At 21.0% G+C, this 60,948-nt stretch overlaps 10 protein-coding genes across 10 annotated transcripts; 8 read left to right on the forward strand and 2 right to left on the reverse strand.

Annotated features, from left to right (window-relative positions):
* Positions 1-7,894: 7,894 nt before the first annotated feature.
* Positions 7,895-8,062, forward strand: CORC01_03842 (uncharacterized protein; the record flags this gene model as incomplete). The annotated part of the gene is made up of 1 exon (XM_022615491.1): positions 7,895-8,062. A coding segment is annotated over one exon (168 nt), but the record flags the coding sequence as incomplete, so codon positions are not given.
* A 1,120-nt stretch (positions 8,063-9,182) lies between these two features.
* CORC01_03843 (uncharacterized protein) lies at positions 9,183-9,368 on the reverse strand (the record flags this gene model as incomplete). Its single annotated transcript, XM_022615492.1, has 1 exon — positions 9,183-9,368. A coding segment is annotated over one exon (186 nt), but the record flags the coding sequence as incomplete, so codon positions are not given.
* A 6,748-nt stretch (positions 9,369-16,116) lies between these two features.
* Positions 16,117-16,275, forward strand: CORC01_03844 (uncharacterized protein; the record flags this gene model as incomplete). Its single annotated transcript, XM_022615493.1, has 1 exon — positions 16,117-16,275. A coding segment is annotated over one exon (159 nt), but the record flags the coding sequence as incomplete, so codon positions are not given.
* Positions 16,276-23,730: 7,455 nt separating this feature from the next.
* On the reverse strand, positions 23,731-24,225 carry CORC01_03845 (uncharacterized protein; the record flags this gene model as incomplete). The annotated part of the gene is made up of 1 exon (XM_022615494.1): positions 23,731-24,225. The coding sequence occupies one exon, from the start codon at positions 24,223-24,225 to the stop codon at positions 23,731-23,733; it is 495 nt and encodes a 164-aa protein (XP_022477913.1).
* Positions 24,226-28,905: 4,680 nt separating this feature from the next.
* On the forward strand, positions 28,906-29,618 carry CORC01_03846 (uncharacterized protein; the record flags this gene model as incomplete). Its single annotated transcript, XM_022615495.1, has 2 exons — positions 28,906-28,927; positions 29,008-29,618. The coding sequence occupies 2 exons, from the start codon at positions 28,906-28,908 to the stop codon at positions 29,616-29,618; spliced, it is 633 nt and encodes a 210-aa protein (XP_022477914.1).
* Positions 29,619-29,681: 63 nt separating this feature from the next.
* On the forward strand, positions 29,682-30,764 carry CORC01_03847 (uncharacterized protein; the record flags this gene model as incomplete). The annotated part of the gene is made up of 1 exon (XM_022615496.1): positions 29,682-30,764. The coding sequence occupies one exon, from the start codon at positions 29,682-29,684 to the stop codon at positions 30,762-30,764; it is 1,083 nt and encodes a 360-aa protein (XP_022477915.1).
* A 5,524-nt stretch (positions 30,765-36,288) lies between these two features.
* Positions 36,289-36,435, forward strand: CORC01_03848 (uncharacterized protein; the record flags this gene model as incomplete). Its single annotated transcript, XM_022615497.1, has 1 exon — positions 36,289-36,435. A coding segment is annotated over one exon (147 nt), but the record flags the coding sequence as incomplete, so codon positions are not given.
* Positions 36,436-37,882: 1,447 nt separating this feature from the next.
* CORC01_03849 (uncharacterized protein) lies at positions 37,883-38,032 on the forward strand (the record flags this gene model as incomplete). The annotated part of the gene is made up of 1 exon (XM_022615498.1): positions 37,883-38,032. A coding segment is annotated over one exon (150 nt), but the record flags the coding sequence as incomplete, so codon positions are not given.
* Positions 38,033-38,484: 452 nt separating this feature from the next.
* On the forward strand, positions 38,485-38,688 carry CORC01_03850 (uncharacterized protein; the record flags this gene model as incomplete). Its single annotated transcript, XM_022615499.1, has 1 exon — positions 38,485-38,688. A coding segment is annotated over one exon (204 nt), but the record flags the coding sequence as incomplete, so codon positions are not given.
* Positions 38,689-43,336: 4,648 nt separating this feature from the next.
* CORC01_03851 (uncharacterized protein) lies at positions 43,337-43,489 on the forward strand (the record flags this gene model as incomplete). Its single annotated transcript, XM_022615500.1, has 1 exon — positions 43,337-43,489. A coding segment is annotated over one exon (153 nt), but the record flags the coding sequence as incomplete, so codon positions are not given.
* Between the last annotated feature and the right edge of the window lie 17,459 nt (positions 43,490-60,948).

Consider the following 60,948-nt stretch of genomic DNA (forward strand, 5'->3'; position numbering starts at 1 on the left):
TCGTTTTTTTTTAATAATCGGTTAGTTTTATAATAGCTAATTGAAATACGGATATAGTTTTTATTATAATTCTTTATTATTAAAAGGCGTTATTCGTAATATTAAATTATTTTATTAAATATTTATTATATTATATAAATAGATTTATTTAAAATCTGTATTTTACGAATTAGGATTTCTTTTTTAATTAAAATAAGTCGTTTTTATTTTTAACTATTATTTTTCTTTTAATTTGTTTTTTATTATTATAAAAATTTACGTTTATTTAAGAAAACTAATAGGTTATATTTTAATTATTTCGTATATTATTAATAATATTTAAATATACTTTTTATAATAGTTTTTAATAATTTTAGGGCGTTAAACTATTTTTTATTTATTTATTATAATAAGGGTCTTATTAAAAGGTTTTTTAAAATACTATTTTAATTATTTTTTATTATCTCGGTAAGTAAGGTAATTATCGTTGTAATATATAATTTATAAAAGCGATTTATAAAGTACTTTTTTAAAAGTAATATTAATTTATTTTTTAAAGATAGGTCGTTATTAAATTCGTTTAGGCTATTTATAGTTTTTAATTATATATCCTAGCTTATTATAATTATAATATTTAAATTTTCTTTTTTAATAAGATTAGTTTTATTTTATTATATTAAGGTTTATAAGTCCGTTATATTATCTATAAATAATAGTTTATTAAAAATTATTATTTTTATTATAACGGTTTTTTTAATTAAAGTTGCGTTAGGGTTATTATTAATATTTACGTTTTAAATTAATTTTTTTTTATTGTTTTTTTTTTTTTTTTTTTTTTTTTTATTTTTTTTTTTTTTTTTTTTTTTTTTTTTTTTTTTTTTTTTTTTTTTTTTTTAATTTATTTTTTTTTTTTTTTTTTTTTTTTTTTTTTTTTTATAAAAGCTATTATTAATTTTGATTGTGAGTTTAATATATTAAAAGAAATCTTTTATTTTATTAAGTTTAATAATTTCTTTTTTAATTTCGTTTTTTAATTTTTAATAAAATATAAAAATTTTAATATTATTAATAAAATTAAGTTAAGCGTTAAGTTATTTAAATTTAGTTAAGTAGTTTTTTATTTATCTAGTTTATTAAAATTATAATATATTACGCTCGGCTTATCGTTTTTTATTTAGGTTTTAAAAGAGCGATTTAAAAGCTTTTTTAAATCTTTTAAAATTATAATAAATATTTTATATTTTAATAAAATATTCGTCGAGGGTTTTTTTTTTAAAATATTTTTTTTAAAAAGGTTTAAATTATTTAAAAGTTTATTTTTTAAAAAAGTTAGCGGCGTATATAACTTTTTTAATTTTATTATTAAAATCTTTTTAATAAAAGTTTTAAAAGTTTTTAATTTAAATTAAGAATTTTTTTAAGATTTTAAAAGTGTTGTTGAAAATAATAAGTATATTAAGTTTAAGTTTTTATTATTTTTTATTAAAAAGGGTAGTAACGATATTAATAGTATTTTAGAGCGTAGTTACTTATTCAATAAATTCTATAGTTTTATTACGTTTAATATTAAATCTTTTAAATATAACGTTAAGTAGTTTTTATATATAAGCGATATCGTAGTCGTTTTTAGTTTAGGCTTCTATTAATCGAGCGGTATTAATATTAAAAAGTTTATTTAATTTTTTATTATGTTTAATGCTCTTTTTAACGGCTTTATGTATTTAAACGTATATTATTTTATTAAGAATTATATCTTCGTCGGAGTTATATTTAATATCGAGTATTTTTAAATCTCTTTTAGTTTAAAAAAGCTTAGAGTTTAGAGCTTAAGGCTATTTACTTTTATTAAAAGAAGATTAAGTAAATATCGTTCGTATTATTTAATAAGTTTTTATAAAATCGACTTACTAAATAAAAGTAATTAAAATATTATAGTTAATTAGTCGTAATAAGGTTTATATTAATAAAAATCGGGGCTGCGATATTTATAAATAATATTTAGTATTAAAATAACTTTAAAAACGCTATTATTTATAAATCGTTAAGTAAAAAGGTTTTAGTAATTAGTCGTAGTATTATTAATAAAGTTTTTAATAAAAATAATTAAAAGTGATCGTTAAATTTAATATAAAAATTGATTATTAAAGAAGTTATAAAAGTCTATCCTTAAGCCTAGCTTAGGCTATCCTATATATAAGTTTTAATTATAAATATATTTTTTATAATATTTTATTTACTATTATTTAATAATTTACCGAACGGTCGTTTATCCTATATTTTTACAATTATCCGTTTTATTTATTTATAGGTATTTATTTTTTATTTTATTATAAAATTATAGTTATATAACTTATTTATAATTTTTTTATTTTAAGGGGAGTTATTTAAGTTTTTATTATTATATATATAATATAATAGCCGCCGTAGGTCTTATAGGGCAGGGCCCTAGTTTAGTAATGCGTATTAAATCGTAATACATAATATCTTTTTTTAAAATAAAAAATACTTATCGTAAATAATATATATATTCTTTTTTTATATTTAAAACGATAATAATATTATTTATAAATACCTAAGTATATTTTTAATATTTACGAAAAGGATTATCGATAAACTTTTAGGTATAAGTTAGCGAATTACGAAAATTTATTAATATAATTATTAATATTCTTTATTTACGATAGCTGATTATTGTTAATTATTTTTAATATTTCTTTTTAATTAGAAATTAATAAAAATATATTTTTATGTCGATTTTAATAATAAAAGCTTTTTTTTAACTTTTTTTATAATTTCGGATTATAATAGTAATAAATACGCGTCCGGAATTATAACTTTATTAAATGTTTAAAGATTTATTATTATACGTTTTTTACGTTTTTTATTTATTTATTTTTATGTTATAAAAAAAGGAGTTTTAAATAGTGTAGGGAAGTTAACTTGTTTAACTTATTTTCTTATATATATATCGTTTATTTTATTATTAATAAATTGCTAGTTTTTAATACTTTATAGGAAGACTCGTTAGTTTATTTTATATTTAAAATAATTTAAAATAAGTAGAATAATTATTTTTTCTTTTAGTTTAACTTATATAGGCTTAGTAAATTTCTATATAAAAAGAAAATCGAAAACGATTATTATTATTTAGTATATAAATTATTTATCTTAATTAAATATAGTAACGCCTTTTTAAGTTTTAATAAAATCGTTTGCTTTATTTTGTTTAATTCTTATTTTTAAATTTTAGTTAAAGTGTTTATTAAAAATATCTTCGTTTAATACTAAATTATAAATTATAAGAAATACTAGTATATCGGCTAAATAGTTACTATTAAACAAAGGCCGGATTATAATATCGGCTTTTATTTATTATAAAAAATTAAGTCGTTAGTTACGACGAAGTTTTAAAGGGTATAACGAATAGTTTTTGATATATATTATTAATTAATAATTTATTATATAATATAATTCGCTATTATAATTAAGTTTAAATAGTAGCGAGTTTATTTTAAACTTTTTATTATTTATATTAATACGAACGTATTAAAAAAGGGCGGGATAGTTTAGTTTTATATCGCTCTAGCGACGTAAGTTTTTAAAAATCGCTTAATAAAGATTATTATTAATATTTTAAAATTATTATAGTTTTCAATACGGATTCTTTTTTTTAAATTAAGGATATTTATTTAGTTAAGGACGTTAAATTTTTAATTAATAAGGATTTTTATTTATAAATTCTTAAATACTTAGGCTCCGAAATATAATCTTATAATAACGGTTTTTTTTTTAAATTAGCTTATAATATATAAGTCGAATAGTACTTATTTTAAACTCTTTATTTATTTAATACCGGTAAAAAGTTAGTTAAAAATACGGTTAATTATATAATTTAATATACGAAATAAAATACTTTTATAAATAACTAGTCGTCCTATTCTTAAATTTATATAGGCCTGTTTTTATAAGCCGTAGAGGCCGAAGTTAATTATAATTTTTATATAAATATAATTATAAAATATTAAAAACGGTTTAACGGTTTATTATAATAAACCTTTTATTACTTTTAATTATAAATCGATTTTAATTGTATTTTAATAAGTTAAATAATAATTTTATTAATATTTTCTTTTTTTATTTAAGATAATATTATAGGATTTATAATTTAAAAAGAGGAAATAAATATTATTATATTTTAAAATATATTAATAGTTTAATATAATAGTAATGTCGTTGAGGATATTTACCTTTTTAAGCTCCTTGTTTTTTATAGTTAAGTCGTTTTAACTTAGTAAATCTATAATATTTACTTATAAATTAATATAAAATATATCTATTATATAAAAACCCTCGTTTTATATTTATTTTTAAATAACTATATTCATTATACCGTCCTCGTTTTAAATATATACGTTTTAAATAATATATATTCCCTTTTTTTAATATTTATAAATAAGTTATTTTCGTTTTAAGCGATTTAAGTTATTTTTAAAAAGTTATAAATAGTTTTTTTATTAATAAAAAATTTTTATTATAGCCGTTATATTTATTAATAAAATTAATTTATAAATAGTCGTAGTTAATAAAAGGGGTTTTTTATTTAATTTACGGTTTCCTTCGGAGCTTTTAATAATTAAAAATAAATAAGTTTAGGATATTAAGTTTTAAATTTAGTAAAAAGGTTAGTTCTAACTTTTAATTATAATTTTTATTTTTGGTATATGTTTCGCTTTTATTTTTTTAATAGTTTATTATTTTTTAAAATTATTTATTTCGGTCGACTATTTCGTTCGGACGAGGTTTATTAATAATAAAATTAAAATTTATCTTATTATAAATTAGTTTTAAAAAGTAGCTAAATAAATATCTTATATTCTAAACTAATCGATTAACCTTAGTCGAGAAATACCTAATATTTTTATTATTTTTAACGTCTTTTAAATTATAATATAACTAATTAAGTTATTATATAGTAATAGCTTTTAGTATTTTAAAACGTTAATAAAAGAAAAGAGCCTAGGCTTTAAGACCGTATTTAATATTTTTAAATTCTTTTTATTATTATATTTTTAAATTATTAGTATATTATTTATTTACGTTTTTTAATAAATATTTATTTATATTAAAAATAATAGCTTTTATATAAACGGGAGACTGCTTTACGTATTATTAAAAAGCGTTAATAAAATAATCGACGTTAATTTAAATAATTTTTATATTTTTTATTTTTATTTCGCGGGTATTATTATATTTAATTATAAGTTTAAATTGTTTAATATTCTTTATTTAAAAGCGGAAATTTATTATAAAATCTTTTATTAATAAAAAAGGTTATAAATTTTTATTATCGTCCGGGTTATTATTAAAGAAAATTTTAAAATTTTATAATAGGTAGCGGAATAGCGGTCTTTAAGAGCCTTATCCCGTTATTAAAAAAGATAAGTGCTCTATTTTATTATATAAGGGGTCGTATTTATAATCGAACTTAATATTAAAGTCTTTTAATTACTTATAATTTACTTTTTACTAGGCCTATTAGTTTAGATTATTTTAATACTATTTTAGTTTATTTAGATAATTTATTTAACGTTAGGCAATATAAAAAATCGTAATAATTGCGGCCTTATTATCCCCCGCGCTTATTTTTAATATAAACTTTAATATAATTAAGTATAGTTCGATATAAAGTTTTTTTAAAAAATATACGATCTTTTTTTTTTTAAACTAAAGTTCTTTAGCTTAGTAAAGGGAGCGTAATTTATTTTTCGTTTATAAAAATAAAAGGTTATTAAATAAATACGCTATGTTTAATATAAAGTTAATAAGCTAGGTAAAACTTTACGTCGAACTTTATAACTTTTTCTTTTTATTAAATTAATTTAAAATAAAAAATACTTTTTTTTAAATACTTTTTTTTAATTAATAATTATAATAATATAGGGGTTTCCGGCTACTCCGTAATAAAAAAAATAAAAAGATTAATATTTATCTTTAGCGCTAAGGGAATCCCTTTCATTTGTTTTAATAATAGTCTCGGTTTATATAAAAATAAACTAAATAGGATTTCCTTTATAATATTTATAATATTTATAGCGAAAAAAAATAAAAACGCCTTACGCTATTATAAATAAGGATATATTTCGTTTTAATATTTATTTTTATTTTTAAATTATTTAAAGAACGCGGTTTTGAATCTTAATAAGTATATATTTTACGTTTATATATAAGAAATCTTTTAATATATTTAAATACTTTTTTTAAATTTAATAGTTATTTTAGTAATACGTAAGGTTAGAATAATAAAGGCGTTTAGTTAGTTAAGCGTTTTAAGTTAGTAGTAGTTTTAAACGTAGTAATTAATTAGTTAAGTAGCTCGATTGGCGTTCTTAAGTAAAGGGATAATATTAAGATTTTAAAAGAGATAAATAGTATCGTCGCTTTTTATTAATTAAGGATATTTAATAATAGGATTACTGCTTTTTAATTAGCTTATTTTTTTAATAAGGTCGATATTTTTTAGTTAGCTTATTAGAGCTAAAAGAATTAACGTTTTTTAACTCGTCTTTTTAAAATATAAATATATTACTTAGTTCGTTAAAAAAGAGTTATACTATTAATTATTATATATTTTTATATAATAAAAATAAAATAATATATTAATAATCTTTTTTAAGATTTTCTTATTAATTTCTTAACGAAATTTTTTAAATATATTATAAAAGTTTTAAAAAAAACTTTTAAAAAATCTTAAAGATTTCTTTATAATTCTTTTTAAAAAAAATAAAAGAAATCTTAAAGATTTCTTTCTAATTCTTTTTAAAAAAAATAAAAGAAATCTTAAAGATTTCTTTACGATTTATTTTAAAAAAATCTTAAGGAAATCTTAAGGAAATTTTAAACTTTTTAAACGTTTTTTTTAAAAGAAATTTTTAAGAAATCTTAGGAATTTCGTAGCCCTCTTTTCTTTAGGTAACCGTATATGAAAAATAGGAAATTTAATTATAGACCGTAACAATTAGTTTTAATAATATTTAAAATACTAATCGCTTTAAGCTCCCTCTTTTTTAAACTATTAAACAGACTTACTTTAGATCTATTTTTAATACTATATTTAGCTTTATTAATAATAAAAAATTAAAAGTTTTTAGTTTTTCTTAAAAGATATTTACTAACTTATAAATTAATATTTAATCAGTTATTTTATTATTATTATTATAAATTATAATAAGTAAATAAAAGCTATATTAAATAAGTAATTCTTAAACGTTTAATAATAACTTTATATCTACTATATTAATTTTATTATTATATTTGAAGCTAAAGAGAATTCAATTAAAAAACGTAGTTATAATAATAATAGTAATGAATTTAATAATAGAAGATATTAATTATTAATGTAAATAATAGCTATATTAAGTAATAAAAATAAGGCTTATATTAATATACTTATTAATAAGCCCTCTTTTTATATATATCGTAAGGTTTTTATAATATAAAAGCTTATTATTTTTATTAAAATTAAATACGCTTTTCAAAAAGCCTAGACTAAGCTTTATAAAAAGTTTAATAATTAACGCCTAATCTTTTAATATTTCTATATAATATACCTATTTTTAAAAATATAATAGGCCCGCTATTTGATTTAAAAATATTAAAACTTTAGTATTTACGTTATTTTTAATATTAAATTAAATAATGATAATATTGAAATTATTTTTTAAACGGTTTTAATTACTTATATTAACTTATTAATATTATATAAAATATAATTAATAATTAAAAGATATATTTTAAATAAACTTATATTAAAGATAAAATATTTACGAGCCGGGAGTATATAAATATTTATTTTAAATACTTAAGCGAACTTTTAATAACGCTTTTTTTAAAATATTTTATATTAATTAAAAAGTAATATCGGTTAATAAAAAAAATAATACCGTTTAATAAAAGGTTATTCCTAGCCCTTTTTAGATATTATAATCTAAACTATACTATTTTAATTAAACTAAGTATTTTATGTTATTATAAAATCTATTTTAAAATAATAAATTTAATTATTTTTAATAAACAAAAAGTATAACCTCGGTAGCGTTTTTAAAAAAAGTTTTTTTAAATTTATATCGACGGATTTTTAATTTTAAAATTATTATATCCTTCCGTAATAAGCTAAAAAATATAGCGTAGGTTATTTTATTAAAATTAGTGTGATTTAAAACTAGTTAAGTTAATATTACTTATAATAGCTAAGGCGGAAATAATAAATAATAAAGTCATTTATTTAGAAGTAAAAATAAGTCGATATTAATTAAGTTTATATAAAAAATATATTAATTAAGTTAAAGCTAAATATTAAGCTTATTTGAGCGATAAATAAAAAGCTAATTTAGCGTTTTTAATAAAAAGAAGATAATAAAAGATTATATAAATAAACGGTTAATATAACTTAATATTTAAAAAAACGAAATTAATAAAGAATAATTTATAATAACGATAAAATTTTATAATTACGTCGTAAAGAGTAATTAAATAATAAGCTTTTTTAAAAGTTATATAACGTATATTATTAATTAGCCGCGTATATTAATTAACCGCGTATTTTTTTTAACTTTTTAAATATTTTATAAATTTATATAATTGCGACGTAACATATTAATTAGTTTTTATTAATATTTAAATTATTAAACGATTTTATATTTTTAAAATACGTTCGTATATTATAGCTTATTTTATTATATATATTATAACGTTATTAAACCGACCGACTTTTTTTTAATAAACTGTTTTTTTTATTTTTTTAAAATACTAAATGTTTTTTTTTACTTTTCTTTTTTAAATATAATTTAGGATTTTTTTATATTAAATACTTTTTTAAACTAAATACGTGTTTCTTTTACTTTTCGGCGCTTAATAAGCGTTATATTAATATTTTAAAATATACGTATTTAATTTATTTAAATTATAATCGAGTGCGCTATTATTTATGTACTTTTTATTAATTAATTCATTATTTTAATTATTAATATTAAAAAGCTTTTTTAATAAGTTAAAATCTAAAATTTAATAAAGTTAAATTATAAAAGCGCTTCGTAGCGGTTAAAAAGCGTTTATAATTATTAAACTAATAATATCAAAAAATCGGTTATAAAAAGTATAAGCGTTTATATATATATATCGAGCTTTTTAATTATATAATTTAAATCTTACAATAAAGTTTTAGTTTTATAAAAAACGGATTTAATATTTTTATCTAAAAAAACTTTATTATAAGCTTTACGGAAAATAATAAAAAACTCGGACTTTATAATATAATTAATAAAGAATTTAATAAATAAGTTAATTTTATTTTTATATACGCGATTTAAAAGTAAATAAAACGTAATATTTATTAATTGAAATAAATAAGATAAATACAAAGGTATATTAATAATTATAATATTATTTTATTTATAATATTTATTAAATTTAGTCGATAAATAGCTTTTATATTTATTAATTATAAATATTTAATAACTTTTTTTGCGTGGGCCTAAGTATACTCATTAAAATACTTAATCTAGTCTAGGTCAGTTTTATTATTAATCTATTGATTAATAACTGGCTTAATTATTTAAGGGAATTAATACACGAGCATAAACAATTAATACACAGGCATAACTCTTACACAAGTATAATAAATACTTACTATTATTAACTTAAGAAAATATATAGACTATAAATACTTCGTCCTAAAAACGGTAAAAGCTCCTTTATTAATATTTTCTTATCTTAACGTATTTATTTAAATTATTTTATATTAAATTATATTATATTTATTTTTAATTTTTATGCTTTGTATATCTTTTTATTATAATATATAATAAATAGTAAATTAATATTAAATTTTACTAAAGCTTTATTGAAATAATTACGTCCGTTAAAAGACGGCTTTATTATTATTATTAATTAATATTTTTTATTTATACCTCCTCTTTTAAATACTTATTTATAATACCCGTTTATTAATTTATACTTTTATAAATTTCCTTATATTAAATTTATTAAACTAATTTTTAATTTAAAATTATAATAAAGTTATAAATTAGCTATTTTTTTATTACTTTTTCTTTTATATAAATTTTATAATAATTGTTTTATTATAGCTTTTTAGCGGACGGCCTTATTAAGTTATTTTAAAAACTATTAATAATATTTTCTTATATTAAACTTTTAAATTATTATCTTTTTATATAATTAATTAATTAAAAATAAACTATATTAAATTCCTTAGCCTATTATAAAAAAATATAATAATTTTAAAATTTAAAATCCGACGATATAAGTTTTTTAAAAACGGTTCTTTTAGTTTTTAATAAAAATAAACGTCTTATTTTATAAAAAATATCCTAATTAAAAGTTTTATATAAATTATATAATAATAAAAAATAGTTAATTATATTGAGATAAAATAATCGTTTATATAATCTTTAATAAAAAAAGGCCGTAGATAATTATCGGTCGGTAATATTATTTTTATTATTCGGTATTATTTTATAATTAATTTTAAATATTTTAAAAAAAGTATACTTCGGAGTTTATTTAAATATTTAAAATTAACTTTAATATATTAATAAATAATTAATATTTTATCCTTTATATAGGACTATATAAACTATAATTTTTAATTTTAAATTATATTTTATATAATATTAATAAGTCGATATAAATAACTTAGGCTATTAAAGAAATAACTTTTAATATTATTATTATTAAACTCGGTTTTTAAAATAATATAAATATTAAAATTTAATATTTTTAAATATAATAACGAGCTTATTAAACTTTAATAAAAAAGTATATTTTATAAAAATAACGTAATATTAATTATTAATTATTAAACTCTTTATAAAAACTATTTTATATTTTTTTAAAAATTACCTCGGTTTTAATAAAAATAATAAGCTTTTATATTAAAAAAACTTTATAATATATATAAAAGATTAAATTATTAATAAGTATATAAATATATACTTGATCCTCGTCGTTTAGTTCTATTATTAATATTTTTAAAAGCTTAATATTAGTTTTATAATCCAAATTACTGCCGGTACTCTTTAGCTATTTTTTTTTATTTACTTTTATTTAGTTTTAAATATAATATTAAAATTAATATAATAAATATAAAGTTATTATTATACGTCGGCGAACTTATAAATTAAAACGGCCTTTATCTATTTATTATAGTTAATAATAATAATATTTAATAAATAAATTAAATACTAATTAACTAATTAACGAATACTTTTTATAAAGAACCGGAACCTTTTTAATTTTTTATTATTAATAAAGCCGAATACTACGTTAAAAATAAATTTAATATATATTTAATTAGTAATTTAAAATAATAAAAGTTTAAAATAATTCGTATTATATATATTATTAAAGCTAATTACCTTTAAAAAGCGCCTCTATATTAAAAAATAAAATAAAAATATATATATTAAATTAATAAACCGATTAGGCTCGTTATTAGCCTATTTTATAATATAAAGCACCTCTCGCTCATTAAAAAGCTTTATTAAAACGGTTATTAACAAATAGCCGTTTAATTTCTCCCTATTTATAAAGGCTTTAATATTATAAATATCTTATTAAATAAATACGGAATTTAAAAATTATTTTTAAAAAATAATATAAATATCGTAGGCTTTAATATTAACCCGGCGGTTAATAATTTTAATAACGCTTTTAATTAATAATATAAGCTTTTAATATAAAGAATATATTAAAAAACTAAAGCTTAACTTATAGTTATATTAAATATACTCGGTTTTAATATACTATTATAAAAACTCAACGTCTTTTTTTTTTATTTTAATAATAATTATTTATTTATAATTATACTTTCGTAATTTTTATTAATATAACCTTATATTTTTAATAAACCGCGGTTTATTAAAGTGATTATATTAAAATATATATTTTATTTTTTTATTTTTATATATATATTTATATTAACGAATAATATTAAACCTGTTTTTTTTAATAAATACGTTAATTTAGTTAAATAAGGCGTCGATTTTAAACTTTAAATTACCGGGAATTTATAAATTTAAAATTAAATTAAGTAAAAATAAAAATGAGTATTAATTTAAAGAATAAAAACTTTATAATAATAAAATTATTAAATTTATTTAAAAATTAATAAAAACGTATTTTAAATAATAAAGAAAGGAATATAAAGGTAAGGGTAATAAAATAAACGTATTAAATAGGTATAGTAAATAACCTTATTTTTATTGTTATTATCGAACTTATTTAAAAAAATTAAAAAGTTTTTTAATTAATTATTATTTTTCTTTTATTATTCTTTAACTATTAAACTTTTTTACAAAAGTAGTTTATATAGGTTAATGTTTTTCGTTTTATAAAGTAAATTTAAAAATAGGATATAATAAGAATAGACCGTATTTTAAGCTAAGTATTAATATAATAATTCGATAGGTTTAAATAGTTATCGTCGGAAATATTTTATAAAAAAAGATTTTATAATTATTTTATATTTTAATAAATATTACGTCGTTTTTATATAAACCGTAAAATCGAATAATTTAGTAAAACCGGTCTAAATAAAAAAAAAAAAATTTTTAAACGTATTATCGTCGTTAAAGCTATAATAATTATTAATATTTATATTTAAATATTAATAATAAAAAGGCGCAAAGTAAAAAAATATTTTTTATATTATTGTTTTAAATTAAGCTTGTTATTTAAGTTTAAGTTTTTAGCTCGACGTAGCGGGTTATATTTTAATAAAAGAGGGGCGGACTTAGGTATAAAAGATTTTAATATAAATAATATAATAATAAATTTTTAATTAAATAGACGACGCGTTGCGATTATATATTAAAAAAATTCCTAAATATTTTAAATAGGACCGATAGAATTAAAATAGGGTAATAGCTTTTTTAAGCTAATAATAATAAGTATTTGTTATACCTATATAAAAGTTATGCCCGTATATTAATTATTTATGCCCGTGTATTAATTCCCTTATTTAATTACTTAGGAACCCGGATTCCGTTAATTAATTAATAAAATAATAGGACTTTTAAACAATTATAAAAAGCGGGATACATTACTTTTTTAAATTAATATATTTAAAAATTATAATTTATTTACGGTTATTAAGTTAAATAGATTTCGTTTTTTTATATTTATCAGTATATATAATAATTATTAACCCGGTAATAACGTTTATTATAAAGCTAGTTTTATTAAAGTTATATAGATCTTGCTCATTAGTACCGTATTTAATTATTATATTATTTAATAATATAAATTATTTTAAAATAACTTTTAAATCCTTTTAAAAGGCCTTTTAATAATTATCTCAACGATTAAATTTAGTTTTTAAAATCGGCTATAAGTTAATAAACTTTTCAATTTAATATTTTTTAATAAGCGTTTTATTTCGCGTCCGAAATAGGAAATTAGCTATATTTTTTATATTAATAAGTTATAAAAAAAATCTTTTAAAATCCTGTTTAATAACGTATTAAAAAAGTATTTTTTTAATCGGATTAAATTTATATTATTAAGGTTAGATTTAGTCGCGGCGTAATTAATTATATATTTTATTAAGAATTGATATAGAGGTATGTAGAATTAATACAAAGGTATACACCTTATAGCGGCATGTATATCTACTACCTTAATTAGCTTAAAATTTTATTATTAATACATTTAAATTCTACCGGTCTATTCCTATATATTCTCCTTATTTTAAATTCTTTTTATTATCGTAGTTTTTATATTTAATATTAACGTATATTATTTTTAATAACTAAACTTTAGCGTAATTTACGCCGCTATGCTACGGAATATAACCTTAATAACGTAATATATTTTTTAAAACGCTAACGTATAAATATATTATTATCTTTTTTTTTAATCGGTAATTATTTTAATATCGGTTAATTTTATAAAGTTAGCGATTTTTAATTATATAATAATTTAATTAGCGACTTATTAACTGAGCTATTATAAGAAATACGATTATTATTTTATTATTAGCCCTATTACTTTAGAATCGAATTAAGACTCTACTTTAGGCGCCCTTTCCTTAATAAAACCGATTCCTTTTAATTTATTATATTATTTCGATTTTTACTTACCTATAGCGCCCCCCCTCCCGATACCGAGCAGTTTAAATCTATATTTTATTTTATATACCGTTTTTTAAAAAGGATATAAAATACTTAACATATTACTCTTTTTTATATCTTATTAAAATAAAGTCTATTGTCCTCCGATAATAGTTATTAAGACCTTTAATAACGTATTTTAATAATATTTTTAAATTTATTTAATAGGTTATTAATATTAATAAAAAGTTAATAACCGCCCTTTTTTAACAATACGAGCTAAGCCGCTATTAATAAAAGACGTAAAGTTTTTAAATAAACCTATTACCCTTATATTTACTTTTATAATAAGACCTTTTTTTAAATTTATTATTTTTCTAAATTATAGCTTTTTATTAAATTTAATTTAAGAAATCCTCCTCCCCCTTTTTAAACGCTATCCTAAACCTATCGATCTTAAGTAGCCTAGAGCTTATTGTAAAAGCCTTTTTTAATTAATTTAATATATTTACGAAGGTTAATAAATTCGGTATTATAAAATAGTATAAATATACCTTTTAAATAAGTCGGCTTATACGATACTTATTTTAATATAATCGATTTAATAAACCTGGGTTTTTAAAAAGTATAAGTATTTAATAATAAAGGTTTTAAAAATACGGCTATTAATAATAAATAATTATAAAAGCGTAAAAAGAAGAGAAATAGCTTTTACGTTACTTATTAAACCCTTATTATAGTTAATATAATTATTAATTAAACTTTAAAATATCTACCTACTTTTTATACCGAAAGCTTACTTAGTTTATTAAGGATTTTATTAAAAATATAAGCCGTCGTATTAGTATTTAAATACGTAATATTTATATTATTATATAAAAATAATTCTTAAATTCTATATTTACTTAGCGCGATATTTATAACGCTAAAGTATATTTAAATTAAAAAAAGCTAAACGGTTATTTATTAACGGCCGTATTAATTAAGTTATTTAATAAGCGATAAATTCCTTATATTATTAAATAGGTTAATAATAAGCCGGACCGCTTTATTAAGCTTATTTAGACTTTTTTTATTATTTTTAAATATAAAAGCGATTCTTAAAAGTAATTAGCTTTGATAATACTTATAATACCAATCGCTTTAAGCTTTTATTATTCTAAATAACTAAATAAACGTACTTTAAATCTGTTTATAATATAGTATTTAATTTTATTAATAATAAAAAGTTAAAAGGCTTTCGATTTCTTTTTAAAATTATAAAATAACTAATCGATTAATACTTAATTCGTCGCCTTATAATTATTATTATAAACTATAATAAGTAAATAAAAGCTATACTTAGTGAAGAGTTTTTAAATACTTAGTAATAGCTTTATATTTATTATATTAATTTTAACATTATATTTAAAACTAAATAAAAATAAATTAAAACCGGCGGTAATAATAATAATAATAGTAAGTTTAATGAAAAGGATCTTTATTTAATAATATAAATAGTAGCGGAGCTTAGCAAAGAAGATTATATTTATATTAATACGATAGTAAATTAAGTTATTTTATATATTTATTACGGGGTATTTATTATATAAAAGCTTATTGTTTTTATTAAAATAAAATAATTTTTTAAGAAAGCGTAGAGAAAGCTTTATAACGAGTTTAATAATTAACGCCCGATCTTATAATACTTATATTTAATATATTTATTTATAAAAGTATAATAGGCTTATTATTTTATTTATTAATATTAAAACTTTAATATTTATATTACTTTTAGTATTAAGTTTAGTAATAATAATATTAAAGGCTATTTTTTTAATAGTTTTAATTATTTATATCGGCTCGTCGACGTTATATAGGATATAATTAACGATTAAGAGTTGTGTTTTCGTTAGGCTTATATAGAAAATAAAGTGTTTACCGGCCGGGATTATTTTAGCCCCTATTTAAAATATTTTAATAAATTTTAAATTATAGTTTCGTTAAGGTATTTTAAATTAATTACTAAATATACCGGCTTATATATAAAATAATACTTTTTAAAAAAAAGCCGTTTTTACTCTTTATTAAAGAGTATAATAATAATTATTTTATATCGATTAAGCTAAGTATCCCGTATTATTATAAAACTTTTTTAAAAATAATAGAATTATTAACTTTTAATAAATAGGAGGTTTTTTTATAGTAGCGGTTTTAAATAATATTTTCTTTTAATTTTTATTATTGGATTTTAAACTTAAAAATTATAACGTTTTTTTATAATAAACTAAAGAACATAGTATAGTAAATTCTTATAAAGCTTACGTTACCGTAATAAAGTTAATAATTTAATATTAAATTACCGTAATATAGGATAACTAAAGCTCGACTAACTATAAGCAAAGCCGCCCGCTAAGAAACTATAATAAATTATCGTTAGCTAAGAGCTTATAAAAAGCCGGCTATTTAATTTTTAATTAGGCCTTAAATTAATCTTAATAGTAAATAAAAAGTCAGTCTAATATATTTAATAAAGAAAAGATAATAAAAGGTTATATAAATAAAAAGCCGTTATAATTTAATATTTAAAAGCGGTAGAGTAAGTAAAAACTAATATTAAATAACGGCGAGTAAAAGAATTTACGATTATATTATTTTATTTATTATTTAAATAATTTATTATAAATTAACGCTATAATTAAAGTAAAAGTAATTATTTATTTATTTTTTTATTACCCTTAAGGACTTTATAAATATTTTATAAGGAATAACCTAGGGTATATATTATTTAGCAAAAGTTTTAGAATTATTAAGTTATTAAAATATTATTATAAATACCTTTACCGTTTTTACGGGAATATATTATAATTTTAAGTTAATTAAGATGGTAGATGTGTATGCCGCTATGAGGTATATATTTTTATATTAATTCTATATACCTTTATATTAATTCTTATTTTATTATATAAAGTGTTTTTAAAAATATTATATATTTTTATAGCGCGTTATATATTAAATTTTTAATTTATAACGCGTATAGCTCGGATCGTTTTAATAGTAAAAATAATCTTATTTTTTTAAGTATAGATTAATATTGTAATTATTAAGTTATTATGTATTAAAAATTTAAATAGTTAAAAATAAAGTACGTTATAGAAAAAGTGTGCGGCTGATTAATATATACGGCTGATTAGTAAAGTACGTTAATATTTATTTAAAATTTATAAAATTATAATAGAAATAAGTTTTAATATATAATTTTAGAAATTTTAAATAAAAGTTTAAAAAAAAAAAAAGGTAAAAATAATTATATTAATATAATTACTTTTACCGTTTTTATAAAAACATATTGTTTTTTTAAATTAGTTAAGAAGCCGAATAGCGACGCCGGTATAAAAGCGACGCCGGTATATTAATTTACGACGCCGGTATATTAATTCTTTAATAATAATAGGTTTAATAAAAAAGTTTTTATTTAATAATATAAATAATAATAGAGTTTAATAAAAAAACGGCGCTTTTATTAATATAATAGTAAGTTAAACTATTTTATATACTTATTATAAAATATTTATTATATAAAAATCTATTATTTTTATTAAAATAAAATAATTTTTTAAAAAACCGTAAAAAAAACTTTATAATAAATTTAATAATTAACGCCCGATTTTATAATATTTATATTTAATACATTTATTTATAGAAATATAATAAGCTCGTTATTTTATTTATTAATATTAAAATATTAATAGTTATATTATTTTTAATATTAAATTAAATAATAATAATATTAAAAACCATTTTTTTAACACTTTTAATTATTTATATTAGTTTATTAATAATATATAAAATATAATTAATAATTAAAAGCTATATTTTTATTAAGTTTATATAAAAAATAAAGTATTTATTAGTTAATATTATATTATAATTTATAACTAAATTTCTTTTTTTTTATATATAGTTATTTAAGAAAAAAGAAAAGTTATAAAATTTTTAAAATTTCTTAAAAATCTTTTTTTAAAAAAGTATTTAAAAAAACTTAAAACTCTTTTAAAATTTCTTTAAAATTCTTTTAAAAAAAATCGTAAAGAAATCTTTAAAATTTCTTTTATTTTTTTAAAAAAGAATTATAATGAAATTTTTAAATATTTTAAAAAGTTTTTTTTAAAATCTTTATAATATATTTAAAAGATTTTATTAAGAAATTTATAGGAAAATCTTAAGAAAGGGTATTAATATATTATTTTATTTTTATTATATAAAAACGTATAATAATTAATAATATAATTCTTTTTAAATAAATTAAATACTTTATTTATATTTTAAAAAAACGAGTTAAAAAGCGGTAACTTTTTTAAATTTAATAAATTAATTAAAAAGTATCGACCTTATTAAAAAAATAAGCTAATTAAAAAGCCGTAATTTTATTATTAAATATTTTTAATTAATAAAAAACGATAATATCATTTATCTCTATTAAGATTTTAATATTGTTCTTTTACTTAAAGACGCCGATCGAGCTATTTAACTAATTAATTATTATATTTAAAACTACTACTAGCTTAAGGCGTTTAACTAACTAAACGCCCTTATTATTTTAATTTTATATATCGTTAAAATAATTATTAAATTTAAAAAAAATACTTAAGTATATTAAAAGATTTTTTATATATAAACGTAAAATATATGCTTATTAAGATTTAAAATTACGTTTTTTAAATAGTTTAAAAACGAAAACGAATATTAAAATAAAATATATCCTTATTTATAATAACGTAAAGCGCTTTTATTTCTTTTCGTTATAAATACTATAAATATTATAAAAGAAATCCTATTTAATTTATTTTTATAAAAACCGAGGCTATTATTAAAATGAATAAAAAAAACTCCCCCGGCGTTAAAAGTAAGTATTAATCCTTTTATTCTTTTTATTACAAAATAGCCGGAAACCCTTATATTATTATAATTGTTTACTAAAGGAAAAGTGTTTAAAAAAAATATCTTTTATTTTAAATTAACTTAATAAAAAAAAAGTTATAAAGTTTAACATAAGATTTTACTTAGCTTCTTAATTTTATATTAAATATAATATATTTATTTAATAACCTTTTATTTTTATAAATAAAAAATAAATTACGCCCCTTTTTATTAAGTTAAAAAACTATAGTTTAAAAAATAAAGATTGTATATTTCCTAAAAAAATTTAAATCGAATTATATTTAATTATATTAAAATTTATATTAAAGATAAACATAAGGGATAACAAAGCCGTAATCGTTACGATTTTTTATATTGTATAATATTAAATAAATTATTTAAATAAATTAATTAAAAATAGTATTAAAATAATTTAAACTAATAGGCCTAATAAAAAATAAACTATAAGTAATTAAAAGACTTTAATATTAAATTCGATTATAAACACGACCCCTTATATTATAAAATAAAGTATTTATTTTTTTTAATAATAAAATAAAACTTTTAAAAACCGTTATTTTATTACCCCTTATAAAATCCTAAAAATTCCTTTAATAATAACTTAAATAATAATAAAGATTTATAACCCTCCTTACCGACAAAAGATTTAATAATAAATTTCCGTTTCCGAATAAGAAATATCGAATAATTCGAACTTATAATTAAATATAATAATATTTATAATATAAAAATAAAAAACGTAAAGATTATTTAAATTAACGTCGATTGTTTTATTAACGCTTTTTAACGATATATAAAGTAGTTTTTTATTTATATAAAAGTTATTATTTTTAACTTAAATAAATACTTATTAAAAACCGTAAATAAGTAGTATACCGACGATTTAAAAAATATAGTAATAAAAAGAACTAAAAAACGTTAAATATAGTTTTAAAGCCTAGGGTCTTTTCTTTTATTAACGTTTTAAAATATTAAAAACTATTATTATATAATAACTTAACCGGCTATATTATAGCTTAAAAAATATTAAAATCAACAAAAATATTAAATATTTTTTAGCTAAGGTTAGTCGATTAGCCTAAAATATAAGATATTTATTTAATTACTTTTTAAGATTAGTTTATAATAAAATAAATATTAACCTTATTATTAATAAACCTTATCCAAATAAAATAGTTAATTGAAACGCATAATTTTAAAAAATAATAAATTATTAAAAAAGATAAAAGCGAAACGTATACCGAGGATAGAAATTATAATTAAAAACTAGAACTAACCTTTTTACCGGATCTAAAACTTAATATTTTAAATTTACCTATTTTTAATTATTAAAAGCTTTTAAAAAAAACTATAAACTAAATAAGAAACCCTTTTTATTAATTATAACCGTCCGTAAATTAATTAAATCAATAAATATAACGGCCGTAATAAAAATCTTTTTATTAATAAAAAGACTATTCGCAACTTTTAAAAAATAACTTAAATCGCTTAAAATAAAAATAACTTATTTATAAGTATTAAAAAAAGGGAATATATATTATTTAAGACGTATATATTTAAAACGAGGATGGTATAATAAACATAGCTATTTAAAAATAAATATAAAATAAAGGTTTTTACGTAATAAATATATTCTATATTAATTTATAAGTAGACGCTATAGACTTATTAAGTTAAAACGACTTAACTATAAAAGACAAGGAGCCTAAAATATTAAAAAATACCGCAGTAAAAAAGGCTATAAGTAAAGATTTAAGTTAAGTTTTCCAGTGCTATCTAAGGCTTTGTACGTAGTAGATATTAATATAAAATAAAATAAGAGTTATTTTCGTATTTAAAAGCGATATTTTTAAAAAGAATAGATTAATATACGTATACTTACTTTTTTTTATATTTTTTATAAAACTACGTATTTATTATTATATTATTATATTAATTTTTTTATATATCTATTTACCCCATATATTAAACCTTATTTTATAATAAAGCTTTTTAAAATATAATTTTTATAATAATTGAAATTATCGTATTAATAAAGATTTTGCGATCAAAATTAATTTTTATATAATAATAATTATTATAATTTATAATTAAATTTTTTATTTTTTATATAGAATTATTTAAAATAAAAGGCTACGAAATTTTTAAAATTTCTTAAAAAAATTTTTAAAAAAAACGTTTAAAAAAGTTTAAAATCTTTTAAAAAAATTTAAAATCCTTTTAAAAAAATTTATAAACTTTTTTTTAAATTTTTTAAAAAAGAATTTTTAGAATTTTTATAATATATTTAAGAGATTTCGTTAGGAAATTTATAGGAAAATTTTAAAAAGAAGTATTAATATATTATTTTATTTTTATTATATAAAAGAGTATAATAAATTATTTTAACCCTTATTTAAAATATTTTCATAAATTTTAAATCATAATTTTATTAAAATATTTTAAGTTAATTATTAAATAATATAAATTTATATATAAATTAATATTTTTTAAAAAAAAACGTTTTTATTCTTTATTAAAAAATTTAATAATAACTATTTTATATTAATTAAATTAAATATTTTATATTATTATAAAAGCTTTTTAAAAATAATAAAATCGTTAACTTTTTATAAATAAAAGCTTTATTTATAATAACGGTTTTAAATAACGTTTTTTTTAATATTCATTATTAAATTTTAAACCTAAAAATTATAATATTTTTGAATAATAAACTAAAGAATATAATATAATAAGTTTTTATAAAGTTTACGCTATTTTAATAAGGTTAATAATTTTAATATTAAATTATTATAATATAAAATATTTAAGGCTTAATTAATTATAAACGAGGCCGCTAATTAAAAAGCCGTAATAAATTGTTTTTAATTAAAAACTTAGAAAAGGCCGGCTATTTAATTTTTAATTAAACCCTAAATTAATTTTAATAATAAATAAAAAGTTAATTCAATATTTTTAATAAAAAAAATAATAAAAAGTTATATAAATAAAAAGCCATTATAATTAATAATTAAAAACAGTAGAATAAATAAAAAATAATATTAAATAATAGTAAATAAAAGAATTTACGATTATCTTATTTTATTTATTATTTAAATAATTTATTATAAATTAATATTATAATTAAAGTAAAAGTAATTATCTTTTTATTTTTTCGTTATTTTTAAGGATTTTATAAATATTTTATAAAGAATAATTTAAAGTATATATTATTTAATAAAAGTTTTAGAGTTATTAAGTTATTAGAATATTATTATAAATATTTTTATAGCTTTTATAGAAATATATTATAGTTTTAAATTAATTAAGATAATAAATATATATACCGCTATAAGGTATATACTTTTGTATTAATTTTGTTTATTTTATATTAATTCTTTATTATAAATATAATTTATAAAAGCTATATATTTATTAAACAAGCTTTTACCCAATTTATAACGATTATAAATAATAATAATATTATATACGTTATTATAAATTTAAGTTTAAATAGAATCGGTAGTTTATAAGCGTATGTAATTAATTATAATAAGGATCGAGCGATTATATTTAGTAATTTTAAAACGTAGTTTAATAATCCGTTTTAATTAATAATATATAAATTAATACGGAATTATATAAGTAAATAAAAAAATATATAATTTACGACGGCTTTATTAACGTTATATAACTTAGAAAACGCTATTAAAACGTAAATAGCCGATTTTATATAATTATATTAAATATTATATATTTAAAACAAATTTTATATATAAATATACGTACGGTTTATAAATCAAGAAATTATAATTAGAAAATTAAAGCCTTGTAGGTATATTATAAGCTATTATACGGGATAGTTTAAGATTTCAACGGTCTCGATCTTTTCTAAAATTAATTATATAGCTATTATAAATATTATATAATATAAAATAATAATATAATTATCTATATAATAATACTAATATATGTATATAAATAATCATAACTAGGAAAGTATTAATAATTTAAAAAAAAGAAAAAAAAAGTTTTTTTAATAAATAATTTTTTAAATATAGTTAGGATTTGAGATTTTAATAAAGTAATAAACTGAATAAAATAAATAAATAAAATAAAAAAAATATAATTATATATAAGGGTATATAAATTTATAAAAAGCGGGGTAAGATAATTTATTTTTTTTAAAATTAATTAAAATAAAAATAAATAAAAAAGTAAATATATTTTAAATAAACTACTTAAATAATTAATAAAATTATTATAATTACTTTTATATAATTTATAAATTATAAAATATTTTATAATATTATATAATAATAAATATTAAATATAGTTAAATAGGTAGATAATCTGGGCTTCCGAACTTATTAACGCTATAGAATAATATATTTATTAAAAATTTTGTTTTAGTAGAGTGCCTCCTGTAGTCTGCCGTATACACCACCCACCTCGGTGGATAGCCGGCAGGGTGGGGAACAAACAGCAGCGCCAACCCAAACAACCTTGCCCGATTGCGTTAAAGTTGGCATTTTGGTGAACGACCAGCAAACTAGTGAACAACCAGCAGCGCCAACCCAAACAACGTAAGCTAAAGGGATTGTAAAAAATAGATCTAGGGCCGCCAAGGCCCCTCCCGCCGTACTATTTCCCGCGACTTTCCACCGGTCCCTGGGAGGTCCTCCTTGGGCCTCCCAGTCTCGGAAGACTTATACATGCCGCGTTCCTAGAATAGCAGTCTATCCCCCAGCCCATAACATCCTCCACCAAGTCTTCTCCGAGAGGTACGCCCAGGCGGAGAGAGATCATAGAGGCCACCATAGAGTTTAGGCCAATACTTCCTCGTGATGCTGTTCCCACGGAGAGTAGATGAAGTAGCAATCTCCAGCAGCTTCATCAGCAGGGACAGATCAACACAATCGGCTTTGAGATCGGCCTGGCGTGCTCTGCCGAAGGAATCCTCCCCAAAGGAGTAGGTCATAAGAAAGAGCCCGCCTAGCCTCCTAACCTTACGCGGGATCTTCCAGAAACGTACCCGGAATCCGTCCTCGTGTAGCTTCTCGATCTCGAGGACGAGGGTGACCACGACTACTTCGTTGACTCCCACGAATTCGACGATTTCAACGACCCGAACGAGGAGCGGTGGTCTCTTTCGTATCCTACGGCCTCTAGTCCAGTGACCTGAGGGGGTCTGTGAACCGCGCGATGGCCTCACTTTCATTTCAGACGCCGCTGATCGTTTAGTTCACCGCCAATCAGGCGAACCATGAATGGAGGTTGGAGTATATACTTAGTCGAGGCCCCCTTTTCTGAACCGCTTCACTTATTAGCCGCGCTGCTGGTAAACAATCGCCGGCTCGGAGGCCATTTTGGGCTATAAGGCATCCCGGGAGAGGGGTAGCGAAGCTAGCAACAACGACGAGAACAGTTAAGATCGGGGACCGCATTTTAACGTTTAAAAATTAGGTAAGGGATGATTGGCGATATGTCAGAATAAGTAGATGGACTCATAGAGTCTTGGAGTGGCTTGTGGAGGAGGCACGGCAAAACGGGTTTGTGAGGGCTATTCACCCCTGTTGGCGAGGCCGACAATAACGATCGCGGCCTGACTATAAACCCCCCCTATGGAACCGAGATCGAACCCGAACAATAGAAAAGCCGATGAATAAGACCCGAGGTTGCCGTATCCCGAACGGATGGTACGAATCTTATTTAGTACGATTCCTCACCGTTCGCGTCGGTTCCTGAGTTTATTGCGTATTTGCAATGAGCTTCGTTCTCACTGGCGGGGGCCGTCGTCCCGTGGCTGATCATTGCGAACCTTTGTTGGGTTGGGCCATCGGCATTTTTGACGTGACCGAAGCCTGAGTCTCACAGCGCTACCCCTGCTAATCGTATTGAGCGTGTGCACCTGAAGGGCCATTTTTTCTGATGTGAGAAACTTTAATATACAGCTCTGTGTCTACCACATGCAGCTTCACTCTGTTTTTGTTTTATTCTCCAAAGCTAAGAACCTAGCCGTGGTAGGTTTAGAGGAACGCTTTCCTTTTCCCACCGCGCAGCACTTAAGCAGCGTGGTGGTAGACGCGTTATTGATTAGTTAAGTAGTCGGCGCCAGTAGGACGCGATGTCTCGGAGTCCGTCAGCGGCGGGTAGGCGCCCACTGCCATCTTCACTTTCCTAGCGGATATAGCAGCCTTTTCCTTAGCAGGGGCCACGTCTTATTAATTTACTAAACGGTTCGGCCGGTTCGCGTGGGGGGGGGGGGGGGGGTCAAGGGAGGGGGAGCGGCGGCTGGTTTAAGATTGTAGAGCCCCTACGTGACCATGTCCTGATTCGAATAGGCGGGGGGGGGGGGGGGGGGGGGGGGGGGGGGGGGGGGGGGGGGGGTAACAGGACTGGTGACCCTGGTTCGTTTAATCTTTGACTCGACCGCAAAAGGCTTATTCTTGCCACGGCTGTGCCGTAGGGTGAGGGGCCAGTTCAATCCCCGGTGATCCACTAAGGCAGTCTTGAAAAGCTGCAACGCGAAAGGCCGAGCTCAACCGTCGAAAGTAAAGATAAGACTATTAAGAACATTAAAAAAAAATAGTCTCGTCGCGCCCGCTAGATACTTCGGAGGGGGTTTTTACTTTGGCCTACAACTATAGTATGTATCCGTCTAATCAGCCCTTGTACCTTTGAATCGGTAGTCAGATCATTCAGGAACGACTTAGTCGCAAAGCAAAGTATCTAAAGTAGTTTAGAACCATAGTAGCTCCATCCTCGCAGAACAAGGTTTGGCTATCATCAACGTTATATCACTATCCGCACGGCATAATTGTGCCGGGTCCCGTTCATCCTCGTATAGCGTTTGCTTTGACGAAGCCTAAGGAGTCGGCGAGCGTATTGCTCCCGTTCGTGGAGGCTGCGAGAGGGAGACGAGGCGAGCTCGGAGCACGGTATCGAATTTGGGCCCTAGGCACTCAACCAAGGAGAAGACGGCCTCTAACCTTCCGGTTAAGAACGGCAACACAGCCCAATCAGTCTCCTACTAATATAGTAACTTCAGACGGCTACGCTAAAGTCGCCTATCTGCTCACGTATTTCGAAACGACTGATTTTGTAAGATACCGCGATCATGATTCTTAAAGTAGCGTAAAAGGTTACTTATGCCGTAGTCTTAAGCTTTTCCTAAGGTTGCACTCGTGGCGCCGTATGTTCCACCTCCCCAAGCTAGGTAAGACTAGTGTTCGTGGGTGTTCATCAGAGCTGCTACTAAGACCCACTTACTAGCTTATAAATAATTATCATCATGAACTAACTTTTTTCTAAATATATTAATACGAAAATGTTTCTTTGTTTATAGCGCGTAGGAGAAGGAAAGCCTTTTCGTTAGTTATCGTTTAGGTTACTATTGCCTTGCCGATACTGGCTATTATTGCCGGCTCGGGGTCTACGGTATATGTAGGTACCATGGTCAGGCCTATGCGCTCACAGCGTACCTACGTCTTCGCAACGGTTACTGCACTATTTAGGACTTTTATACGAATTAATGTCCAGAATTTATATCATACCCACGGCTAATCGAGATTCGGACTCCGGACTTACGATTATACGGCCTATCTCAAGTCCTATTAAATAATCTGGTTTCCTATAAGACGTAAACCACGGTAAGGGGTTCGTTTATGCCCAGCTACTTAGAATGCGAACTGATGTACGGCGCCTAGGGTGGAGAACGAAGTCGAATATTCATTGCTATAGACCCTTTCCTATAGCAAACGTGGTTGCCCTGCCCTCGGGCCACGAGGAAGACAATGATTCATCAACGCCACAAGGACTATCCCTCTGTGAGAGTGCTCGGGTGTGTCCAATGCAGTACCTACTCGGGTACGCTCTCACCCTACAGGCATATAAGACCTAAAGACAAAAGCGAGAAGAAGAAGGAGACAGAGGCCGTCACATGCCACGATGTAGCGCGTAGCTTTATCCTGAGGATTTTTGTCGAACCTAAACTGAAGTTATTTAATATAGTGCAGAGTCTAGTTCGTGCGAGGGGACAAAAAGGCCAGCTCCCCTAGGATGTCCACTTACCTGCGAAGTATATTGCAGGGTATACCTTAGCCAAGTCTTCCGTCGTAGATTATAGTAGTATCTGCAATATGCAACGCCAGCCACAAGCGTTTTCCTATCTAGGTCAAGGATATATTTTCCTCCCTCCGTACTAAGACTGCGACTATTTCACCTTTTATAACGCGCCAGCCCACCCCGTCAAGCGCTGGCTCACCCTATCAACCACCAACTCGTTCTGTCTAGTATCAGCTTACTCCAGAATGCAATCAAGCAGACTCTCCTCCATGCGTGTTCATGTACTCGGAGCCACGTCCTGTCTCATCGCACTGGCGCTGGCTGCAGTCGTCGATCAACCGGCGACTGCTCCCCGCCACACCGGTCCTGGACTCACTATCAGGCAACCCGACGTCCCCATCCCGGCGGGCAAATGCGCCGATTACTTCTGCGCAGCGATCGGGACGATCACGATAGCCATCAATCTCGATTGCAATCACTTCTGCCAAATCCACTGCAATGCCTTCGTCAGCCAGGCCGAACCTCTGGTCACGAGTTATCTCAGATTATGCACGTTGGATGGAGAGGTCCTCCTCTCTTCGTCAGCTTCCTATGTGTTGTCAGAAAGTCTCAACCCCCCTTGTGAATGCAAAGACTGCAGATGCCGATGCCCGTACGAGATCGACAATGTAGAGGGCATTGACATAGGTTTCCCGGTTGATTGTACGGTACAGAAGCTGTGCGGGAAAGTCCAGAGTTCGGTTGGCGGTTGGCAGCCGGGTACCTCGTTCCGCGGGGATCTTTACGCTTGCGGCCACTAGGCAAACTAGCCAAACCCAACACCGAAGCCGAAACCGCCAAGGAGTCGCCCGATGCTCCTACGCTAGCATCGTTGGGCCGGCTGGATTGATCAGGGTTGCCGCCACCTTCTGCCGAGACAGAATGGAATATCGACCATGCCGGAATGGATAAAGGTTGGAGTGAACGGGTTTTCAATGAAACGATCGGACGAGAAAGAAGCTGTCGCAGAATGGATGTAGGCTAGACCAAACGGACGTGAATGAAAACAGGCTGCAGAAAGAAAGTGCAATCAAAGAATGCCTTACCGGCTCTGGCCATCTATCTATACAGCCAACCTACCATACTGTGCACGCCGGACCGTACCATACCTTAGTCCATGGAAAACGCCTACCACAGAGGACATCAGAGCATAAGTTAGGGTAGAGCCTGCCCAACAGGAAGGGGGCAGAATCCGTTGGCACTTTCATCGCCACAACTTGCGTGACCTACATGCATCGGAAGCTGCCATCTCGGAGATTGTCCCTCTCCAGCTCCTTCAAGGCAGACGCTAGGCTATCACTTTCGACTTACTCGGTAAACAATACCAGCTTGTCGGGGTCCGACCGGTCAATGCATCCGCCGACCAATGATGGAGCAGCGGGATGTGTAGGGCACGTGCGTCTTCTGGTCCTAGCGCGCTCGTTCGTCAGCCAACGTCTGTCACGCCCACTCTTATTCCGACGTATTCTCTACAGTGGCTACCCCGTCGCATTGAAACAAGAAGTCTGTGAAGGAAGGACCATGAACTAGCCACGTCAGAAATAGATAGAAAGGAAATAAGCTGCGCCTGCTCTTCCAAGCCCTCCGGCGCTCCGGGGCCCACTCTCCACCGCCGCCAGACGATACCATTGGCCCGCCAGTCAACTTGAAGAAGACGATGCTGTCGGATTGGAAGCCCAATTCGACCTCGAGTCGGCGCTGGCGCAGGGCCCATCGGAGGGCCTCTACTACTAGCGTCCAACTGACGGTCTACCCTACGGTCACAACCTGTCTTTTCCACCTCACGCAGAGATCGATGTCCGGTCAATCGACCCTTCGTCGCCACGGTTCGACCCGAGGAATCACCCCTGTGATACGTAAACCAACACCGATCAGTGGCTCACCTCCACCATCGCAGACCAGCAAGGCTATCGCGAAGCAGAAGAGGCGACCCTCTACTTCCGCGCGGGACAGGGGAACCGTGCTCCCTTGACCGCTCACGAAGACCAGGAGAAAGGGCCCTCTGAAGCCGGACGGAATAGAGGATTCGTGATCTTCTCGACTTCCATCGATGAGGAGGCGTCTATCACGTCAGCAACGGGGCACACCCCGCGAGATATCATCCAATACACCCTCTTTCTCGGCTCCCCACTGCCTCTTCAGGCCTGCGAACGGGATACTGCCGCGACGGCGAGCTACGGGCAAAAACGAGGTCGTCACGACATTAGCAGGCTCAACCAGCCCAAAGAGAGCACCTGCCGTACGAAGGCAGCAAGTGTCCCCGGAGAGCAGCAACGAGCGCGGAAGGAAGACGCCAGGGCCAAGGCAATCCTGGAGAAGAGAAACCCAAGAGCCGGTCTAGGACGCTGTTCCTATACCCCCCGATTGGAAGCAGACCACCGAACAGCAGTAATCCGCCTACCGAACGACTACGCCTCCCGGGATCCTGCTTGGGGAGGAACGCACGTGTTCGAGACGTCGTCAGACCACCCGCGCTCCGCCCCGACGAAGTACGGAAAACCCGCCTAGGTCGAGCAGAAGAAGCCCGCGATGGCCGGAAACGGCGCCGGAAGCCCGTCTACAGGCCAATGGATGAATACGAGGAACACCACGAGGCGAACCCAGGGCGCGGGACCCGATTTGACCCCCAACGACGAGTCGAGCGACGACGGGAGGCTGCCGCCGCTGCCTCCAGGCGGGTCAGACCTTAGCGCGTCAGAAGCCCATACGGAGATTGCCTCAAGTTCGAGCACAGGCCACAACTCAACCTCAAGCGAGTCAAGCCTGGTAGCGCAGGCAAGAGTGCCCATCCCGGATCAATGGATCCGCAGCATTGTCCAGGCCCATTGGGGCAGGTGGGCGTACAATACGAAGGACGACCCGAACTGCGATCAGATCAATGCGGCCCTGGTCTTCCTGGTCCAGATATACCAACAGGAAGGGTTCGCCGCGCGGCCCCTGTTCTACCGCGCAGTCGCGAATATAGGCCGCTGGCCCGACGATTGGTTCAGGCTCGCCAACGAGCATATCGCCAAGGCATTCATCAGATTTCTGCACGGCAATGGAGTATTGCCGGACCAGACGCCGGCACGGCACCCCTACGAGACCCTTGCGGCAACGGTGAGGGCAACGGATTTCACGGTTTGGTCCCAAGAGCAAGTTAACCGGGCCGTCAACCGGTCCGACCAGTTCGCCGAACGGATCAAGGAGCCCGGATTCCTGCTCGAGATTACGAACGGAGCTCTCTCGTCTTCGAGATCCACGCCGGGTAAAGGGATATCACCGCACGCGAGGTCATCACCAGATCTACGGGCCTCTCTCGTGGGCAGCGGAACGCCAGCAAGAACGAGGCTGCTGAGCCTCGTTCGCCAGGATCTGGGCGTCGAAGTGCGATCGACAGGCCACGGCCAACGCCATCTCCGTTCCCCTCTCCAATACGCGCGGGACCGGCCAGACCTGGAAGCGGCCAGCGTACGGCAACTAACGGATCGCAATAACATCGTCCCCAGAGAGAAGAACGACTCGGGGGGCAGGTACGCGGTCTTGCAAGAGACCGTAGTCATGTCCTACGACTACTGCGAGGAAGCGGGGATCCAAGATCACCAGTGTCACTCGGCCGTCACCATCGCTCTCACCGGACGAGCGAAGGAATATCACTACCAAGTCCCGCTTTAAGACCCAAGATCGGAGCCTGGGGCTCCGTGCGGAACGCAGAGCCCTCTCGTTCGGATCTGTAGCGAGAGAGATGGGGGGCCAACCGAGGATAGAGATCCTCGGTTAGCTCATCTCACGGATCGACAAGCTCGGCAAGACCCAGCTGGCAGAGGGAACTGACGAAAAGGAGGTCGGCTCCCTGTCAACAGCGGTCCGACGAGCTTACGAGGCAGAGTACGCCCTCCAAGGTCGGCTAAGAGAGCACGGGCCGCTCTACTCTTCTATAATATAAGGTTCTCCTTCTAGTGGGGGTTGGCTTGCCGGCATTCCGAAAAGCCTATACCAGAGTTGGGTACATTAACTACATTATCAATATCGTATGGGCATAAGCAGAAATAAGTGTTGCGTCCGAGTATAAAATAGTCTGAAACCATCGGAAACACATACGCACTTCCGTCTATTATGCATGCTCCGATACTTATACGTCTCTATGCTTGTCCCGTGACGGTCATTAAGTTACAGCTAGCCTAGCACTCTCGAGCACAAACGCCAGGGTCGGTTGCTTAGAAACATATTACAGCGGTGTAGTTAAGGTCGGCGCAATATCCTATAGTATTACGACCTAACATACATAATAGGACTAGGGACTCGCCCCGTAGGCCTACGGCGGCTACTATATTATATATAGTATAGGACACAAAAATATATATATTACCCTCACGGAATAAAAAAATTATAAATAAATCATATAATAATAAAATAAAACATTTTATATATTTTATATATAAAATCCGCTTTTTAATTAAATAAATCCTATATTTTAAAAATATAAAAACTATTAGATAAATATATAAATAAAAAATATATTTATAATTAAAACTTATATATAAAATAGTTACGAACTAAGCATAAGGATAAGCTTTTATAGCTTTTTTAATAATTAACTTCATATTAAATCTTATTATTACTTTTAGTTATTTTTATTAAAAACTTATTTAACAAGATTTAAATTAATTATTAAAGCCTTATTTACCTTACGACTTATAAATAAAAGTTTTGTTAAACCGATTTTAATAACGACTATTATTTATAAATATCGCAACCCCGATTTTTATTAATATCAACTTTATTACGATTAATTAATTATAATATTTTAATTATTTTTATTTAATAAATCGGTTTTATAAAAACTTATTAAATAATACGAATAATATCTATTTAATCTTTTTTTATTAAAAATAAAAAACCCTAAGTTTTAAACGCTAAGCTCGCTTAAATTAACAAAAACTTAAAAATACTTAATATTAAATATAATTTTAATAAAAACGCAGTCTTTAATAAAATAATGTATATTTAAATACGCCGCGTCGTTATTACGACCTAATACGTATTACTAAACTAAGGCTCTACCCCACAGGACCTACGGCGGCTACTATATAATAAATATAATAATAAGAACTTAAACGGCTCCTTTTAAAATAAAAGAACTATAAATAAGTTATATAACTACGATCGTATAATAAAATAAAAAACGGACGTTTATAAATAAATAAAATAAACAATTATAAAAATATAAAATAGATAACTATTTAATAAATAGTTAGATAATAATAAATAAGATATTATAAAAGATATATTTATAATTAAGATTTATATATAAAATAACCCGAGCTAGGCTTAAGGATAAGCTTTTATAACTTTTTTAATAATTAATTTTTATATTAAATTTAATAATCGCTTTTAATTATTTTTATTAAGGATTTTATTAATAAAATTATAATTAATTACTAAAGCTTTTTTATTTAACGATTTATAAATAATAGCCTTTTTAAAATTATTTTAATAACGATTATTATTTATAAATATTATAGCCCCGATTTCTTTTAATATAAACTTTATTACGACTAGTTAACTATAATATTTTAATTATTTTTATTTAGTAAATCGATTTTATAAAAACTTATTAAATAGTACGAACGATATTTATTAAATCTTTTTTTAATAAAAATAAAAAGCCTTAGGCTTTTAACGCCGAGCTAATTTAAGCCGAAAAAAATATAAAAATACCTAATATTAAATAAAATTTTAATAAAGATATAATCCTTAAGAAAATAATATATACTTAAATACGCCGCGTTATTAATTAAAATACTTAATATAATAAAAAACTAATAAACCTCTTTAATACTACTATTACCTAATAAATAAAAGCTTAAATTAAAAACGACTACGATATTACTAAAATATAAAAAGTATTTAACGTTATATTTAAAAAACTTAAAAACGAATATTAAAAAGCTTTAAACCTTATTAATTAAATAAATACGTTTTAAAATATTATTAATATCGTTACTACCCTCTTTAATAAAAAACAATAAAAACTTAAACTTAACGCACCTATTATTTTTAATAAGACCCTTAGAATTTTAAAAAGATTTTTAATTTAAATTAAAAACTTTAAAAACTTTTATAAAAAAAACTTTAATAACGAAATTAAAAAAGTCGTATACGCCGCTAGTTTTTTTAAAAAACGAGCTTTTAAATAATTTAAACCCTTTTTAAAAAAATACTTTAATAAAATTCTTTTTAATAAATACTTTTTTAAAATATAAAATATTTTTTATAATTTTAAAAGATTTTAAAAAATATTTAAATTACTTTTTTAAAATTTAGATAAAAAACGATAAGCCGAGCGCGATATATTATAATTTTAATAAATTAAATTAATAAAAAACTATTTAGCTAAGTTTAAACGCCTTAACGCTTAGCTCGATTATATTAATAATACTAAAATCTTTATATTTTACTAAGGATTAAAAAACGAGGTTAAAAACGAACTCATTAAGCTTAATAAATTAAATAATTTCTTTTAATATACTAAACTCATAATTAAAATCGATAACCGTTTTTATAAATAAAAAAAAAAAAAAAAAAAAAAAAAAAAAAAACAAAATAAAAAAAAAAAAAAAAAAAAAAAAAAAAAAAAAAAAGAGAAAAAAAAAAAAAAAAAAAAAAAAAAAAAAATAAAAAAAAAAAAAAAAAAAAAAAAAAAACGACAATAAAAACCTAATTTAAAATATAAATATTAATAATAACCTTAATATAACTTTAATTAAAAACACTACTATAATAAAAATAATAATCTTTAATAAACTATTATTTATAAATAATATAACGGACTTATAAACTTTAATATAGCGAAACGAAACTAATCTTATTAAAAAAAAGAATTTAAATATTATAACTATAATAAGTTAAAATATATAATTAAAAACTATAAATAACTTAAATAATTTGAATAAAGACCTATTTTTAAAAAACAAATTAATATTATTTTTAAAAAAATATTTTATAAATCACTCTCTTAAACCGTATATTATAATAATAACTACTTCATTTATTAAAATAATAAAAAATAATTAAGATAATACCTTAAGAAACCTTTTAATAAGACCTTTATTATAATAAATAAATAAAAAGTAATTTAACGCTTTAAGACTATTAAAAACTATAATAAAAAGTATATCTAAATATTATTAATAATATATAAAGTAATTAAGATATAATTTATTAATTTTCCTAATCGAGCGTAAACTTATATAATAATAAAAAATAAATTAAAAAAAAGGATAATAATTAAAAATAAAAACGATTTATTTTAATTAAAAAATAAGATCTTAATTTATAAAATACGGATCCTAAATGTAACTATTTATATAATATAACGAATATTTAATAAAATAATTTAATATTATAAATAGCGCCTTTTAATAATAAAAGATTATAATAAAAATTATATTTATATTTTAATTAATTATTATAAAACTAACCGATTATTAAAATAAAAACGACTAAATATAAAAATAATATTTGCTTTATTTTAGTAACGATTTTAAAAACGATTAAAAGTTAAAACGAAAAAAAACTTCCTCTAACTAAAAAACAAAATTAATAAAAAAATAAATCCAATTTACGGACCTTAAATATTAAAAAAACGTTATTAATAACGTATTAAAAAACTAAATAAGGCTTATTATACAGTAAACGCTTATATTTCTTAATATTTAATTATAAAAATAATCTTTATTATTTTATAATAGCGAATAAATAAAAATTTAAAACGATAATAAAAGACGATATACTATATTTAAAATAAAACTTTTTTATATTTATAAAAAATATTAAATTAAATAATTTAAGTAAAAAAGCTACCGACGATATATTTATAAAATTTAATATTAAAGAATTAAATTATAACCCCTTTTTAAATAATATATAAATTTTAGATTATAAATAGCTTATAAGTTAATAATTATTTTATAATTTAAACGAACTTTGCGACGTTGCTTAACGACGTATTTAATTAAAAATTAATTATAAAATATTACTTTATATTAATAATTTTATTATTAAAAAAAAGCCGATTTAAATAGGTAATTAAAAAAATAAAAATTTATAAGCTTTTAAAGATAGCTAGATTAGTTTACTAAGGATTTAAAAAACTATTTATATAATTAATATATTTTAAATATATAATTTAATATTAAAATATTTAAAAATTATAAATTATTTTTTAAAAAGAGAGTACTTATTAATAAAGAAATAAACGATATTTATAATATTATCGACGTATTATATTTATTTATTAAAGGATAAAAACGCCCCGATTTAATAATTAATTATAAACAGTTTATAAAAAAAAAACGGGTATTAGTTTTTAAAATATTAAAAAACTAAATACGTTAATCGTAAAAAAATAATAAAAAGTAGTTAAAATAAATAATTTTTATATTTTATAATACTTTTTAATAAAAAATATTTACGATTTAAATTTTAAATAAAGGAATATAATATAAACGCTATTATTAATAATAGTATTTAAAAGATCTTTATCTTATTAAAAATAATAAATAAATATAACTTATTATAAATACGGAAAATAAAATTATATATTTTATAAACGATAAAAAAAGAATAAGTTAAATATAACGATAAATATATTAATTAAAAGACTATATACCTTATAATATATATTAAGAATTAATTAAAATATTAAAATACGATATTATAAAGATCAAAAATACCGACGTTATTTTAAAAATCTTATAATTACGAAAATATAATTTATAAATAAATTAAAAAACCGGTTAACTTTATTAAATAAATTTAATTACTAAACGATTTAAAAAAAAAGGTTTAAATAAATTTTATATAATACTTAGTGAATAAAAATAAATTAAATATATTATTTTTATTAAAACGATAAAACTTATTAAAATATTTATACCTAGTATAAATGATTAAAAATCGGATTTATTTTAAATTATATTTAAAAAATATTAAATTTATATAAAACTATTCGCTTTAAAAGAAAAAATAAAATTATTAAAATATAATAGCTAAGATATGAAAATCGAACTAAAAAAAAAATATAACTTAAATTTATTTATTATATTTTATAAATTAATTTAAACGTAACAAATTTAACGAATATATTAATAATAAATTTAAAAAAGGTTATATTAAATTATTATCCTTTTTAATAAGAATATTAATCTTTTTTATACTTAAGAAAAATAAAAAAAAGCTTAGATTTATAATCAATTATAAAAGACTTAATAAAATTATTAAAAAGAATTATTATTTATTACTTTTTATTATAGAACTTAAGGAAATATTATATAGAGCTTAATAATTTATTATAATAAACATTAAAAAAGTATTTAATTAAATTAAAATTAAAAAAAAAGACGAATAAAAAACGGTATTTCGAATATATAAAAGATTTTATAAATATTTAGTTATATTTTTCGGACTTATTAACGTACCCGCTATATTTTAAATAATAATTAATTAAGTATTTAAAAAGTACGTTAATATCTTTATAATTATTTATTTTAATAATATCCTTATTTTCTTTTTTAATTTTAAAATATATAAAAAATATATTTATATAATATTTTAAAAATTTTAAAACGTAAAGCTTTTCGTTAAGCCTAATAAATACGAATTTTATATATAAAAAGTAAACTTTTTTAACTATATAATTATATTAAAATAAATTTATATATAAATATTTAAAATAATAATAGTTAAAAACTAACTTATATTTATTAATATTAAAAACGTATAATTATTATTAAAATTTATTAATTTTTATTAACGATTCTTTAAAAACTACGTTAATATTATTAAACTTTTTAATAACTTAATAAAAAAAATATAACTTTTATTTAAAATAAAAATATAAAAAAGCCTTTAATAAAATTAAGGATTTAATTATTTTAAAATTAATTATTATAATTTTAAATTTAGAGAAATTATTTAAAGTCGGGACTAACGTTTTAAATTTTATTATAAGAGCTATTTTAAAATAATAAAATTAATAAAGAGTATTTTATTTTTATATATTTTATTTTAAAAAGTTTTATAAAATAAAACTAAATTAATAAATTTATAATAAAGAATTAATAATTATAATTAAAGCTTTTAAAAAATAAAAATTATAACTTTTAAAAACTAAATATAAAGTTATTATTTATATAAATTATAAAAACCTTACGAACTTTATAATAAATAAAAATTTAAATAAACGATAAATTAAATAAAATAAATTCTTATTTAAGTTTAATTTCCGAATTATTTATCGGAAAGGTTTAAAAAATAGTAAAATAGATACTCTTAATAAATAACCTAATTATAAAGTTATAGTCTTTAAAAAAATATAAATAATCTTTAAATATAATAATAACGATAATTTTATATTTATTATAAAACTTTTTATAATAATTAAAAGAGTTAATATTAGCCCATTTAGAAAAATAACTTTTAAGCTTATTATAAAAGTTTATAATATTTAAGTATATAGTTATTAAAATATTATAAAAATATAAAAACGGATTCGTTAATATTATAATAAAACCGTTATAAAAATAAAAATTGTTAAAGTTATTAAAAACTACGATATTTATAAAAAAAATAAAAATAGTTTTTATAAACCTTATAAAAAACTATAGCTATTATTAATATTATTAAAAATATAATACTTAATCTCTTAAGATTTCATTATTAAACTATTAAAATTTAAAAAGCTGTTAATAAATATATAATATAATAATATTTTAATTATTATCGACCGACTTATTAAGTTTATTTATTTTATATTATATAAAAAAATAAGTAATACTAAAAAATTAATATATATCTTCTTTAAAATAATCATTAACAACTATAGTTTATTTAAAAAAATAGTTTTTAATAAAAATAAACTATTTACTATTAAGTTTTAAAAATTTTAATCTCGTAACTCAGTATAAACTATAAACTGTTAACCTCTTTTTATTTATAAACCAATAAATAAATAAAAAAAATTAATTAGATTGTTAAAATATACCTCCGTTACTATATAAATTATAATTAAAATAATTAAATATTATTATTACTAATAGCCTAGTTTATATATAATAGCGTGGTTAATAAAAGTATAAAAAAATCCTTTTTTTATTTTAATTACGGATTTTAACTAACTATATATAAAAAAATACATAAAAAGCTATAGGCTATAAAAGCCGTAATAAACGTAAATAAACTTAAAAAAATTTAAAAAGAAACCTTTTTAAACTTTAAATTTATATAATAGTATATAAGATAATACGCTAAAAAATTAAAAATTATTAAACTAACTTTATAAAAAAGAGATAGCATATATTTCCTTCGCCGTAATATTAAAACCAAACGACTAAATAATAAATTAAATTATAAAAAACTTAAACCTTTCGAAATTATTAAGAAAGTTTTATTAATTAATTTTAAATTAAAACTCTTAAATACGATACGATACTACCTAATCTTTTATATCTTACTCTTAAAACCGATATTTAAAAACTTATATATAAAAAACCGCATTATTATCGAACTTAATAAACTAAAATATAAATTCGAATAAATTATCGACTATTAAACCTAAAATAAATAATAAAAATACCTTATTAAATAAAAAAATTACGGATACGAAAATAATATATAAGAACTTATTACGAACCTTTAGAACTCTTAATAGCTTCTTAAAAAATATTAAAATTAAATTTAAACTTAAAACTCTTAATTATTATAACATCTTAATCGATAATATTAAAAGTATTATTAACTTACGCCTCCTAAGCTATTAAAAAAATACTCTCGGTATCCTTAAAAAATTCTTTTAATATAATATAACTCTTTTTAAATACTATTTATTTTTAAAAATAAAAACGTTTTAATTTAAATAACGATTTATTTAATTTAATTTAAGCTTTTTAATAAGCCTTAGCTTTTTTTTATAATTTTATAATCTTTTTTTAAAACCGTAACTTTTTTATTTACTTTTTATAATTAAAACGATCGGACTTTATTATTAAACGATTTATTATATTTATTAACTAAAACCTATAAAAAACTATTTATAAAAAACTCATAAATATAAATAATATTAATAAAAATATCGTACGAAATATTTAAATAATAATATATTCCGTAAATATTAAAATTAAAATAAACTAAATAATAAATATTTTAAAAACGATAATTTAAATATAATATTATTTTTATATTTTTATTAAAAAAACGAATAATATATAATAAACGGCGACGAGATGTAGCTATTTACGATTTTGATTTTTTAATTCGATTTAATATAACGTTAATATATTTTAATAAAAATATTTAACGATTTTTTAATTTAAAAACGAATAATTTATTTATAAGTTTAAAATTTAAATTTTTAAAAAGAGGAGTTAATATTATAATTTAATATATATTATTAAACTAAGGCTTTACCTTATAAAACTTACGGCGGTTATTATATTATATATATAATAATAAAAGCTTAAACGGTTCCCTTTAGGATAAAAAAACTATAAATAAATTATATAATTACGATTATATAATAAAATAAAAAGTAAACGTTCGTAAGTAAATAAGATAGGCGATTATAAAAATATAAAATAAATAATCGTTTAATAAATAGTCGGATAATAATAAATAAAATATTATAAAAAATATATTTATAATTAGGATTTATATATAAGATAACCTAAGTTAAGCTTAAAAATAAACTTCTATAGTTTTTTTAATAATTTATTTTTATATTAAATTTAATAAGCGTTTTTAATTATTTTTATTAAGAACTTTATTAATAAAATTACTATTAATTACTAAAGCTTTTCTATTTAACGATTTATAAATAATAACCTTTTTAAAGCTATTTTGACGACGATTATTATTTACGAGTATCGTAGCCCCGACTTTTATTAATATAAACTTTATTACGATTAGCTGGCCGTAATAATTGTTAATTAAAATATTTAATATAATAAAAAATTAATAGACCTTTTTAATATTACTATTACTTAATTAATAAAAACTTAAATTAAAAACGATTATAATATCGCTTATATATAAGAACTATTTAATATTACGTTTAAAAACCTTAATATTAAAAATAAAAAGACTTTAAAACTTATTAAATAAATAAATATATTTTAAAATACTATTAATATTATTATTACCCTTTTTAATAAAAAACAATAGAAATTTAAATTAAATATATTTATTATTTTTAATAATATTTTTAAAACTTTAAAAAGATTTTTAATTTAAATTAAAAACTTTTAAAATATTTATTAAAAAGATTTTAATAACGAAATTAAGAAAATTATATATACCGTTAGTTTTTTTAAATAACGAGCTTTTAAATAATTTAAACCTTTTTAAAAAAAGTATTTTAAAACTTTTTTTTAAATAAATATTTTATTAAAAAATAAAATATTTATTATAATTTCAAAAAGTTTAAAAAAACTTTTAAATTGCTTTTTTAAAATTTAAATAAAAAATAATGGACCGAGCGCGATATATTATAATTTTAATAAATTAAATTAATAAAGAATTATTTAATTAAGCTTAAACGCTTTAATATTTAATTTAATTTTATTAATAATATAAAGATTTTTATATTTTCTTAAAGAGTAAAAAATAAAATTAAAAACGAACTTATTAAAATCGACGAATTAAACGATTTTTTTTTATATATTAAATTTATAATTAAAATTAATAACCGCTTTTATAAAAAAAGAAGATATAATAATAAAAACCTAATTTAAAATATAAATATTAATAGTATCCTTAATATAGTTTTTATAATTTTAATTAAAAACACCGTTATATTAAAAATAATAATCTTTAATAAATTACTATTTATAAATAATATAACGGATTTATAAATTTTAATATAATAAAACGAAACTAATCTTATTAAAAAGAAATTTAAATATTTTAACTATAATAAGCTAAAATATATAATTAAAAACTATAAATAACTTAAACGAATTTAATAACGACCTATCTTTAAAAAACAAATTAATATTATGTTGAAAAAAACACTTTTTAAATTACTTTTTTAAACTATATATTATAACGATAATTACTCTATTTATTAAAAATATAAAAAATAATTAAAATAATATTTTAAAAAACCTTTTAATAAAACCTTTATTATAATAAATAAATAAAAAGTAGTTTTATATTTTAAAACTATTAAAATTATAATTGAAAATATACTTTAATATTATTAATAATATATAAAATAATTAAAATATAACTTATTAACTTTTTTAAATAAACGTAAACTTTTACGATAATAAAAATAAATAAAAAAAAAATAAGAATTAAAAATAAAAACGAGTTATTTAAATTAAAAAACGAGATCTTAATTTAAAAAATACGAATTTTAAATAAAACTATTTATATAATATAATAAGGATTTAATAAGATAATTAAATATTATAAATAGCGCCTTTTAATAATAAAGAATTATAACGAAATTTAAATTTGTATATTAATTAATTATTATAAAACCGGTCGGTTAATTAAATAACTAAATATAAAAATAAATATTCGCTTTATTTTAATAACGATTTTAAAAACGATTGAAAATTAAAATAAAAAAAAACCTTTTTTAATTAAAAAACGAAATCGATCAAAAAATAAATTTAATTTACGGACTTTAAATATTAAAAAAACGTTATTAATAATATATTAAAAAACTAAGCGAAGCTTATTATATAATGAATTTTTTTTTTCAATATTTAATTATAAAAATAATCCTTATTATCTTATAATAATAAATAAATAAATAATTTAAAATAATAATAAAAGACGATATACTCCGTTTAAAATAAAACTTTTTTATATTTAAAAAAAAATTTAAAATTAAATAATTTAAATAAAAAAACCGATAGTATATTTATAAAATTTAATACTAAAGGATTGAATTATAATCTTTTTTTAAATAATATATAAATATCGAATTACGAATAACTTATAAACTAATAATTGCTTTATAATTTAAACGAATTTTACGACGTTGCTTAATAACAAGCTTAATTAAAAATCGATTATAAAATACTATTTAATATTAATAATTTTATTATTAAAAAGGAACCCGATTTAAATAGATAATTAAAATAACTAGAATTTATAAACTTTTAAAAAAAACTAAATCAGCTTTCTAAAAACCTAAAAGACTATTTATATAACCGATATATTTTAAACATATAATTTAATATTGAAATATTTAAAAATTATAAATTATTTTTTAAAAAAAGAGAACTTATTAATAAAAAAATGAATAATATTTATAATATTATTAAGGTATTATATTTACTTATTAAAAAATAAAAGCGTCCCGATTTAATAACTAATTATAAACGGTTTATAAAAAAAAACGAATACTAGCTTTTAAAATATTGAAAAATTAAATATATTAATTATAAAAAAATAATAAAAAACGATTAAAATAAATAAGTTTTTATATTTTATAATACTCCTTTATAAAAAGTATTTATAAATTAAATTCTAAATAAACGAATATAATATAAACGTTATTATCGATAATAGCGCTTAAGGAATTTTTATTTTATTAAAAATAATAAATAAATATAACTTATTATAAATATAAAAAATAAAACCGTATACTTTATTAATAATAAGAAAAAGAAAAATTAAATAAAATAATAAATATATTAATTAAAAAACTATATACCTTACGATATATATTAATAATTAATTAAAATAATTAAATATAATATTATAAAAATTAAAAATATCGATATTATCTTAAGAATTTCGTAATTATAAAAATATATTTTATAAATAAATTAAAAAACTAACTAACTTTATTAAATAAATTTAATTACTAAACGATTTAAAAAAAAGTTTAAACGAGTTTTATATAATATTTAATAAATAAAGATAAACTAAATATATCGCTTTTATTAAAATAAAAAAACCTATTAAAATATTCGTATTTAATACGTACGATCGAAAATAGAACTTATTTCAAACTATATTTAAAAAATATAGAATTTATATAAAACTATTCGCTTTAAAAAAGAAAATAAAACTATTAAAATATAATAATTAAAATATAAAAATCAAATTAAAAAAAAATATAATTTAAATTTTATTTATTATATTTTATAAATTAATTTAAATATAATAAATTTAATAAATATATTAATAATAAATTTAAAAAAAGTTATATTAAATTATTATCTTTTTTAATAAGAGTATTAATCTTTTTTATATTTAAAAAAAATAAAAAAAAGCTTAAACTTATAATTAATTATAAAAAACTTAACGAAATTATTAAAAAAGATTATTATTTATTACCCTTTATTATAAAACTTAAGGAAATATTATATAAAGCTTAATAATTTATTATAATAGATTTTAAAAAAGTATTTAATTAAATTAAAATTAAAAAAAGAAACAAATAAAAAACGGTATTCTAAATATAAAAAAAACTTTATAAATATCTTTTTATACTTTTCGGACTTATTAACGTACTTATTATATTTTAAATAATAATTAACTACGTATTAAAAAAATATATCGATAGTTTTATAATCGTTTATTTTAATAATATTTTTATTTTATTTTTTAATTTTAAAACGTATAAAAAATACGTTTATATAATATTTTAAAAACTTTAAAATATAAAACTCTTTATTAAATTTAATAAATATAAATTTTATATATAAAAAGTAGATTTTTTTAATTATATAATTATATTAAAATAAATTTATATATAAATATTTAAAATAATAGTAATTAAAAATTAATTTATATTTATTAATATTAAAAAGGTATAATCATTCTTAAAATTCGTTAACTTTTACTAACGATTTTTTAAAAACTATGCTAATACTATTAAACCTTTTAATAACTTAATAAAAATAATATAACTTTTATTTAAAATAAAAAATATAAAAAAACTTTTAATAAAATTAAAAACTGAATTATTTTAGAATTAATAATTACGATCCCGGATTTAAAAAGACTATTTAAAATTTAAATTAATACCTCGGATTTTATTATAAAACTTATTTTAAAATAATAAAATTAATAAAATATATTTTATTTTTATATATTTTATTCTAAAATATTTTATAAAATAAAATTAAATTAATAATTTTAAAATAAAAAATTAATAATTATAATTAAAGCTTTTAAAAAAAAAAATTATAATTTTTAAATATTAAATATAAAATTATCATTTATATATATTATAAAAACCTTACGAACTTTATAATAAATAAAAACTTAAATAAATAATTAATTAAATAAAGCGAATTCTTATTAAAATTTAATTTTTAAATTATTAATTAAAAAATTTCAAAAAATAATAAAATAAACGCTTTTAATAAACGACTTAATTACGAAATTACGGTCTTTAAAAAAATATAAATAATTTTTAAATATAATAATAATAGTAATTTTATATTTATTATAAAACTTTTTATAATAATTACAAAAATTAATATTAGTTTATTTAAAAAAATAACTTTTAAACTTATTATAAAAATTTATAATATTTAAATATATAATTATTAAATTATTATAAAAATATAAAAATAAATTCGCTAATATTTTAATAAATTCGTTATAAAAATAAAAATCGTTAAAACTATTAAAAATTATAATATTTATAAAAAAAATAAAAAAAGTTTTTATAAACTTTATAAAAAGCTATAATTATTATTAATTTTATTAAAAAGGAATTAATACACTATTACGGCTAGCTAGTCGTAATAAGGTTTATATTAATAGAAGTCGGGGCTACGATACTTATAAATAATACTCGTTATTAAAATAGCTTTAAAAAAGCTATTATTTATAAATCGTTAAGTAAAAAAGCTTCGGTAATTAATTATAATTTTATTATTAAGGTTTTTAATAAAAATAACTAAAAATAATTATTAAATTTAATATAAAAATTAATTACTAAAAAAGTTATAAAAGTCTATTTTTAAACTTAGTTTAACTTATTTTATATTTAAGTTTTAATTATAAATATATCTTTTATAATATTTTATTTATTATTATCTAATAGTTTATTAAATAGTCGTCCGTTTTATATTTTTATAATCGTCCGTCTTATTTATTTATAAACGTCCGTTTTTTATTTTATTATAAAATCGTAATTATATAACTTATTTATAATTTTTTTATTTTAAGGGGAGTTATTTAAATTTTTATTATTATATATATAATATAATAGCCGCCGTAAGTTTTATAAAGTAAGGCCTTAGTTTAATAATATATATTAAATCGTAATATTAACTCTTTTTTTTAAAAATCTAGTCCTTAAGTTTATAAATAAGTCGTTTATTTTTAAATTAAAAAATCGTTAAATATTTTTATTAAAATATATTAACGCTATATTAAATTAAATTAAAAAATCGAAATCGTAAATAGTTACGTCTCGTCGCTATTTATTATATATTATTCGTTTTTTTAATAAAAATATAGAAATAATACCGTATTTAAATTATCGTTTTTAAAATATTCGTTATTTAGTTTTTTTTAATTTTAATATTTATAAAATATATTATTATTTAAATATTTTATACGATACTTTTATTAATATTATTTATATTTATACGTTTCTTAAGGATTATTTTTTATAAGTTTTAATTAATAAGTATAGTAAATTGTTTAATAATAAAGTCCGATTATTTTAATTATAAAAAATAAATAAAGGAGTCGCGGTTTTAAAAAAAAGTTATAAAGCTATAAAAAAAAGCTAAGGCCTATTAAAAAGCTTAAATTAAATTAAATAAGTTATTATTTAAATTAAAACGCTTTCGTTTTTAAAAATAAATAGTATTTAAAAAGAGTCGTATCGTATTAAAGGAATTTTTTAAAGATATTAAAAGTATTTTTTTAATGGCTTAGGAGACGTAAGTTAATAATATTTTTAGCGTTATTAATTAAAACGCCGTAATTGCTAGGAGTATTAAGTTTAAATTTAATTTTAATACTTTTTAAAAAGCTATTAAGAGTTTTAAAAGTTTATAACGGGCTTTTATATATTATCTTTATATCTATAGTCCTTTTATTTAATAAAATATTCTTCTTAGCTTTTTTTAATTCGATAATTAATAATTTACTTAACTTTATATTTTAGTTCGTTAAGTTCGACAATAATACGATTTTTAATATATAAGCTTTTAAATATTAGTTTTAAGAGTAAAATATAAAAAACTAAATAATATTATATTATAATTAAGAGTTTTAGTTAAAAATTAATTAGTAAAAATCTTTTAATAATTTTAAAAGGTTTAAGTTTTTTATAATTTAATTTATTGCTTAGTTATTTTGTTTTAATATTATAATAAAGGAGATATACGTTATCTCTTTTTTTTTGAAATTAGTTTATTAATCTTTAATTTATTAGCGTATTTTTTCTATATTATTATATAAACTTAAGGTTTAGGGAGGCTTCTTTTTAAATTTTTTTAAGTTTATTTATATTTACTACGGCTTTTATAGCCTATAGTCCTTTACGTACTTTTTTATATATAATTAATTAAAATCCGTAATTAAAGTAAAAAGGGGATTTTTTTATATTTTCGTTAACTATGTTATTATATATAAACTAGGCTATTAATAATAATATTACTTAATTATTTTAATTATAATTTATATAGTAATAGAAATATATTTTAAGAATCTAATTAATTTTTTTTATTTATTTATTAATTTACGGGTAAAAAAAGGTCGATAGTTTATAATTTATACCGAGTTATAAAATTAGAGATTTTTAAAACTTAACGGTAAATAGCTTATTTTTATTAAAAACTATTTCTTTAAGTAAACCGTAATTAATAATAACTATTTTAAAAAAGGTATATATTAATTCTTTAGTATTATTTACTTTTTTATATAATATAAAATAGGTAAATTTAGTAAGTCGGTCGACGATAATTAAGATATTATCGTATTATATATTCGTTAATAGTTTTTTAAACTTTAGTAATTTAATAATAAAGTTTTAAGAGATTAAATATTATATTTTTAGTAATATTAATAGTAGTTATAATTTTTTATAAGGCTTATAAGGGCTATTTTTGTTTTTTTTATAAATATCGTAGTTTTTAATAGTTTTAATAACTTTTATTTTTATAACGGTTTTATTATAATATTAACAAATCCGTTTTTATATTTTTGTAATATTTTAGTAACCGTATACTTAAGTAATATAAATTTTTATAATGAGCTTAAGAGTTATTCCTTTAGACGGGCTAATATTAACTTTTTTAATTATTATAAAGAGTTTTAAAATAAATATAAAATTATTATTATCGTTATATTTAAAGATTATTTATGTTTTTTTAAAGACCGTGACTTTATAATTAGGTTATTTATTAAAAGCGTTTATTTTACTATTTTTTAAACCTTTCCGATAAATAATTTAAAAATTAAACTTTAATAAGAATTCGCTTTATTTAATTTATTATTTATTTAGATTTTTATTTATTATAAAATTCGTAAGGTTCTTATAGTTTATATAAATAATAACTTTATATTTAGTTTTTAAAAGCTATAGTCTTTATTTTTTAAAAACTTTAATTATAACTATTAATTTTTTATTATAAATTTATTAATTTAGTTCTATTTTATAAAATATTTTAGAATAGAATACGTAAAGGTATAGTACTTTTTATTAATTTTATTATTTTAAAACGGCTTTTATAACGAAATTTAAGGCGTCGATCTCGACTTCGAATAGTTTCTCTAAGTCCGGAATTATAATTATTAATTCTAAAATAACTAAATCCTTAACTTTATTAAAAGCTTTTTTATATTTTCTATTTTAAATAAAAGTTATATCTTTTTTTATTAAATTATTAAAAAGTTTAATAATATTAGTATAGTTTTTCAAAAAATCGTTAGTAAAAGTTAATAAATTTTAAAAATAATTATACGTTTTTAATATTAATAAATATAAGCTAGTCTTTAACTACTTTTATTTTAAATATTTATATATAAATTTATTTTAATATAATCGCATAGCTAAGGAAATCTATTTTTTATATATAAAATTCGTATTTATTAAGTTTAATAAAGAGCTTTATATTTTAAAGTTTTTAAAATACTATATAAATAAATTATTTATACGTTTCGAAATTAAAAAAGAAGATAAGGATATTATTAAAATAAACGACTATAAAAATATTAACGTACTCTTTAAATACATAATTAACTATTATTTAAAATATAATAAGTATATTAATAAATTTAAAAAGTATAACTAAGTACTTATAATATCCTTTACGTATTTAGAATACCGTTTTTTATTTATTTCTTTTTTTAATTTTAATCTAATTAAATACTTTTTTAAAGTTTATTATAATAAACTATTAAGCTTTATATAATATTTCTTTAAGTTTTATAATAAAAAGTAACAAACAGTAATTTTTTTTAATAATTTTATTAAGTTTTTTATAATTAATTATAGGTCTAAGCTTTTTTTTGTTTTTTTTAAAGATAAAGAAAATTAATATTCTTATTAAAAAGAATAATAATTTTATATAACCCTTTTTAAGTTTATTGTTAATATACTTATTAAGTTTATCGTGTTTAAGTTAATTTATAAAATATAGTAAATAGAAATTAAGCTATATCCCTTTTTTTAATTTAATTTCTATATCTTAATTATTATATTTTAATAAGCCTAATTCTTTTTTTAAAATAAATAGTTTTATATAAATTCGGTACTTTTCGAATATAATTTAAAATAGGTTTAATTTTGAATCGTCTATACTAAATATAAATATTTTAATAAGTTTTATTATTTTAATAAAAACGATATATTTAATTTATTTTCGTTCGTTAAATATTATATAAAACTCGTTTAAACTTTTTTCCTTAAGTCGTTTAATAACTAAATTTATTTAATAAAGTTAGCCGGTTTTTTAATTTATTTATAAATTATACTTTCGTAATTATAAGATTTTAAAATAACGTCGGTATTTTTAATTTTTATAATATCGTATTTTAATTATTTTAGTTAATTATTAATATATATTATAAGGTATATAGTCTCCCGGTTAATATATCCGTCGTTATAATTAATTTATTTTCTTTTCATTATTTATAAAATATACGGGTTCGTTTTCCATATTTATAATAATTTATATTTATTTATTATTTTTAATAAAATAAAAATTCTTTAAACGCCGTTATTAATAATAACGTTTATATTATATCTATTTATTTAAAATTTAAATCGTAAATATTTTTTATCAAAGAGTATTATAAAATATAAAAATTTATTTATTTTAGCCGTTTTTTATTATTTTTTTATAATTAACGTATTTAATTTTTTAATGTTTCGAAGGCTAATACCCGTCCTTTTTTTATAAACTGTTCGTAATTAATTATTAAATTAAGACGTTTTTATTTTTTAATAAATAAATATAGTACGTTAATAATATTATAAATATCGTTTATTTTTTTATTAATAAGTTTTCTCCTTTTAAGAAATAATTTATAGTTTTTAAATATTTTAATATTAAATTATATATTTAGAATATGTTGGTTATATAGGTAGTTTTTTAAATCTTTAATAACTTAATTTAGTTCTTTCTAAAAGCTTATAAATTTTTATTATTTTTATTATTTATTCGAATCGGCTTTCTTTTTAATAATAAAATCGTTAATATCGGGTAGTATTTTATAATCGATTTTTAATTAAATACGTTATTAAATAATGTTATGAAGTTCGTCCGAGTTATAAAGTAATTATTAACTTATTAACTATTTATAATTTAATATATTAATATTATCTAAAAAGGGGTTATAATCTAATCCCTCGGTATTAAATTCTATAAATATATCGTTAATAATTCCTTCACTTAAATCGTTTAGTTTAGTACTTTTTTTAAATATAAAAAAGTTTTATTTTAAATAAAATATATTATTTTTTATTATTATTTTAAATTATTTATATATTTGCTATTTTAAAATAATAAGGATTATTTTTATAATCGGATATTAGGGAATATAAACGTTTATTATATAATAGGCCTCGTTTAGTTTTTTAATACGTTATTAATAACGTTTTTTTAATATTTAGGGTCCCTAAATTATATTTATTTTTTTATTAATTTCGTTTTTTAATTGAAAAAGGTCTTTTTTTATTTTAATTTTTAATCGTTTTTAACGTCGTTATTAAAATAAAGCGAGTATTATTTTTATATTTAGTTATTTTTTTTTTAATAATCGGTTAACTTTATAATAGCTAATTAAAATATAAATATAATTTTTATTATAATCTTTTATTATTAAAAAGCGCTATTCGTAATATTAAATTATTTTATTAAATATTCGTTGTATTATATAAATAAATTTATTTAAAATCCGTATTTTATAAATTAAGATTTTTTTTTTAATTAAAATAGGTCGTTTTTAATTTTAATTATTATCCTTTTTTTTAATTTATTTCTTATTATCGTAAGGGTTTACGTTCGCTTAAGAAAACTAATAAGTTATATTTTAATTATTTTATATATTATTAATAATATTTAAATATACTTTTTATGATAGTTTTTAATAGTCTTAAGGCGTTAAATTATTTTATATTTATTTATTATAATAAAGGTCTTATTAAAAGGTTTTTTAAAGTACTATCTTAATTATTTTTTATTATTTCGGTAAGTAAAGTAGTTATTATTATAATATATAGTTTATAAAAGCGATTTATAAGGTACTTTTTTAAGAGTAATATTAATTTATTTTTTAAAGATAGGTCGTTATTAAATTCGTTTAAGTTATTTATAGTTTTTAATTATATATTTTAACTTATTGTAATTATAATATTTAAATTCTTTTTTTTAATAGGATTAGTTTTATTTTACTATACTAAGGTTTATAAATCCGTTATATTATTTATAAATAATAGTTTATTAAAGATTATTATTCCCGTTATAACGGTTTTTTTAATTAAAGTTATATTAAAGTTACTATTAATATTTACGTCCTAAGTTAAGTTTTTATCGTCGTTTTTTTTTTTTTTCTTTTATAAAAGCGATTATCGATTTTAATCGTAAGTTTAATATATTAAAAAAACTCTTTTAATTTATTAAGTTTAATAATTTTATTTTTAATTTCGTTTTTTAATTTTTAATAAAATATAAGAATTTTAATATTATTAATAAGATTAAATTAAACACTAAATCGCCTAAACTTAACTAAATAATCTTTTATTAATTTAATTTATCAAAATTATAATATATCGCGCTCGGTTTATTATTTTTTATTTAGGTTTTAAAAAAGCAATTTAAAAGCTTTTTTAAATTTTTTAAAATTATAATAAATATCTTATACTTCGATAAAATATTCGTCGAGGGTTTTTTTTTTAAAGTATTTTTCTTAAAAAAGTTTAAATTATTTAAAAACTCGTTTTTTAAAAAAGCTAGCGGCGTAAATTTTATTATTAAAATCTTTTTAATAAAAGTTTTAAAAGTTTTTAATTTAAATTAAAAATCCTTTTAAAATTTTAAAAATACTATTAAAAATAATAAATATATTAAATCTAACTTTTTATCATCTTTTATTAAAAAGGGTAATAACGATATTAATAGTATTTTAAAACGTATTTATTTATTTGATAAGTTTTATAGCTTTATTACGTTTAACATTAAATCTTTTAAATATAATATTAAATAATCTTTATATATAAGCGATATCGTAATTATTTTTAACTTAAACTTCTACTAATCGAGCGGTATTAATATTAAAAAGTTTATTTAATTTTTTATTATATTTAATATTTCTTTTAACGGCTTTATATATCCGAACGTATATTATTTTATTAAGAATTATATTTTTATTGGAGTCGTATTTAATATTAAGTATTTTTAAATTTTTTTCGGTTTAAGAAAACTTAAAGTTTAAAACCTAAAGCTATTTATTTTTATTAAAAAAAAATTAAATAAATATTGTTTGTACTATTTAATAAGTTTTTATAAAATCGATTTACTAAATAAAAGTAATTAAAATATTATAATTAATTAATTATAATAAAGTTTATATTAATAAAACTCGGGCCTATGATATTTATAAATAATACTTATTATTAAAATAGTTTTAAAAAAGCTATTATTTATAAATCGTTAAATAAAAAAGCTTTGGTAATTAATTATAGTTTTATTAATAAAGTTTTTAATAAAAATAGCTAAAAATAATCGTTAGATTTAATTTAAAAATTAATTATTAAAAAAGCTATAAAAGTCTATCTTTAAGCCTAGCTCAGGCTATTTTATATATAAATCTTAATTATAAATATATTTTTTATAATATCTTATTTATTATTATCCAACGGTTTATTAAACGGTCGTCTATTTTATATTTTTATAATTATTTATTTTATTTATTTTTAAACGTCCGTTTTTTATTTTATTATAAGATTATAATTACGTAACTTATTTATAATTTTTTTATTTTAAAGGGAGCTATTTAAGTTTTTATTATTATATATATAGTATAGCAGCCGCCGTAGGTCCTATAGGGCAGGGCCTTGGTTTAGTAATGCGTATTAAGTCGTAATATATATGGGTATAAATAATTAATATATAGGCATAACTCTTATATAAGTATAATAAATATTTATTATTATTAACTTAAAGAAATATATAAACTATAAATACTTTGTTTTAAAAACGGTAAAAACTCCTTTATTAATATTTTTTTATCTTAACGTATTTATTTAAATTATTTTATATTAAATTATATTATACTTATCTTTAGTTTTTAGGTTTTTTATATCCTTTTATTATAATATATAATAAATAATAAATTAATATTAAATCTTATTAAAACTTTATTTAAATAATCGCGTCCGTTAAAAAACGGCCTTATTATTATTATTAATTAATATTTTTTATTCGTACCTTTTTTTTTAAATACTCATTTATAATACCTATCTATTAGCTTATACTTTTATAAATTTCTTTTTATGAAATTAATTAAATTAAGTTTTAATTTAAAATTATAATAAAGCCGTAAATTAACTATTTTTTATTATTTCTTTTTATATAAATTTTATAATAATCGCTTTATTACGGCTTTTTAATAAACGGCCTTACCGAGTTATTTTAAAAACTATTAGTAATATTTTCTTATACTAAGCCCCTAGACTACTATCCTTTTATATAACTAATCAATTAAAAATAAACTATATTAAATTCCTTAGCCTATTATAAAAAGATATAATAATTTTAATATTTAAAATCCAATAATATAAATCTTTTAAAAACGTTTCTTTTAGTTTTTAATAAAAATAAACGTTTTATTTTATAAAAAGTATTTTAATTATAAACTTTATATAGATTATATAATAATAAAAAATATTTAGCTATATTAAAATAAAATAATCGTTTATATAATTTTTAATAAAAAAGGGCCGTAAATAATTATCGGTTAATAATACTATTTTTATTATTTAATATTATTTTATAATTAATTTTAAATATTTTAAAAAAAATATATTTTAAAGTTGACTTAAATATTCCGAATTAATTTTAATATATTAATAAGTAATTAATATTTTATTTTTTATATAGGACTACGTAAACTATAACTCTTAGTTTCGAATTATATTTTATATAATATTAACGAGTCGGTATAAATAACTTAAGTTATTAAAAAAATAATTTTTAATATTATTATTATTAAACTCGGTTTTTAAAATAATATAAATATTAAAATTTTAATATTTTCGGATATAATAATAAGCCTATTAAGTTTTAATAAAAAAACCTATTTTATAAAATAAATATAATATTAGTTATTAATTATCGAATTTTTTATAAAAACTATCCTATATTCTTTTAAAAATAACCTCGATTTTAATAAAAATAATAAGCTTTTATATTATAAAAACTTTATAATATATATAAAAAATTAAATTATTAATAAGTATATAAATATACGCCTAGTCCTCGTTATTAAAATTTATTATTAATATTTTTAAAAGCTTAATATTATTTTTGTAATCCGAACTATTATTAATACTTTTTAGCCGTTTTCTTTTTATTTATTTTTATTTAGTTTTAAATATAATATTAAAATTAATATAATAGATATAAAGCTATTATTATATATTAATAAACTTATAAACTAAAGCGGCCTTTATCTATTTATTATAATCGGTAATAATAATATTTAATAAGCGAATTAAATATTAATTAATGAATTAACGAATACTTTTCGTAAGGAACTAAAACCTTTTTAATCTCTTATTATTAATAAGGTTAAATACTATATTAAAAGGGAATTAATACACGGGTATAAATAATTAATATACGGGCATAACTCTTATACGGGCATAACAGCTACACACTATTATTAACTTAAAAAAATATATAAACCACAAATACTTCGTCTTAAAGGCGGTAAAAGCTCCCTTATTAACATTTTCTTATTTTAATATATTTATTTAAATTATTTTATATTAGATTATATTATATTTATTTTTAGCTTTTACGTTTTTTATATCCTTTTATTATAATATATAATAAGTAGCGAATTAATATTAAATCTTACTAAAGCCTTATTTAAATAATCGCGTCCGTTAAGGGATAGCCTCGTTACTATTATTAATTAATATTTCTTATTCGTACCTCTTTTTTTTAAATACTTATTTATAATACCTATCTACTAGCTCGCATTGTTATAAATTTCTTTATGTTAAATTTATTAAACTAATTTTTAATTTAAAATTATAATAAGGCCGTAAATTAGCTATTTTTCTATTACCTTTTTTTTTATATAAGTTTTATAATAGTCGCTTTATTATGGCTTCTTAACGGACGGCCTCGCTAAGTTATTTTAAAAGTTATTAATAGCGTTTTTTTATACTAAGCCCTTAAATTATTATCCTCCCATACGGCTAATCGATTAAAAATAAGTTATATTAAGTTTTTTAACCTATTATAAAAGGATATAATAATTTTAAAATTTAAAATCTAACGATATAAGTTTTTTAAAAACGTTTCCTTTAGTTTTTAATAAAAATAAACGTCTTATTTTATAAAAAATATTTTAATTATAAACTTTATATAAATTATATAATAATAAAAAATACTTAATTATATTAAAATAAAATAATCGTTTATATAATTTTTAATAAGAGGGGGCCGTAGATAATTACCGGTCGGTAATATTATTTTTATTATCCGGTATTATTTTATAATTAATTTTAAATATTTTAAAAAAAGTATATTTTAGAGTTTATTTAAATATTCCGAATTAGCTTTAGCGTATTAATAGGTAGTTAATACTTTATTTTTTATATAAAACTATATAAACCGTAACTCTTAGTTTTAAATTATATCTTATATAATATTAACGAGTTAATATAAATAACTTAGGCTATTAAAGAAATAACTTTGAATATTATTATTATTAAACTCGGTTTTTAAAATAATGTAAATATTAAAATTGTAATATTTTTAAATATAATAGCGAGCTTATTAAGCTTTAATAGGAAAATATATTTTATAAAAATAACGTAATATTAGCTATTAGTTATCGAACTCCTTATAAAAACTATCCTATACTTTTTTAAAATAACCTCGGTCTTAATAAAAATAACGAGCTTTTATATTATAAAAACTCCGTAATATATATAAAAAATTAAATTATTAATAAGCATATAAATATACGTTTAGTCCTCGTCGCTTAATTCTATTATTAATATTCTTAAGGGCTTAATATCGTTTTTATAATCCGAACTACTACCGGTACCTTTTAGCCGTTTTCTTTTTACTTACTTCTATTTAGCTTTAAATATAATATTAAAATTAATATAATAAATATAAAGCTATTACTATACGTTAACGAACTCATAAACTAAAACAGCCTTTATTTATTTATTATAATCGGTAATAATAATATTTAATAAGCGAATCGAATATTAATTAAGTCCCCACCCCTAGATCCGGAACACCCCCTTATTCGGAATAGGATTTCTCTATCGTATATCCCAATACCGTAACACCACCACTATTAATTAAACCACTACAACATTAAAATTTAATTCTTTTAAAAATACCAATATATTCGCAATAGCTAAATATACCGAGTAAGATATTATCGTAGCTCTTAGCGATGTATAGGCTAGTTAGCCTATACGATAAGTATCTTAAGCCTAGGGAATTTTTATAACGACCTTTTATCGCCGTTAGAACGGCGGTTCAATTAAAAAGATATTAACGGAGTATTTATAACGATTATCGCTAAAATAAAAAAGGTACTTAATTAACTAAGTATTAATATAAAGCTCCTTCGGCCTCGCTCTAACTTACGCCTAGCTACGCTCTTTTATTACTAAAATCGTTTTTATAAACGGCGATTTTTAACCCCTTAGTAAATATTAATTAAAGTATTTTATTAAACGGAATCCAAAGCTTAAAACGTTAAAAAGTAGATTTATTAAAAGCCTCTGCGTTAAAGCTATTATTATTAAGATCTTATTAAAATACTTTGATTTATATACCGACCTTATAATTAAAACTATCCCGCCGTAGAATATATAAAATATAAACGAAACCGGGATAATAGAAGGTCAAAGGGTTAATAATTTAGTATTAAATTCCAGCGAAAAAAAAGGTTCGATTTATATACGCTATTTTAATTTTCGTACGTAAACGACGATAATTGAGTACGTATTAGTAATAGGAGCAGCACTTCGGCCCTTAATTTTATTTAAGAATAAAAAAGTATAGTAGTAATAGTTTCTTAATAAACTCGCGGCTTATGAAAGCTAGTTTTTTAACGTAACCGAAAATAAATAAATAGATAATACTATAGTAATCTCTTAGTTAACTAACGTTTTTAAACTTTAAACCAAGCTAAGAGGCGCTAATAAAAGCTTTAACCGCTTTTTAATATTAAATAAGCACGGTAGTTATTACTTTAACGCGTTTATATAAAAGTATTATATCCGTAGGATATATTTAATTTTTTTACCGCCTTATTCTTTTTATATAACCTAACTTCTTAACGTATTTATTTTTAGCGTATTAAAATTAGGATATTGTAAAAAAATAAGGGTTTTATACGCGCTTATAAACCTTTCGATCGTTAATAAAAAAAACTTCCTTTATTGCTACGGTAAGGCGCGTTAAAAGGTTTTAATAGTATTAAATATACGCGCTAAATAGAAAGTAACTAGTATCTAGCTATTTAACCTTAATAAAATACTTTTAAGCCGGTAATTTTTTTTTAACGAATAAAAAAGGTAATTACCTATAAAAAAAGAGCCCCCGGTAACCCCGGTTCCTTAAGATCAAATAGTAAGAAAAGAGGTAGCGACCCCTAAGCGTTCGGGCGATTTAAAAAAGACCACTTTTACTTCATTATTCCGCCTTAATATCGGTAAAATAAGGGGTTATATATTATTTTCTAAACTTAGCAAAAGTCTAAATAAAAAGAATACCCTTATTACCGACTATAAAAAACGGATCCACTAATTAAAAAAGACTGTAAAGGTCTATAAACCGTATATAAAAGTAAATATAACGCTTAGGCCGAACGAACGATTTACTAAAATCGATACTATTCGCAAATCACAAAAACAGACACAAAAAATCTCTTTTTAAATAATAAAAACGGTAAAAGAATAAGAGGTCGAATTCTAGTTTTTCTAATATTAATTTTATATAGTAGATTAATATAATCGCGATGTTATTAAGATTTCCGATTAACCGTGTTTTTTATAATCGTTTTGGTTTACTATTCTGTATAAAGGGGTGTTCTAGATCTAGGGGTAGGGACTTAATTAATTAACGGATATTTTCTATAAAGAACCGGAACCTTTTTAATTTTTTATTATCGATAAAACCGAATACTACGTTAAAAATAAATTTAATATATATCTAGTTAATAACTTAAAATAGCGGAAGTTTAAAGCGATTCGTATTATATACATTATTAAAACTAATTACTTTTAAAAAACGCCTCTATATTAAAAAATAAAATAAAAATATCTATACGAAACTAATAAACTAGTTAAGCTCGTTATTAGCCTATTTTATAATATAAGGCACCTCTTGCTCGTCGAAGAGCTTTATTAAAACGGCTATTAATAAATAACCGTTTAATTTCTCTTTATTTATAAAAGCTTTAATATTATAAATATTTTATTAAATAAATACGAAATCTAAGAGTTATTTTTAAATAATAATATAAATATCGCGGGCTTTAATACTAACCCAGCGGTTAATAACTTTAATAGCGCTTTTAATTAATAATATAAGCCTCTAATATAAAAAATATATTAAAGAACTAAGGCTTAGCCCGTAGTTATATTAAATATATTTAGCTTTAATATACTATTATAAAAACTAAGCGCCCTTTTTTTTTATTTTAATAATAATTATCTATTTATAATTATACTTTTATAATTTTCGTTAATATAACCCCGTATTTTTTATAAGCCGTGGTTTATTAAAACGATCGTATTAAAATATATATTTTATTTTTTTACTTTTATATATGTATTTATATTAATGAATAATATTAAACCCGTTTTTTTTAGTAAATATATTAATTTAATTAAATAGGGCGCCGATTATAGGTTTTAAGTTATTAAGAATTTATAAATTTAGGATTAAATTAAATAAAAGTAAAGACGAGCGTTAACCTAGGGAATAGGAACTTTATAATAATAAAATTATTAAATTTATTCAAGAATTAGTAAAAAAATACCTCAAATAATAAAAAAGGGAATATAAAAGTAGGGGTAATAAAATAAACGTATTAAATAAGTATAATAAATAACCTTATTTTTATTGCTATTGTTAAATTCGTTTAAAAAAATTAAAAAGTTTTTTAATTAACTATTACCCTTCTTTTATTACTTCCTTAACTAAACGTAATATAAATTTAAATTTTTTTATAAAAATAGTTTATATAAATTAATATTCCTTGTCTTATAAAATAAACTTAAAAATAAAATATAATAAAAATAAACCGTATTCCGGGCTAAATATTAATATAATAACTTAATAAGTTTAAATAGTTATCATTAGAAATATGTTATAGAGAAAAATTTCGTAATTATTTTATATTTTAATAAATACTACGTCGTTTTTATACGAGCCGTAGGGTTAAATAATTTAATAAAACCGATCTAAATAAAAAATAAAAATATTTTTAAATATATTATTATCGCTAAAGTTATAATAATTATTAAAATTTATATTTAAATTATTAATAATAAAAGGTTGCGAAGTAAAAAAATATTTATTACGTCGCCGTTTTAAATTAAGTTTATTATTTAAACTTAAGCTTTTAGTTTAACGTAACGAATTACGTTTTAATAATAGAGGGGCGGATTTAAGTATAAAGGATCTTAATATAGATAATATAGCGATAAAGCTTTAATTAGTTAATATAAATAATTTATTGCGGTTATATATTAAAGAAATTCCTAAATACTTTATATAGGACCGGTAGAATTAAAATAAGGTAATAACTTTTTTAAGTTAATAATAGTGTGTAGCTGTTATGCCCGTATAAGAGTTATGCCCGTGTATTAATTATTTATGCCCGTGTATTAATTCCCTATTGAAAATAGATTTAATATATATTTAACTAATAGCTTAAAATAACGGAAGTTTAAAGCGATTCGTATTATATATATTATTAAAGTTAATTACCTCTGGGAAGCGCCTTTATATTAAAAAATAAAATAAGAATATTTATATTAAGCTAATGAGCCGTTTAGGCTTATTATTAACTTACTTTATAATATAAAATACTTTTTATTTATCAAAAAGCTTTATTAAAACGGCTATTAATAAGTAGTTATTTAATTTCTCTTTATTTATAAAAGCTTTAATACGGAATTTAAAGATTATTTTTAAAACGATAATACGAATATCACGAGCTTTAATATTAACCCGGCGGCTAATAATTTTAATAGCGCTTTTAATTAATAATATAAACTTTTAATATAAAAAATATATTAAAAAATCAAAACTTAGCCCATAGTTATATTAAATATACTCGGTTTTAATATATTATTATAAAAACTAAATACCCTTTTTTTTCGTTTTAATAATAATTATTTATTTATAATTATACCTTCGCAATTTTTGTTAATATAACCCTATATTTTTAATAAGCCGCGGTTTATTAAAACGATTATATTAAAAAATATATTTTATTTCTTTATTTTTATATATATATTTATATTAACGAATAATATAAAACCCGTTTTTTTTAATATATATATTAATTTAATTAAATAAAGCGTCGATTATAAGCTTTAAGTTATTGAGAATTTATAAATTTAAGATTAGGTTAAGTAAAAATAAAAACGGGCGTTAACTTAAAAAATAAGACTTTTATAATAATAAAGTTATTAAATTTATTTAAAAATTAATAAAAAGATACTTTAAATAATAAGATAAAGAATATAAGGGTAAAGGTAATAAAATAAACGTATTAAATAATTATAATAAATAACCTTATTTCCGTCGCTATTATTAAACTTATTTAAAAGAAATTAAAAAGTTTTTTAATTAATTATTACCTTTCTTTTATTACTTCTTTAACTAAACACCATATAAATTTAAACTCTTTTATAAAAATAGCTTATATAAATTAATATTTTTTATTTTATAAAGTAGATTTAAAAGTAAAATATAATAAAAATAAACCGTATTTTAAGCTAAGTATTAGTATAATAACTTAATAAATTTAAATAATTATCGTCGGAAATATCCTATAAAAAAGAATTTTATAATTATCTTATATTTTAATAAGTATTATATTATTCTTACATAAGCCGTAAAATTAAATAACTTAATAA

The sequence above is a fragment of the Colletotrichum orchidophilum genome (genome assembly GCF_001831195.1).
Source record: "Colletotrichum orchidophilum strain IMI 309357 chromosome Unknown Scaffold_24.1, whole genome shotgun sequence".
Taxonomy (NCBI): domain Eukaryota; kingdom Fungi; phylum Ascomycota; class Sordariomycetes; order Glomerellales; family Glomerellaceae; genus Colletotrichum; species Colletotrichum orchidophilum.